We start from the raw sequence: 72,089 nt of genomic DNA on the forward strand, positions 1-72,089 counted from the left end.
GAGCACCCTTCATGAGAGTAGCCAACAGCAAGACATAAGCAGATGCATTTGGTGCAGGACGCTCGAAGTCAAACTAATGATGCATATCTATGTCTGAATCAATGGTGTAGTGATGAGCTAAGAAGCAAAGATAATATCTCGTAAAGAATAATAACCGCTTTGTCAAAAGCAACAAGCAACCGCGACCCATAGATTTTTTAGCCTTGCCAAATTAATTCTCTATGGTGAGATAAATTACGAAATCCAAGCTGCAGGTTCAATTAAAGTTTTTGACACCAAAATCAAAACTATATTGGATGATTTGAAGGCAACGATGTTGAAGTTTTTAGAATTCCAACCCCAAATATCTGTTGGACTAGATTGTAGAAGTTGTTAGCTCTCTAAAATCCTCGTTAAATACTCTCAAACACCCACACTTTGATCCTCTTCTTACTCGACAGCAAGACATAAGCAGATGCATTTGGTGCAGGACGCTCGAAGTCAAACTAATGATGCATATCTATGTCTGAATCAATGGTGTAGTGATGAGCTAAGAAGCAAAGATAATATCTCGTAAAGAATAATAACCGCTTTGTCAAAAGCAACAAGCAACCGCGACCCATAGATTTTTTAGCCTTGCCAAATTAATTCTCTATGGTGAGATAAATTACGAAATCCAAGCTGCAGGTTCAATTAAAGTTTTTGACACCAAAATCAAAACTACATTGGATGATTTGAAGGCAACGATGTTGAATTTTTTAGAATTCCAACCCCAAATATCTGTTGGACTAGATTGTAGAAGTTGTTAGCTCTCTAAAATCCTCGTTAAATACTCTCAAACACCCACACTTTGATCCTCTTCTTACTCGACAAGGGAAAATCCCGTCCAGATGTTGCTCAAGAAGAAAAGAAAGCTTTAGGATTTTTAGAATTTGAAAAAATCCGTACCAATGTTTGGTAACTCTTAGCAAAGAATTTCAGATGTGTGAAATAGTGGCTCTAGACCTTGTCAAAAAGACAACAGGGAAGACTGCTAAGGGAATGGGCCCTTGGTCACCCCAAATGCCCAAATAAGGTGGCCTAAAGGTAGGGTGTGAATCTAATAAAGAAATACCTTCTTTGAATATGGCAATGGCATCATGCGGAACCTATGTAGGAGAAACGAGAGAGAGAGAGAGAGAGAGAGAGAGAGAGAGAGAGAGAGAGCATCATGTACAACTTCGTTCAAACATAAATTGATTCTCTCCTCCATGTGCATTCGACAAGCCGAGCATGACAAGTTTCTTCCACGTCAAAGGGAGGACATGTGTGTATGCAAGCGTCCCTTCTTGTACGGAGCTTGGCGCACCTTCCTCTTCACGATCTTCTTCCCCCCTTCATGCATGCTTGCAAAACCACGCCCAAAGTAGCTTTGCAAATAAAGATCTAATACCAATTTAAGGCCCAAAGGGTAATGGAAAACAGTTTGCTCACCCAACCTACCCCAACCTCTTTAAAAGCTAGCCAACCCATGTGCTCTATTCCCACTAGGGTCCTATTATAAACTTGGCCTCACATCAAACCAAATGTTAAGTCCGAGTTTAGGCATGTTGGGTAGTAATTGAATCCCATTGTTTATCTTGATAGATCACGATCACAAAAAAATTTGAAATCCAAATTTGTGTGCACGGACTTTCGTCTTTTTATGAAAGTTCTCTCCAAAGAAATATTGCCTCACATAATTTGTGTGCAAGAACTTTCATCTTTTTATGAAAGTTTAGCATATGTCCTCTTTTTATTTCATGTGAAAATCCTAGGGTATACATTCAAAAGGTGTTTGGAAGGTAGTTGTAATATCTCTTGAGGAGAATACAACCAAAGGTGTCCAAAAGGTATTATAAAATCTCTTTAAGTAATAATTAATTAATATAATTTTGTACAAAATTATTGAATTTTTTGTTAAAATAAATCCTAGTAATGTTGTTCTTTTTTTTATTTGTTTCAAAATTTAGATAAAAAATGAACCCCGTCCTAAGATTCTACATCAACATAGTTATGAGCGCACCTGCTAAGGTCCATATGATCACACTATCCAGAATCAAAAAACGTCAAGATCAACGAAGAAAATTTTCTTTTTGGTCATTTACCAAAACTTACCTTTGGTTATTTGTGAAAACTTCTAATTGTAATAAGGAATTTGATGCTATAAATTAACTATCTTTGTGATCATTATTGACCTTTTCCTTGCTCAGTGCCTATGAAATATCTTACTTGTGTGACCATTGGAGATTTAAGAATGCTTGCATGCTTGTTGAGGGAGCTATAGCAATGTTCCATCAAATCCTAAACCGACAATGCAAGGTCAATTGAATGTGTGTATTTTTACCACATCCAAAAAACAAACACCTTCCCCACCACTTTTATAGGAACTGATGACACCTTCTTGCTATTTCACCATATGCTTCTTGTTTCTAGTATCTCCAAACACAAATTACACCACATGAGCACTCATCTAGCCCACCCCTTCCCCCCTCTTACTTTATAGCACTTCTTTAGCATACCATCATGATCCTTTTTTTATAAAAAAAACACTAAAACTCATACCAAGGATTTTGGGAACCCAAAGAAACCACTAAAACTCATATCAAATGGATTAGTTAGGTAAACACTCCGCATCAAAAACTCATCATCAGTGCAACCTCAAACGGGGCCCCCACCACACACACACACACAAATAGCACTTCCTTCGGTAGACCAAAAATGCTTTCATCATGAATGCTTAAAATAATTCTCACATAAATTGTAGCATGCATCAAAAAACAAGAGAGGCCATTTTAGGCACACCACATTAATCATCAATTTCTCTATTAGTATTAAAAAAAAAAACTCTATGAATGGAAACATACGAAAGAAATTTACCCAATCCATAGTCCTTTTAAAGATCGATAAATATTCATATTGGATAGCTTGAGAGGAATCTTTTGTGCATGGTTTCCCCTAAGTTTTGTAGGTGTTTCCTTCAAATCTTGTACATGTCACATAATACGGCGGCTTGAAGGATTTGTAAAGTGAAATAAGCATTGTAAATTCTTCTTTATCTGCATAGTGATTTATTACATTTATATGTAATAGCTCCAGATGTATAGAACCATTTCAGTGAAGAGCTATGGAAACGGAATAAGTCTTTAGCTACTAAATTCTAGATTTGACTTTCCATTTAGCCCTCGATTGAATCCATGCTTAAGATAATCACCAAATTTTGTTTCCTTGTACATGGTGGGACACCCTCGAGTCACAAATTGATTGAGGGGTTTGACATGTTCATGCTCATTTGGAGCATAGAAACAAGCAATGGACATTCGTGGTTTCATTGTATTTGTCACAACTCGATGTTCAACACTTTTGTAGTATCCATTTGTCAATATCTAAAACAAGAAAGAATGGTGTCAGTCTTTGCAGATATGAAAGCTTGACTATTAAGCTCCATAGCAAGTTTTCTTGAAATATTTTGGCATATAATTTGTATTGTTTTACAATCATAATTAAAATTTACCTCAACTTGGTCACCCAAGAGGACAATAAATGAGTTTGGTATTGGTACTACATCAATCCATGCATTTCCTTTTCGTACTTGAAGGCCCTGAACTTCATCTTGCATTATGATTGTGAGCGATCCAAAGTCTGAATGTGAGCTCAAACCAAATGTCAAGTCCGGGTCTGGACACGTTGGGTAGTAATTGAATCCCATTGTTTCTCTTGATAGTTGAGAATCGCAAAACCCTTTGCAATCCAATGCAAGAGTGGTGCATATTGCTTCACATAATTTGTGTGCAAGAACTTTCATCTTTTTATGAAAGTTTAACATAGGTCCTCTGCAAGGAAAACAATCAATCTTAGGGGTATACATACAAAAAGTTGGCTAAAAGGTATTAAAAAGGTGTCCAAAACGTGTTATAAAATTTCTTCAATTAATTATTAATTAACAAAATCTTGCAAAAAGTTAGTGAATTTTTTATAAAATAAATTGTGGTAATGCTGTTCTTTTTTTTATTTGTGGCATGCAAGGTGTGTTGGCTTGTCAACAGTGTTTTTTTAGTTATGATGATGTTTTATGGGTTTGGGGGGTCCTTGTAAAACCCCTTGAACTCATATGCTCTTGTGTGATCATGGTGATTGTCCTTGGAATAGCTGATGCTCGGGCTCGTCGATTGGAGCAGGTCTGTGATTGTAAAATTTTTTTGTTCTTATTTTAATATAACACTCATTGTCTATGAGTTTTGCAAAGAAAAAACGTTTATAGTCATGTTTACCTAGTTTCACATGTTTTCTAGTTGCAACAATGAGAATTGGGAGACTCCTCTTACTCAGTGGCCTCACAACGCCGAGATGTAGAGCCACTCCGACTCTAGCAAAGCATCCTCTTATGCCTTTTCCTATGGCAAGCCATCTTAAATTCTTTACCATTTCTCGAGCTTCATGGGCTTGCAATTGATGATATACATGTGTAAAATTTCTACCATTGTATTCCAAGAAACATTACGGCTCTACTTTACAATGCCAAGGGGTCAATGTCACCAAAGGAAGAAATACCTGAGAAAATAGGGCAGAAGCTCTTGATTCATAGAAGCGTTTGGCTTGAATCCAAGCGTATCTTTCCACTCCTTCACCTTTTCGTGAGAGAAAAAACCAGTGGAGAAAAGTAGAGGACAAGAAGGGTCTTGCGATATGAGCTCTAGCTTTGTCTTGGTGGGCAAAGAGAAGAAATGGCAAGTTGCACTCCAAAGTTGGTTTTGTAAGCTTATAGGGACTTCATGGTCTATAACCTGCTAATATTACAAAGATCCCAAACAGCAATGATTAGTAATAATCAAGAAATAAAACTTAAAATTAGGCCTATAATCAAATAAAAAATGTAGCTTTGAGCACTAAGTATTTTTGGCATGCTAAAACATGTAGCTAGAGGAGAATTAAGGGAGAAAAGGTTACAAATTATGTTAATTATGAAAAATATTACCGACGTCATCTTGTATTTTTTAAAAATTCCCAAAATGCCCTTATACGAATTGTCTCATAGTCTATCCTTTTTTATAATAGAGACGCGTCTCTAATTGTCTCAAACAATATTAGCACCAATAAGCTCACACACAGTGAGATTTGTGTCTACAAATTTGATCGTGAGAGTCTACAATACAATTAAAAATCCTAGTTCTGCCACGATCTAACGATGGAGGATCACTCTCCTTATAAAGACTTGCAAAACATAATGCCTTGAGAGATGTTTGTGCAATTAACTATATTGGAAATTTTATAAAATTTGAGGGCATTTTCGGAACTTTTAGCCAAATAAGAGAGGAACTTTGGAAATTTTAGGATATTGTGGGAAGTTCCACAAGTCTCATACGCATTTTGAAAATTTCACCTTTAGTTATAGTCAAGGCTTACCAAAAAACTTTTTTTCCAAAAAAAAAGAGCACACTTAAAACTTTCAAGTTCTTTGGATAAACGTAGAAGCATTTGCTGATATATACACTATAACTTGTAGAAATTTTCGGTTTTCTTCATAGCAAGTTCAAAATCTAGCTAGGGTTTGAAAGAATTCCTGAAACCTATGGAAAAACAACACTAAAGATACATTACCCTGACAATGGGCTAAATGGGAATATGTTGCTAGACCCAAGGAGCAAGGTGCGATTGGAACCCTCAATCCTGTAGTGCATGCTGAAGCACAATGTGCCAAATTCATGGTCAAAGTTGACCAAAAAAGACTAGGCACACGCCATCATGGCATGGGACATGATCAACAGGCGAAGCTACCACGGGGGCAGGTGAAAAGAGGTCGGAGTACACAAAAAATTGTTGGCACCACAACGGGAAAAACATAAGCTAGGGGGTAATATAGGCGAGAGATGGTACGCAAATGCACCAAAGCCTCATAGACAATAGAATGGGGAGAGACATCCAGATACTTAAAAAACTCCAAAACCCATTGGTCCCCTTGGCTCTCCAAAGTGGGAAGTGAAGATTTGAATTAGTTCTGGAGAGAAGTTGCTACAAAAGACAATAACAAAGGTCTCACCCACCTAACCCAATGTTGGGACGAGACAAAGTGTGTTGGAAAGAGATAGAGCAGTTGAGCTCCCATTTCAATCTCCACGGCATTGAACGACTACTAATTAGCAAAGTTGTCGAGGGGCTCAGCTTTGTGCCTTCACCAATATATGAGGCTGAATTTGATTAAAAAGTTTGGCATTGGCCTAAGAATAGACACTTCACCAAACCGCCAACTAAAGAAATATACTGCAAGCTTATTCTCAAATCAGACTAGTTGTTTCCACTCAATAAAGACAAGCTAGAGAAATTTACCTAACTCAATGAGCAGCGAGTGAGGACTCCCTCCACTTTTTTCGACATTGTCCATCTACGAAGGGCATAGTGGGCAAAGTATGCAAATGGATTCAGACGACTTGGAAGATCTTGAACAACTTGCTCTTTGGAGGCAAAGTTTGGAAGAACCAAGCCATCCTAATTATTATAGTCAAGTCTAAAACAAGTGGATCTTTGAAAAAGACCACTTGATGGCAAGCTTCGACGAGATTATTAAAGAAAGCAAGAGCAGGGACGAGCTATGGGAAAACGGAAGAACTCTGAAGAGTAGAATCTAGCAATCATTAAAAAGGACTAGGTTTTGCCAGACACCACAATGTAACTTCCTTGTAACTCTCGGCTCTCAGAGGGATGGTGTAGCCCCGCCTATGTGATTTGTTTCCTCAAGGCAGCGTTTGTGCTTGAGGATTTCACATCATCTCATTTTGGGGCAACACTCACAATTGTGAGTATGGTCTCGAAAAGACAAAAAAAAGAAAATTCTAGCGCTGGGTTTTAAACACCAAATTTTTGCTGGCGCTGACTGCCATTCTATCAACAACTTTAAACACCAAATTTTAAGAGACTCATGTGACTTCCTTTTTTTTACGTACGAAAACCTGCATCTTGTTTTCTGGAAGATTTTTTTTTAAAAAAAACTGTTTGATTCACAAAAGAAAGGAAAGTAGCAGTGTGCTAGCTGAGTGATGACCTGGAAAATGCCCCAGTGGGAGCAGGCATGCGTGACCTGCTGTAGCAGCTGCCTGCTACTACTGCTGAGGCTAATCAGAGGCACGCTGGGCAGCTGGTGGTCGCGGACGTTGGTGATCGAGTTGGGTGCGGACGTGCAGCGTGCTCTCTCCTGCACCGGCCGGATATAAACGGCCGGCACGCGCTGCAGCCCCGCATTCACTAGCTCCTGGATGCTGCGTATATTCTTCTCTGTGTCATCAGCGCCTACGGTGGTCATGATCAGTTGAGACGAGTGTGTGTGTGTGTGTGTGTGTGTGTGTGTGTGTGTGTGTGTGTGAGAGAGAGAGAGAGCGAGAGAGAGCGAAGGCTTGGTGAGTGGGTGTACTGAGGCAGAGGCTCGATTTGCTTGCACAGACGCTAATATCCCCGCGTGCCATTTTATATCGACAATGCTGAGAACGAACCGACATAGCCTATGATTATTACCATGTTGTCGCCTCCCCACCGCCACCACCGTGTAAGTCCTCTTATTATACGCACGTCGACACCATAGGTTTGCATGATTTAAATGCTATTAACGTTTGCCGGTAGTCTTTTATTTGAGTTGAAAGAGACGAAGATTCGCACTTCGGGTGCTAGACCCCCGGCCTTGCTAATGCTGGAAATAATTTTGCCAAAGTTAGGGACAACATTCCCACGTGGCACTACTTGTCAATGGAAAGAGTCGCTCGAATTCAATGCCATGCACATGCTCTCGGTGGGCCCTGCAAGCGCCGTCGATTAATAAGGACCTTGGCGAGCAATTGTATCATTTTTTATAGCATGGATAACTGGATTTTCTATAGAGTGGAGGACAAAGTCCTTGTGGAATGCTGCTAGGCTATGCCTGTCCATGCGAATACAATGATCAAGTTGTTGGTTGGGGCCAATCCTCATCATTATCCTTTTAGCATGCATAACCACGACACTAAGTAACACATGACATTAAAGAGAGGGGGGTGATGGGATCGAGGGCTCCGAAGTGGACGCAAGGAGCTCGAGGCAGATTAAACCCGGACGCGCGGAAAGCCCGAGACAGATTAAACCCGGACGCGTGACAAATCAACACAAAAATGTGGACGGACGTCGACTCGATTTGAACCCAGGGCCTCGTCGCCCAGATTGAGACGCATGGGATAACCATCCCATCCGTGCGTATATGTTGTTACCATGGCTCCTTTATTTGGGTTTTATTATTAAAACATAAGCGTTGCCCGGGTTTAATATGTGGCCGGGTTTAGTCTGTGGTCAGGTTTAGTTTTTAAGTGTCTATCTACGACTGCAATCTCCCCGATTTTTATGCGCGCACTTTTCTGTCCTCGATCCCCTTATCCCCCCTTTTAATGCTATATGTTATTTAGTCCTGAGGCATGCATAAGGCCTTAGTTTAGGGTTGTATTGTAGAACCAATTGTGGACCATTGGATAAAGCATGTTGACTAGTGTCACATAGTAAGCTAATGATGAAAAACTTTCTATTTTATTATTTCTCATCGGAGAGATATTAAACAAGTATTATTTTATGTGGGCCCTTGTGAAGGTGTGTTGACATTTATTTATCTCTCTCTTTAAAGAGGGGCAGTAGATATTGGGTCACACACAATCTTTCTCATTGTCTTTGTTTTTGTTTTTGGCTTATTAAAAGTTTTAATATCCATATGGGTGAAGGTAGTCACAGACAATCTTTTTCATTCTCTTTGTTTTTGTTTTTGGCTTGCTAAAGGCTTTAGTATCCATATAGGTGAAGGTCTTCAGTTCTACTTGCTGGACATGTGTCTTTTTAAAAGTTGAAAAGAAGGAAATCATTTCCTTTGGAATGCTATGTATTTTTTTGAGATGTTGAAAAAGACTTTAGAGAACAAAAGATTAAAGAGTATTCATAGGTGATATGAAATATAATGGTTTTATATATACTTCAGTACTCCATATTGGCTGGATACTTCACTTCATTAATTAATCAAATCCTAAGATTCTTCACCCAAGCTTCGTAAAAGGCTAGCTTCGATTGTTCCCACGTAGCTCCTCCCCTTGGAGGCATAGTTGTCCCTCCACCTTCCCCCCTTCTTGCAATCATCTCCCTTTCTCGCTCTGATCTCTGTGTTCATTGTCCGCATTGCCCTCGCTATCCTCAACTCTCATTTAGGTGCGCCAGAAAAGATCCCCGTCTCTCTTTTTTGCGCGATGGTTGCAAAGTCAATCACATTGTTTTCCACTGTGCCGTAAAACATTCTCGTTTCTCTTGGCCTTCATCATCGCTGCACATGGTATTTGTCTCTGTCGCTCTCCCTCTCTCTCTCTTCCCTCCACGTTGTTCTCCTCAAGATGCCAATCTGCAATCCCCTCAAATCCGCCTCTATCTCTTCCCCTGCTGCGCAACCTCCCCTGCAATCGAAAGGACTCACGACGGCTAAGCAGATAGCAAACAAAGACGACTCTCTCTTGGATCCTGCTTTCTCTCGCCCTTTCCTCCACATAGCAGTCGCCCCTTTCTTCGCGCTGTCGTAACATCTGTGCCAATCACTGTTCATCAAAAATCATTTTCCCAAACATACAAAATCCCTTTACGAAGATGTTACGATTGCCTCTTCCTTTGCTTGCTCCCCAAAATTGGCATCTCTCGAGATTTTATCTAAACAAATGAAGAAAAGATAGTAGGGACATACTCTCACTTCTAAAGAGTCCTTTTATTTAAAGACTTACACAAAGATTCATTTCATTAAATTATTAAATTGTTTTGTTATTCTCTATGTTTATTAAGTCTATTTATATTGCTTTTATAAATCATTCGTGATTATGATTGGGTTTACAAAATATGACGAAAGACATTATAAAGGGAGTGTGCTTCCACCATGGAGGTTTTTCCATTGGCACAAAAGGAAATTACACTTCTTTAGACCCACAAAAACAAGGTGAAAATTTACTATAGCCTACATAAGGCTAAGGCTGTTGAGAAGAGTTTCATAATAAAGGTTTCTTTGTGAGAGGAAAGAATAGAAAGCAACACTAAGATTGGAAAACATATGGTATCACGATAAAAGATTACCTTTTTTGAAAAAAAAAAGTGTGACAACAATCAACTATTTCGTTTATAATATATTACAAAAGCATTTATACTAATAGATAATGGCGGAAGGGATTCCGACCCCTCTCCTCGGACACGTGTCGACATTTGCTTCATCCGGCGTTCATCCAACGGGATTGTGCCCCGCAGCCAGCGTGCTGTGTGTGTGTGAGAGAGAGAGACAGAAGACGGAGCCAGTGCGCACTGCGACTGTGTGACGGTTGAGTCTTCAAGGTTGAACTGGCAGTGCACTGGCACGCGCGATGGTCAGTCTGTTTGACGGTTGAGTCTTCAAGGTCATGAGTGATCTGCCATGGCACGCGCGATTGCCCTGGGTGTGTGTGTGTGTGTACGGGGGAGCCCTGCACCCGTTGGCACAGGCAACACAAGGCACTGGGGCAGCGCTCGGGAAAAATTTGTCTCAGCTTAATATCACGCCGTCACAAGGCACTGGGACAGCGCTCGGGAAAAATTTATCTTAGCTTAATATCACGCCGTTTTCAATTTCCAAAATGTGTCTCAGCTTTTAATATCACGCCGTTTTCAATTTCCAACGAGCAGCTCTGCACCCGTTGACACAGGCAACACAAGCCTGCAGCGCTCGGAAAAAATGTGTCTCAGCTTAATATCACGCCGTTTTCAATTTCCAAAATGCCGGTTGAGGGCAAGGAGAAAAGGAGAAATTCCGCCCCAAAATAGAGAAACTAGCCTAATTTTCTAAAATTTCCTCTTGGAAAAATGTGTCTCAGCTTAATGGGAATTTCGCAGAGAGAGAGAGAGGCTCAGGGCCTGCAGACGATGAGGACAAGGGGATTGAGGACAAGGGGAAAAGAAAAAATCCCGTCCCAATTTTGTACGTTTGGAGAAAAAAATTCCCGAATTCACCCACAAAGAGAGAGAGAGAGAGAGAGAGAGAGAGAGAGAGAGAGAGAGAGAGAGAGAGAGAGAGAGAGAGATGTACGGGTCAGGACAATGGCACGGCCTCAGGCTCGGGCTCCTGGGGTCAATCGTTGCAGCGTCGTATCAGGTTGTAGGGGTGCCATCTATGGCGTGGTGAACCAGGGTAGGCCAACGAATCAGTGGCAACAAGCCAAGGTGCAAGAACGAGAGAGAGAGAGAGAGAGAGAGAGAGAGAGAGAGAGGCTGTCCCAGTTGTGCGTGAACACCGAGAACCAGGGAGATGGTTAAGGAGAGAGAGAGAGAGAGAGAGAGAGAGAGAGAGAGAGAGAGAGAGAGAGAGAGAGAGAGAGAGAGAGAGAGAAAGAAGAAGAAGAACACACATTGCTACGCCGTGTTCGAAAAAAATGTGTCTGAGCTTAATATTATGTCTAAAATGTTTTTAAATTCAAAAATACCTGTTGAGGACAAGGGTAAAAGGAAAAATTCCGTCCCAAAATAAAGAAAAGTAAACTTTTTGAAATCTCCTCTTCGCAAATTCAAGCAAAGGATTTTTGTATGATTGGGAAAATGATTTTTCTCGAATTGACACAGAGAGAGAGAGAGAGCCGTACGGGCCGGGGCAATCTCACGGCCTCACGCCCGGGCTCTTGGGATCAACCGTCGCAGCATCGTAGTAGGTTGTGGGGGCGCCAGTTATGGCGTGGTGAACCAGGGTAGGCCAACGAAACTACGAAAACGAGACAAGGTGCACAAACCAGAGAGAGAGAGAGAGAGAAGAACACACATTGGCTGTGCTCGAAAAAAATGTGTCTCAGCTTAATATCATGTCGTTTTCAATTTCAAATGTGCCATTGGGAAAAGGAAAAATTCCGTCCCAAAATAAAGAAAGTAACCCAACTTTTTGAAATCTCCTCTTTGCAAATTCAAGCAAAGGAATTTTGTACGTTTCAGAAAATGATTTTTCCCGAACTGACACACACACGCACACACACACACACACACACACACACACAGAAGAAGAAGAAGAACAACAACAAACATTGCCGCATCGTGTTCGGGAAAAATGTGTCTCAGCTTAATATCCTGCCATTTTCAATATCAAAAATGCCGATCGAGGACAAGGATCAGAAAAGAAAAAATTCCGTCCCAAAATAAAGAAAACTAAACTTTTTGAAGTCTTCTCTTGGCAAATTCGAGCAAAGCAATTTTGTACGTTTGGAAAAAAAATTCCCCGAATTCACCCAGAGAGAGAGAGAGAGAGAGAGAGAGAGAGAGAGAGATGTACGGGTCAGGACAATGGCACGGCCTCAGGCTCGGGCTCCTGGGGTCAATCCTTGCAGCGTCATAGCAGGTTGTGGGGGCGCCAGGTATGGCGTGATGAACCAGGGTAGGCCAACAAATCAGTGGCAACAAGACAAGGTACACGAAAGAGAGAGAGAGAGAGAGAGAGAGAGAGAGAGAGATGTACGGGTCGGGACAATGGCACGTCCTCAAGCTCGGGCTCCTGGGGTCAATCGTTGCAGCGTCGTAGCAGGTTGTGGGGCTGCCAGCTACGGCGTGGTGAACCAGGGTAGGCCACCAAATCAGTGGCAACAAGCCAAGGTGCACGAACGAGAGAGAGAGAGAGAGAGAGAGAGAGAGAGAGAGAGAGAGAGAGAGGTTGTCCTAGTTGTGCGCGAACGCCGAGAACCAGGTAGATGGTTAGTCGTAGTGGGCGAGAGAGAGAGAGAGAGAGAGAGAGAGAGAGAGAGAGAGAGAGAGAGAGAGAGAAGAAGAAGAAGAAGAACACACACTGCTGCGCCGTGTTCGGGAAAAATGTGTCTGAACTTAATATCCTTTCTTTTTTAAATTCAAAAATACCGAGGACAAGGGTAAAAGGAAAAATTCCGTCCCAAAATAAAGAAAAGTAAACTTTTTGAAATCTCCTCTTGGCAAATTCAAGCAAAGGATTTTTGTACGTTTGGGAAAATGATTTTTCTCGAATTGACAAAGAGAGAGAGAGAGAGAGAGAGAGAGAGAGATGTACGGACCCGAGCAATTTCACGGCCTCACGCCCTGGCTCTTGGGATCAACCGTCGCAGCAGCGTAGCAGGTTGTGGGGGTGCCAATTATGGCGTGGTGAACCAGGGTAGGCCAACGAATCTACGGAAACGAGACAAGGTGCACAAACCAGAGAGAGAGAGAGAGAGAGAGAGAGAGAGAGAGAAAGAGAGAGAGAAGAAGAAGAACACACATTGGCTGTGCTCGGGAAAAATGTGTCTCAACTTAATATCATGTCGTTTTCAATTTCAAATATGCCGGTGGAAAAAGGAAAAATTCCGTCCCAAAATAAAGAAAGTAACCCAACTTTTTGAAATCTCCTCTTGGCAAATTCAAGCAAAGGAATTTTGTATGTTCTGGAAAAGAACTCACACACACACACACACACACACACACACACACACACAAACTCACACACCTGAGAGAGTGGGTGGGTAGGTATTTTAAAGAGAGAAGACATTTTGAGGCAAGATATAGCGCGCGCACGAGAGAGAGAGAGAGAGAGAGAGAGAGAGGGGGGGGGGGGGGGGGGGGGGAAATCCACATAGCACTACCAGAGGTAGTGCCACCGCCGAAGGCGGCGCCGTTGTACTAGTAGAAAATAATGTTCGACACGATTCTCAATGCCCCCTCTTTAAAGAGAGGTACATAAATGTCAACACCCTCTCACAAGTTCTTAAAAGAAATAATTTAAAATAAAGTTTATTAGCATTAACTTACCATGTGGCATTAATTGGCTAGCTTTTTCCAATGGTTCAGATTTGCACCCATAAATCCACCCTTTATTAAGTACTACTTATGTAGTCCAAAAAAAGCAAGGTCCCCCTCCCCTCCCCTCTGAAAAGCAGCTCTATCATCCACTTTTTAGCACAAAACGTGGATTAGCGTGATTGAATTGAATCCAATGGCTATGTGCTCAACTACACTACCACTACACAAGAACTCACTCATCGTCAAAATCGGGTGTAGAATAAATTTTAGAGCTACCTATGTCCCTTGTTAATCAAGGGAAAGGTGTCCAAGAAAGAGTGAGAGATTTTTGCTACCCGCTCTTATGAAGCTAGCTTGTGTGTGTATAAAGAATAATATAATATTTTTTTTTTCTTTTCTTTTCATTTAGTTTGTTTTCAAATGATAATGTGCAATATGTACCTTTCACCTTATTATAAAACAGTTTGTGATTCTATATATAAAATAGATAATTTAAATTTAAATTAAAACACACAAAAAAATCATATGATTGTAAACACTCATTTGTACTTACTTTTCATAAATCTCATCTCTCTCCCTCCTCCCCCCCCAAACCCCCAAAACTTAATAGGCCTTCTTGCCTCGTCACCTTGTTTTTCATCGTCTTATAGTGCTTCCACGTGTTTTTCAATCATTATTTTTTATGCTTTTGGAATATATTATAATTTAAATAGTTCATTGTTGTTACACTTGTTTGAAAAAAAAAAAACGTGATTTTATTGTGATAACAAATGTTTGAAATGCTAATGCCAGTGTCACTTTGTCGTTTTCTCTAGTAAAGAAGCCTTTTATTAATAAATTCCTTTCAATAGCCTTATGTAAGCCAATGAACTCACACCTTTGTTTTTGGTCTACTCAAAAAGACCTTAGAGAACAAGAGATACCGGAGTGTATTCATAAGAGTTTGAGCCCATGATGGGAAGTATAGACTCAATGAAATTTTTCTTAAAGTGTTAATTTATGAAACGTTCAAGCCTTGTAAGAGTATATTGGACATAGCTTTCACATCAAACATCTTCCAATGTGCAACTATGTAACCATTTTCCTCTAGGCCCTCTCAAAGAGTGGTTCTAATTTGCCTTTTTGAATTAATACATGCTACATTGGATTTCTTCTTTCCACATAGAAAAATGTGTATCATTAAACTTTCTAATATTTGTAAATATCCTTGTCAAAAGAGGACATATCTACACCCTGCACAGTTTGTGTGCTTCACAATAGTGGATGAAGCTACTGCTAAAGCTTTATGAGACAAGCTATGCAATACATATGAGAGAAAAAGTGCAAGTGACAAGGTTTACTTGATGAAGAAGCTCTTTGAGCTTCTCATGAAAGAAGGTGATACATTTTCAGAGACTTGATACATTCAATGTACTTTTAAGTTAATTGACAGCATAGGGACTAGAGTTTGACAACGAAGTGTGTTCTATCTCTCATGGATGCTTGAGATCCAGTCTTCTTGAGTCTCCAATGTCATGGACGCTCAAGTCTCCTAAAAGAAAGCACTAGAAGCTTCCAAAAGTTTCTAGAGCCTTCTTGAAGAATGGTGTGGAAGATTCTAGAAGATTGAGAAAAGTGCTAGAATGTTCTAGAATATGGCTTGCATCATCACTTATGTCATCGTCTTGCAATGTCACTAGAAGGCTCTAGAAGAATCTACAAGGATCTAAAAGATTCTTGAAGGTTCTAAAAGTATCAAGAAGATTCTAGAAGTAGCTAGAAGAATCTACAAAGTTTTAGAAGCTTGAAAAATAATATAGAAGTTTCTAGAAGCTTGGAGAAGATTCTGAAAGAATCTAGAATTTTTCTAGAAAGAAGATTCTAAAAGAACTAGAGAAGATCCTAGCCTCCTCAATAAGAACCTAGAAAGTTCCAACCTTCTCAAGTAGCCTCCTCAGCACTAGTATAAATAGGGGTCTTGGGCTACAAGCCCCTCAGTCTTGCTAGCACCAGTTGTGAGGATCCTATGAGGTAAGCCCTCTTCTAGTTCTTGTCTTATGTTCATGTCTTACCTTGCAATCAAGCCTTGTCTTGTACTCCAGTCATGTAAGCCAAGTCTTGTATCAAGTTCTCTTAATGAAGTATTTAGTCTTGTAATCAACATTAATCTTATAATCAAGTCCCTAATTCTTGTACATTGTGAGCGCCTACTCTTGCTTTCTTCTAGCTCTAGACGTACTCATAACAGTTTGGCAAGACTCCCATCTCTTAAACTTGTCAATACATCATGGAGCCAACGATGGAAGGTGTCATCAACGCATTGCAAAGCTTTCAAGCTGAGTTACAAGAACTTCGTGAGGGTAACGCTCAACTTCAAGCCTGGAAACCTAATCTTGGGACCGGTGCTGCAAGATCTTCAACATCAAATTCAAAGCGGCTTCAAGAGACAAGCACAAACCACAAGATCCGGGGAATCTCAACAACATCAGAAGGACCTAAAGGTTAGCTTGTCTGAAAACTTTGATGGGACTAGATCAAATTGCAACAAGAGTGTTATCCCACTTGAAAAATAATCTCCTCGCCTCCATGACATTGAATCTTTTGTGCGGGAGTTCTCTGAAACCTTTTGGGAAACCAAAATTAGAAATTGTTGCCATGGTCAAGACCTGCATCCATCTATGCATCCAAATTTTGACAAGTTACTTGTGATTTAACTTGGCATGAAGAATATTTCATTAGCCAATTTTGGTGGGCATTAAAGGATGACGTAATAAATCTTTTATTGACTATGCCAAAGTTTCACACACTATGCGAGTTCATCTCTCAAGCAATAGAATGTGATAACCAGCTGTTTGAGAGGCAAGAGGAGAGGTGTCATGGGGTACCATTGCGGTATGAAACAAAAGTGACATGTGAAAACTACATGTCTTAAGAGGGCCATTAATCAAACATTGAGCCCATGTAAATTGATTCAGCACGGTTTCAATCTCTTTTAGCTCAGAAGAAGCAAGGGTGACACATTAATGGTTATGTATGTATTACGGAAAGAAGGGGCACATTGCTCAACTGTGTCCAAGGAAGAGAAGGATTAAGATTCATGGTGCAACGGCCTCAACATGTTCAGAAAACATGGATGTCCAACCTCAATAGAGATCAGACGGTTGGACCAAAGCCTAAAAAAAAGAAGGTCTCTTTCTACCCGTTGATTCCACTTCAAGTTTTATGCTATCAGTCAAGATCCATATGTTCAGTAGGCACATGGATTGTGAAGCATTACTAGATTCAAGCGCAATGGCATGCTTCATGGACAGAGAATTTGCAAAAGAAAAAGGCATACCACTTGTGGAGAATTCTAATCCAGCAAATTGTAGAAGTCCCTGATGGTCGTCCCCTCGCTTCAGGGAATGTTAGGTATAAAACTCGTCCCATATAAGTAACATTAAAGGAGCATGTTTCAAGAATAGTGCTCAATATCATACAACCCAAGTAGTCCAATTGTTATTGGGCTACCATCGTGAGGCGGTCTGGGGTGGGCAACAAAAGAGGCTACCTCTAAACACCCCTCAAGGCTCCCATGCTGCTCAATTGGGACTGGGGCAACCACAAACAAGAGAAACCACAACAAACCCACAACCAACAACAAGTGAAGGGGCACCACCTAGTTAGAGATCGAACTAAGATGCCGAAGAGGAGAACCCCTGAGCAATACAAGCAAAAAGGAAGGATACACTAACACTAATATCAATGCTACACATACACACACCAAACACCTAGAGAGAGAGACAGATTTTTGTAAGAATTAAACTTCAATTAAATGAATGACGCAGATGTATAAACAACTTGGAGGAGAGTCAAGAGACACAATTAAGTTTGATGATGTTGCGATCTACACATTATCTTTGGGTTATGCCTCTTATAATGTTTTCCCATGAAACAAAACAAACACAAGAGCTCTTGAGTCATATACAAGCAAGTAGTACACAAGAATATCAAAATGAAAACACGTCATCTTAAACCAAACAAGATGAGGTTGCAAAGCATGAATTGGGGATACTCAAGAGGGTTTCGAACCGCAATTACACCCAACTTATTGATTATAATAATCACTCAATCCCTTTCAATGCTACAACTAGCTCAAACAAGCTTTCCTATACACCACAAGTATTGGTGTATAGAGAGCTCACTCTCTCTCCCTACAACTAAGATGGAGAATGGTACACTCAAATTAGTGAGCAATAGTGTTGAGAACATGCCCTTTAAAAATGGAAAAGGGCTCTATTTATAGATGGGGAGAGCTCTTAGTAGGATTATCTCTTGATCAACATTTACATAGAGAACCATGTCTATGAGAAACTTTTTAATGTCCTTATGAGAGTGGGTCTCTCTTGTCTCTTGAGTCACATGGATGTAAGCTCAAGAGGAGAGAATTATTGAGGTGAAATAGAGAATATTCTACAGAGGTGAGTGATTTTTTGTGTGAGGTTGCCTACTCCAAGGTAGAGTAGAGTGGGTGCAATTTACAAAAAAGGGTTAGCAGTTTGTGTTAGTAGTTTGTAGTTAGTAGGTGGGGTAAAATTACATGGCATATGCACTCAAGGTGCATTATATGAAGTATACAATGAGAAAAAGTAAGAGAATGATTAAAATATACACAATTTGATGGAAACCACAAGATGCAAAGGGAATTTTCCACCTATCTCCTCCGGCAAATGAAGCGGTTGTAGAACTCTGTCGTTGTAGTTCTTGTGACCATGGAGAAGTTGAATTTTCCATGATCAAACTCTTCTTTTTGTAGAGCTTGAGCTTGTTCATTTGGTGATTTTTTCTCTTTTTGTGAAAGGATGAAGAGGTTATGGTAATATGAGCTTGATTCTAGAGAGAGAATTTGAGCTATATGTGTGTAAAGACGATAATTTTTTATCTATGGAGTAAGGGAGAGATTAAAATGGTGAAGAAAATGAAAGAAGGCATGAAAGGTGCAGGTTTTGGTAATGGAGGATGAGGATGAATGTGTGTGTGTGTGTGTGTGTGTGTGTGTGTGTGTGTGTGTGTGTGTGTGTTTCAATAATATTAATACATAGACACCAAAGAATTTGACCAAATTCAAAAGACACTAGAAACTATGTCAGGAAAGAGGGCTGTATAATTCCATTATCATGTCAAAAAATGGTCTTATACACAAGTGGGGAAATTTAAAAAGCTTCCCTAGTAAGGATGAAGAGATACAAGTCCTGCAAATCTCAAGACCAGCAAAAATTTGATAGCTTAGAGTTGAGAAGGTAACCCTCACCTGCATCCATAGAGACAATATAACATTTAGTTAGTATTGGCACTGACTGCAGGTGATGCATAGGTATCCCACTTGTTATCGATGTCACCCAACTTTAAAATTGCTATCAATTAAAGTAAAGAGATGAAAACTTTTAACCAGTGCGATGGGAAAAAATGTTTTAGACTTATGTGTTTCACGATATCAAAGACCATACAACTCTATCAGTTTAACAATCATAAAAAACCAAGCTGTATGGGGACAAAATGTAGTTTTTATTAATTAGCAGAATTCTTGATTTCAAAACAGATTTGTCTAACCAAAACAAACTTAGATTTAGGAATTCTAAGTGGAGCTCTTTTTAATTTTACAAGCTCTAAAAAGGAAAGGTCGGAGGCGAGCTTTAGAGGCTATCTTTGCCCCGAAGTGGACTACGTACGCCCGTCTCTCCACTTGGCGGAGTTTGGCATTTATTGCCGCAATTTTTTAGGTTCTGAAATTGTGCTCATGTGTGCCGTTAATGTATATTTTGGTGTTTCCTGTAAATATACAAGTATTAGCTCCCAAGGTAAATAATAATAACTTGAATTAGTTACTACCTTTTAGGTTTACATCATCCCATCTACGGGTCATCTTAGTCATATCCCAAAAAAAGTTGCTGCTATTAAGGTTTTAGCAGAAAGAAACTCTCAACAGCCAAATAGCTAGTTTCATTCCGGTCTTCAGAGAACAAAAGAGATGACACAAAGGTAAATATCAATACTCTTACTAGGTGACGGCCCTGCCAGAATTATCAATTACAAGAAACATATCACAAAGTTTCAAAAAAGAGCCATAAGAAGTATAAGCCCTCTTTTAGCATGTAAAAAGAGATGACACAATCAGCTGGTACATGTAATAAGCTTTTAGAAAAACAAGCAAAGTGCAAAAACCAGTTACAGCCAAGTGGAGTTGGCCTAAAAAACATCTGTCTGAGATTTATAAGACTTAAAATACCAAGAAGACTCAGCTCAGTCCTGGTAGCATACTCCCGAGGAGATCCTACCAAGTTCCAAAGATCCCCAAAAAAAAGGTCAGTAAATAGAAAATAAAAAGAGGGACCAGTTTGTCAAGAAACTGCAAATCAATCAAATATATAAAAAATGTGTTACAGAGCAGAGCTATTGTTAGAAAAAAAGATATTTAAAGTAATCAACCAAAGGAAAACCACTCCCAAGCTTTATTTAGGCTTTTAAACAGCAACCACCAAAGTGATGACAACTGCTAGATTTTTTTCAAAACCAGGATCGTGTTTTTTAAGCATTGATCCAATAGATCCTAGCTCAAAAAGAAACAAAGGTATCCTCTTCCCCATCTTGGAGGTTCAAGGAAACCATAACATAAACACATAAGACCTACTGTAACAGGTGTCAGCACTCATTATTTACAAGGGCAGCTCAGTACTGAGTAGAAACTAGTTATAACGGCAGTATATGGATGTTATCATCATCTACTAAGCCATAAGTATTTACATAACCTGATGTACGGAAGAAAAGTAAGTTCTAACCAATAACCGTTAGCCAACAGCCAGCTTATGAGCGCCATATTTGGTTATGGCTAAACATCCAAAATAAGCAAGACCCAGCCCAAAATCTAGTACAGAAAATCAATCAGCACCCAGTGAAAAAGGGCCATGAGATACCCTTTAATACAAAAAACCTGGATAACTTTTTAAGAAAATTATTCTCAGAATTTTTCCAGATCAGCATGATCAAAGTTTTCCACTATAGCAACATTCCCAAAATCTCTGGCCAGCAAAAAACAAACCAACCCAATGAGATGCTTCTACCTATTTAACCATGGATAGAAAACTATAGCAAAGATACGAAACCATCGTAGGCCACATGCTGTTGAAACATCCAGGCCTAAAGGACACAAACCAACTATATTGTGTGAAGTAAAAGAGAGACACAAAACCATTTAGACCGCTTCCAGATCCGCAAGCTATCTTGACAAAAAACCAAGAATCCGGTATCCGAATGTTGCCAAAGTTGTGTTCTTGGACACCATAGCAGCCAAAAAAAACACAAAAATCTGTACAAGAATGATGCTCAATTCAAATGCACGTATAAGCATTCAATCAACAAAGAGACAGCCAATACCACAAAATAGCATAGTTGCATTAAGTCACAAGCCAACTATATAGTTGCATAAGCAAAAAGTTCAGGTTAGTAACAAAACAAAAGAGAGTGCAGCCATGATTAGCCACTCCATTATCCAACACATTGACCAGATTTTCATAGATTTATACTGATGCACCTCAGCCCCAAACAGAGAAGCGGCCTAGCTCCCAACCAGAGCTCCAAAACTCAAATATTCTCAAACCCATAGTCAACCTTAGTGGAGTTCCAGCATGCCAAGTTCTATCAAAACCATCGGCTGTATCAAACAAGCCATAATGCTGTCATGAGATGTAGGAAAAAATACCATAAGAACCAGTCCATAAGCCATATAAGTCCTATTAAAATAAAGAAGAGCAGCAACAACACATGAAGCTTAAAAAGCAAGGTATCCACCTCATAGTTGTATAGGTAAATTGATTGCAGAATATAACCGATACGGCTTTCCAAACAAATAAATAAAGTTCATGTCAATAGTGCAAAAGTGAATTCAGTCACAATCAGTTGCCCCCTTAAGCAAAGCGGTGAAATGGCCAGACTTTCATGGAGCCATATAGATGTAGCTCAACCCCAAACAGAACAGTAACACATCTCCCAAACAGAGAACCATTCATATACCATAGGCAGACCTAGAGAAGCTCCACTAGGCCAAGTTCCACCAAAATCACCAGTCATAATATGTATGTTATATTGCTGTAATGCCACACATGGCCTATCAGAATGGAGAAGAGCAGCTATAAAACCACATGAAGCTGAACCTAAATAAAGCTCAATATAAATGCAGGCATAAGCATTCAATCAACCGAGTTCTGCGAGTATCCTTAAGTCAGGCATGGTATTCACGCCAAAAGACCAAAATCCCACTACTTAGTTATAACCATAGAACATAAGTTGCTTGGCTAAGCACAAGAGCCCTTTAAAAACAGTCCGGTCTCCAAAGCAAGAAAGCCTAGACAGAAGTTCATAGAATAATCGACAAAATCTGGATATCCTTTACTATTACAAAATAGAGACAGAACCTGGGTGATATTTTAACCTCAGAATTTTCCAGATCAGAGTTTTCTCATTACAGCACCATCCCCAAAATCTCCGGCCAGTAGAAAACAACCAATCCAATGAGATTTTCGTACTCATTTAGTCATGGGTAGATAACCAAAACAACGATATGAAAACGTCGTAGGCAACTTACAGTCGGATTATATCGGAAACAACCAACTACATTGAGTTAAGTAAAGGAGAGAAAAAAACTATTTAGACTGCTTCCAAACCGCAAGCCAGCTTTTTACCACAAAAATTAAACAAGAGATCAAGTATTTGAAAGCCCATGTCCAACAGTAATACCTGTGTTTGAGTTGGAGCAGCCAGCTCCACGACTGCCAATTTATCTTTCCCTTTAACCATCACTCAAAGCTTTTCCCCAACAAGAGATAGTGCGACGACTAAGTGGTATTTGCAAACACACAACGAAATGAACAAGTGCACAACACTAAGTGAGCTCCAAGAGAGCTCACCTTTATATACACCTCGCGCAGCAGTTGGAGGAGTGGGAGAGATCCATACGGACAATCCCCGAGGTTAATGCCTTCGGTGGCGTTCTGAGTGAGCAGAGCAGAGCGTATAGGAACCCGCGCGACAGAGTGCAGGAGTGAGGGAATGAGTGCGCCGTGTAGAGTGGGGAGACAGAACAGAGATCGCAGGTCGGCTCGATTTGGGGGAGGGCATTAAGTGTAATGGCCATATGCCCCCCAATATTAGGAGATAATAAGTTTTATCATGTAAGGGTAGTGCCCCATGCAAGAGAGTTTAATAATCCAGTTTAAAGGTAGGTAGTATTAGAGTAAGTGTACGAGTGTGTAGGAATAAATGTCAAGAGTAATGTAGGTTTTTGAATAGCTAGCGGCCTTCATAGGTATTGTGTGTGTGTGTGTGTGTGTGTGTGTGTGTGTGTGTGTGTGTGTGTGTGCGCCCCATGCTAGGGGGTTTAGGAATCTAGTTTTAGGGTAGGTAGTGTAAGAGTAGGTGTAAAGGTCCCGGTAGCGGCCATAGCTAGAGAGAGTTAAGATAGTGTGTGTGTGTGTGTGTGTGTGTGTGTGTGTGTGTGTGTGTGTGTGTGTGTGTGTGTGTGTGTGTGTGTGTGTGTGTGTGTGTGTGTGTGTGAGAGAGAGAGAGAGAGAGAGAGAGAGAGTGGAAGTAGGAAAGAAGGTGAGAGAAGACTATGGGTTACTTGTGATAAAAGTGGGTAGACTGGGGTCCACACAAAAAAATCATATCTCACTGGTGGTAGCTCCAAAAGTTATCAAATTTTTTGAGTCCATTATTCAGCTCTTAGACCACATCTTCACTTTTAACCATTGCTTTAAATTCAAAGTGGAGATGGATATAAAAAATCCCACTAAAATGCCTGATTTTCTTCACAAAAAGACTTCCCTTCTTGTTGAATTTGTATATGGCTCCAAAGGTGAGTCCCTCCTTGCATGAGAGCATGACCTAATGGATTCATAGGGATTTGAAAATATGCATGTTTGTGGATTATGCATAAATATAATATATGGATATGATGAAAAAAAACTGGCTAGTATATAAACAATTCGTGCAATTTAGAATAGTGTCAGCTATATATAAATATAAAAAAATATAGGTAATCAAATGAGAGGACTCTCATTTGTTTTTATTGAAGTATATTTATCTACAAGAGGTAAGAAAGAATACCTATAGAAGATAGGAATTTAGTGAAAGGCAATGATAGCGAAAGTGCTTTTTTTAGGTATTTTCTTGAGGGGTGGATTCAAACCAAAAATAAGAGAGGCTTGCGTGAAAATATTTCAATATAAAATAAAGAGTATGCAAAATGGTAACAAAAATTGTGATAATGGTGAGTAAAACATACTTGAACAAATAACGCACACTTAGGAAGAAATATTTAAATAATCACCAAAATAATTATAATAATAAATCCATATATTTAGACCCTATATACAATGAAATATTTACACACAAATGGGCCATGATATATTTTTGTTCTTTTGAATTTATTTATTTTTTTGGCTTAACTAGCCCAATGAGGGTTTTAAGAAGATATGGGGAATGTCTCTTAACTCACACACGCCTATGTACAATGAAATGGTAGGGATAGCCACAATGTTTGGGTGATTTTGGTAGGGTGAGGTAGCTTACTATGGCAATTTGGATAGCCCAAAAACGGCTATCATTAGCCCTCCCCCAAGATGATGGTATATTCATATACCATCATAAACAATTTTTTCCAAAGAGAGTGCTTCTGAGTCCTTGACAAGATTTTTATTGTTTGGCCCCTTGGTATTTTGGCTTGAGTTACACTCATGCTTCATGCAACATAACTTACATGAGATGATTGCCTTTTGACAGATCTTTGGTAGATCCTTTAGAAAGTAGCTCAAATAAGGCTTTAGGTGATACCCGTTTACCTTCCTGGAGTGCTCTTTACCATTCAAGTCCATAAGCTTATAGTAACTTGAATTGAAATCCTTCTTGACTATGTACAATCCCTGCCATCTAGTTTCAAACTTGGCATCAAAACAATTTTCAAGTTGATTGTCATGCCTTATCACAAGCTCTCCTTCCTTGATGCCGTTGTCCTTGAGTTTCTTGTCAAGCGTCTCCTTCGCTTGTGTAAATTTACTCTTGTGGCACTCATAGGCTGCTTCTCTTTTCCACTCAAGATCCACTAATGTAAGAAGTCAATCCATCCATACCTCTTGATCATCTAGTGCACCTCTTCCATGAAGCCACATTGTTGGAATGTTGAGCTCGATAGGCTGCAAAACCTCTTGACCATAGACCAAGTGAAATGGTGTGAATTTTGTGGCTTCCCTATATGTGGTTTGATATGCCCACAAGGCACCATCCAATAAGTCATCCCACAACTTTGTCTTGTTTTGCACCATCCTCCTAATGATTCCTACAATGACACTATTTGACAGTCGGTAGTAGGGTGTGCTATGACAATGTAGAATGTGAAGCTCTTCACAAACTTCCGTGAGTAAACCCTTCCTGAACCCTGGGCCATTATCAAAAACAATCTCCAAAGGTATGACAAATCTACAACAAATATTAGTGTAGACAAACCTACTCACTGTTTTTCCATTTACCCTTGCCACACTTTGAGTCTCTACCCACCTAGTCATGTAATCTACAGCCACTAGAATGTAGAGTTTACCATTTTTTGTTATAGACAGAGAACCCATAGCATCAATGCCCCACTTTTCAAAGGGTCCATTTGCAAGCACGATTTTCCTTGGACCATGTGCCAATCTCCTATTTCAATTTACCTGACAATTGTGACAACTTTTACACCAATGCTGGACATCCACATGCAGGCTTGGCCAAACATACCCCGAAAGCAAAATCTTCTTCGCAGCTAACTCTTGGGCAAAATGACCACCACATGCTTCTTCATGCACACCTTTTAGAATGGCTAGAATTTCCTTCATTGTTGGTACTCTTCTACACACCTGATCTTTTCCTCTTTGATAGAGGGAGCCTTCTAGGAAGAGATAGACACTTGCCTTCTTTATGAACCTCCTCTTTTGAGCTTTTGTGAAGTCTTGTGAAAACTTTCCCTCCAAAATGTAGCCAATAATGGAAGCCAATGACTCCAGTCCCTGGTATCTTGGCTACTTGACTGTGACTGCCACCATGATGGCCTACACTTCTTTCTCCACACATGTAAATTCTTGTTGTGCAAGTAAATCAGCATCTTCATTCTATTTCCTAGGAATATGATATAGTTTCACTTCTTCAAATTGATTAAACAACCTATGAATGGCATGAAATTTTGTCCTTAGGCTTTCATTTTTGCATGCCCAAATGCCTAAAATTTGCTTCACAATGAGAAGTGCATCCCCCTTTACCATGAGACGTTGTATACCATCGCCAATGCACATCTTTAAACCATGAAGTAGTGTGTCATATTCTCCTTCATTGTTTCTAGTTGAACTTGGTAGATTGACCTTATCTTTAGGACCACCTCTCCACTTAGGTTGAGCAACACTAGCCCTTCTCCTGCTTTTCCTGTGGCTCGACAAACATCTCCATCAAAGAACAAGGTAAAAGAATTAGGGATACCTTTAGGTGGTGGCAATGGTAGGGTCTTTACTTTAGGCACCTTAATCTCCTTCTCATGTACCCTATAAGTGAGAATCCCTGCCAATTAAGCACGCACACTATCTTCTATCTTGAAAGAGTATTAGAACTCTTGCAACTCCATAATCCACTTTGAGATCCTAGTACTAAGATTCATTTGAGATGACACCCAAGGGAACAAATTTTATGCAGTGAGAATTACAAAAGGTTTTGGTAGCAAGTAGGATCTAAACTTCCTCACTGCAAACATATGAGAAAGCATCATGAGTTTGGCCTCCGAGTAGCCTCTCTCCAAAGCATTCATGATCCTACTAGCAAAGTAGATGGGCTGCATCCTGGTACTGTGGGGATCTTGTTGTAATAAAACTGCAACAATTGTTTCCTTCCCAACACTAGAGCTAACAAAGAATGTGTACTCCAAACAAGGAGGCATGCATGTTGGTAGCTCTGAAAAAATGACTTTAATGCTACAAAATTACTCTTCAAGCTCATCAAACCATGCAAATTCAACTTGTTGTGTCAATTTTTGCAAGAGGTCACAGTAACTCTAAGACTAAGGGAATGAAGTGTGACATTTACTTCACCTTTTGAATGAATGAAATGACCTCCTTAAGACTCTTGGGTGATGGTAACTCAATAAGAGCCTTTGACTTTGAAGGATCCACCTCAATACCTTATATGAAACCTTGTGACCGAGTAAGATCACTTCATCCTCACCTATGTGGCATTTGTCAGGATTGATTTGACCTCCCACGTCGTACAATTTCTTCAAACCTTATTTTACTTTTTGTAGGTGCAATGATTTTGAACTATAAATGAAAAAGTCATCAATAAAAACCCTAATGGACTTTCCAAAAAATGCTTGAAACACCATGTTCATGAAGCGTTGGAAAGTTGCAGGAGCATTCGTCAGGCCATAGCATGACTAAAAGCATAACAACCCCAAGGAGTGATGAAGGTTGTTCTCAACTAATCCTCCAATGTGATATCTATTTGAAAGTAACATGAATAACCATTGCACACAGTGTACTCTCGTGACGATCTACCTCATTTAGTATCTCATCCTGAAATGGGAGGGAAACGTGATCTCTTTTTGTTGCCTCATCTAGTGGACGGTAATCCACACACACCCTCCACTTGCCATTCTTCTTGGGAGTGACAACAACGGGGGAGACCCACTCTCAATTCTCCACTGGATAAGTGAAACCTGCTGCTAGAAGCTTTCTTACCTCCTTGAGTAAAGCCTGCTCCTTGATGACTCCTAGCCTTTGTAGATTTTGAGCCTTAGGTGTGGCCTCTTTCTTTAGCTCGATCTTGTGTTGAACATCATCTATGTTAAGTATGGAGCCTGATTTACCCTTGTAATTTTCTGTGGTAAAAGCGCACATTTGTAAGACCTCCATTATGAGGAGAATCCATCATGCGTGAAGGTAAATCACTCACCGAAAACCAAAATTTTCACAGTCAAAAATCAGGGGCAACTTTAGGGGCCTCGGGGGCGGAAACCCCCGAGACTTTTTTTTTCCATCGCTGAAATATTCCTTTTTGCCGGAATATTATGGCCGGACGGCGGCCGAAAAGTGGTCGGAAAACAACCGTCGGTTGGCCGGTGGCCGGTGGTCTGAAGTCAATGGCCGGTGGGGCCGGTGGCCGAATTCAAAAGCGGACTTGTCTTCTCAAGGGCGGCCACACATGGGTGGATTGGAGTGTCCGATTTGGACTTATCTACACAAGGGCGGCTACACATGGCTGCCTCTCATGAGAGAGGGCAGCCCTTTTGGCATATAAAAGGAGGCCATTTCTACACACATTTCATAGTGTAAAGTTGATGCAACAAGGTGAGTGTGAGGTGGTGAGAGTAAAGCAAGGCGGGAGCTCCATTAAGGGTATAATCCCTTTGTAAACTACTTCTTGTTTTGAAGTACTAAAGCCATTGAGTGGCTGCTTTTCCGTGGACGTAGCCCACATTGGGTGAACCACGTATATCGTGTGTACTCTCTCTCTCTCTCTCTCTCTCTCTCTCTCTACTCTATAATCTCATGTATGTAAATTTGTCTCTCTCCATTAAGTAATCTACTCAATTATCTATTTAGCTACGTCTTATTTCCTAACAATCTACTCCACGCACGTCGGTGTAGTCTTTAGCAAAAAGCCTAGGAAATTTCCTTAACACACCTTTGAACTCCTCTCTTTCATCCTTTGTAAGTATTGTAGATAACATACCTTCTAGCATTCCTTCATCTTCCACATTTTGGTTCTCTTGGGAACCTACCTCCTCCAAACCTTGACAAGAGGTCTTTTGGTTGTTTGGATTAAACCTTACCCCATGGGTTTGATGGAAGACTCCTCTTCCATAGTGCTACCACTACCTTCTTCTTGTGAAGTGTTATCAATCCACTCTTTCTCCATCTCATTTTGAGATGATTCTTCATGGGGATCCTCTTGACGTTGCTCCTTCATGTCAAAGACAACCTTCTTATGATCTTCATTGTTGCAAATCAACTTTCCACTTTCCCAGTCATGTAAAGCTCCCATTTTCATTAGCCATGGTCTTCCTAGGATAAATGGATAGCCACTTCCCTTAGTCGACATAACATAAAAATCCACCACCTTCTTAATGCCAAAGGCCTCCACAAAGACATTTTTATAGATGCCTACACACCTAGCCTTGCTATTGTTTTCCATTTTCACTTTGATTTCAGGTGTCTCATGGATGTGCATGCCTAGTCTTTGCATAAGTCCTTATGTCATGATGCAAATTTATGCACCCCCATCTACTAGACCTTTTCTAAATAACCTTCCTTTGATGTAACAATCTAGCATAGGTGTAATATCCTCATTCATTTCATATTGTGCAATTTTTACAACAGGCACACTCTCTCCTAACTTGTGGACATAATGCAAGAAATTGAGGCCATGAGATATTAAGACCCTTACCTCTCATGTCTTCCAACAATTTGTATGGATCCATACCATGTCCAAGAGGAAAATCTTGGAGGTTGATACGACGTCGAGTCCTTTTGGCTTCCTTGGTCTCCTTTGGCTTCTTCTCTCGTCCATAGTCACTCTGTGACGTGACTCCTTTCTCCCTACCTTTTCCACAGCCACGCTTGATGCCATTTGCTTCTATGTCAATCTCATTTGAATTTGTCACCTCTACCACATGCACATTTGGATCTAGCAAAGGTGGAACTCCTTCCACTCCTTGGAGAGGTGGTCTTGCTCCATTTGGCCTCTGTAGAAGACGTGGTTATTGACTAGTTCCTTCACCTCTCTCGCTCTTCTGCTTTCTTTGTTTGTCCCTTGGGACCTAAAACTTGTGCAAGGTTTGACAATTTACTTAAAGTATGTTGATGCTTGCAAATTTTCCTTAGGTCTAGGACCCTCTATTGGAACCTGTCCTCTTAGACACTTGAGTTTCCTATACTTCTCAACAGCCCTAGTTTCAGATGCATCAAAGGTAGTAGGTACACCCACCTCAACTCTAATCTTGAGTGCGGGAAAGAGACCGCCGGCTATGAACCTCTCCTTATTTAGGAACTCTGCACCATCACCAGGGTTAGCAACATTTCTTACTCATACAACCCAAAGACGTAGAAACTCTTGTTTATATGTATGTAGTAGTCATCTAAGTCTTTTTTCTTGTGAGAAATGATGTCTTGCCATATCTTTTGAGTGTTTTGGGGGTCAAAGAAGTATCGCTTGAAATGATCAACAAATTCGTTATAGTTTCCCTTAACCTCCTGAGATAGAGAGTCAAACCAAGTGTTAGCATCGTTCCTCATAACTACCTCAAACATTTCTAAGTGTTCCTCATCTCCTATCACTCGTTTTATGTGGCAAGCCATTTTGAAATTTTCTAGCAATAATTTGGAATCCTCTCCAGGCTCTCCAAAAAAGAGAGGATATCCTGATTTGGCACTGGGCCTCCATTGAATCGATTTCAAAGTGATCTCAACACGTTTTTTTCTTTCTTAGATAATTTACACAATAATTTTTTCTAAATTGCAATCTATTCTACAACAAAATAAAAATATGCACATCAAATGATCTGTGATAGTCAACAAGAGGCAGGATGACAGGGTTTGGTGATGCTAGAATTTCTCCTACTCTTTGGCCACCAAACATGAACACCATACGCTATTGAAAATGGATCTTTCTATTAATTGCAATGTTTATTCTAATGTGTGGAGTGAAATGAAAGAGCAAAACCTCTATTCTTGGGCCATTATCCATGGTCTATGCATGTCCTAATGCTTAAAATAACACAAAAATATAGACATCTAAGCTAATATCGTACTTAATGAGAGGCAAAATAAAAGGATTTATTGAAGCTTATCTCAGCCAACCTAAGAGGACCTAAAATTCTATGAATTACACGTTGAAATTACAACTTAGTACTAACAATTATGTGTACCTTTTGCCTTGCAATGGGAATGAAAGGATCATACAAATTCTTGTGATTATCCATGCAAACTACTTGACTATTCTAAAGGTTGAACCTACACAAAAACATACACAAGCCATCCTCAGTGGGGGCATCAAAATTGCAGCGGTCCGAGATAAGCAACAAAAGAGGCGACCTCTAAACACCCCCCAAGGCTCCTATGCTACTTAATTGAGGCTGGGGAACCACAAACAAGAGAAACCACAACAAACCCACAGTCAACAACAAGTGAAGGGGCACCACCTAGTAAGAGTGCGAACTAGGACACAGAAGAAGAGAATCCTTGAGCAATACAAGCGAGAAGGAAGGGTACACTAACACTAATATCAATGCCACACATACACACACCAAACACCAAGAGAGAGAGAGAGAGAGAGATTTGTGCAATAATTAAGCTTCAATAAAATGATTGACGTAGATGTATAAACAGCTTAGAGGAGAGTTAAGAGACACAGTTAAGTTTTGATGATGATACACTCTACACATTATCTTAGGGTTATGGGAACCCTCTCATCATATAACCCTCTTTTAATGTTTTCCCAAGCAACAAAACAAACACAAGAGCTCTTGAGTCACATACAAGAAAATACTACACAAGAATCTCAAAATGAAAACGCGTCACGTTAAACCAAACGAGATGAGGTTGCCAAGCATGAATTAAAGAGACTGAAGAGAGTTTTGAACCGTGATTGCATCCAACTTATCGATTCAATTGATGTGACAGAGTAGGTACAATATTTATTTGAAGTTAAGAATCACTCACTCCCTTGCAATGCTACAACTAGCTCAAAGAAGCTTTCCTATACACCACAAGTAACGTTGTATAGAGAGGTCGCTCTCTCTCCCTACAACTAAGATGGAGAATGGTACACTCAAACTAGTGAGCAATAGTGTTGAGAACATGCCCTTTACAAAGGGAAAAGGGCTCTATTTATAGGTTGCATTTTCAAAAGTCCGCCAGGCAGCAATGGTGGTCGGTGATGCCAAAGACAAAGTACTCACCAAATGGCGAACTTTGAATCTCTCTCCCTATGAATCTATTCATAAATATGTAGACAAGTTTTGGGACTTACATCTCAAAGTCACTGTCTTGAGATAAAAAACAAGAATTTTTTGCGGGTCTAACTGAAAATATGGCGGAGTATGTCAACCCCCAAAGGCCACGCACCATATTTGCAATTATACACCATACCATGGTGGCTTCAAGAATCAATTTCCAACAAGGGGCTAAGAGAAATCTTAAGCCCACAAAGAACAAGGACCGTAATAACGAGCCTAAGGGGAAGGACAATGCCCAAAAGTCTCCTAAAGACAACGCCAACAACAACAAAGCTAAGGAGAAGGGAGTTTATAAAGGCAAAAATAAACTCTCTCCTGAAGAATTTGAACGTTATCGTAAGGATAACCTATTGTTTCAAGTGTGGGGAGCAAGGGCATGCCTATCGTGCTTCTCCCCACAAGAATACACAAAATGAGCCTCCTAGAGCTACCTTGGTCCAAATCCAAGAAGAGGATGCTCACCACAATGTTCAGTATGGAGCCTGATTTACCCCTTGCAATTTTCAGTATTAAAAATGCACATTTGTAAGGTCCCCATTATGAGGAGAATCCATCTTGCGTGAAGAAAAATCACTCACCGGAAATCAAAATCACTTACCGAAAACCAAAATTTTCACGCCAGTCTCGACCAAAGAATATTCCTTTTTGTCGGAATATTATGGCCAGACGTCGGTCAAAAAGTGGTCAAAAAACAATCACTTGGTTGGCCGGTTGCCGAATTCAATGACCGGTGACCGATTTCAAAGGAGGACTCCCGGGGAGGTCACCTAATAAAAATGTAACCTATCACGTGAGTTCAACAGAAGGGTATTTAAAGTTCTTGAAACTTACAGAAATATATATACAAAAGGGCATTATTTTTTCAAATTTGAAAAAACCTTACATATTTTAAAAGAAAAGGGTACATCATATTCTTAACAAAATTCACAGATAAGGGGTTTTACAAACATGCCTTGAACGCACATGATATGGTAGTTTTACACATAATGAACCCCCCAGGGGAGGACTTGTCTTCTCAAGGGCGGCCACACATGGGCGGATTGGAGGGTCCGATTTGGACTTATCTAGACAATGGAGGCTACACATGGTTTCCTCTCGTGAGAGGGCAGCCCTATTGGTCTATAAAAGGAGGCCTCTTCTACACACAAAAGCGGATTGTGAAGCATTGTGGTACATTGTGAATTTGATGTGAGGTGGTGAGAGTGAAGCAAGGTTGGAGCTCCAAAAGGGTATAATCCCTTTGTAATGTACTTCTTGTTTTGAAGTACTAAAGCCATTGAGTGGCTGCTTTCCCATGGACATAGCCCACATTGGATGAACCACGTATATCGTGTGTACTCTCTCTCTCTCTCTCTCTCTCTCTCTCTCTCTCTCTCTCTCTCTCTCTCTCTCTCTCTCTCTCTCTCTCTCTCTCTACTCTACTCTATAATCTCTCGTGTGTGAAAATTATCTCTATCCATTAATTAATCTACTGAATTATCTACTTAGCTACGTCATATTTCCTAACAACTGGTATCAGAGCAAGGTGTGCTCGTAGCTAAATCATCTCAAGGAAAGATTCCTTGAATTGAGTGGGAGTAATGGCGGAGGAAGGGAAGCTCAAGATCGAGAAGTTTAACGGCAAAAAACTACCAACATTGGAAGATGCAGATTGAAGACTATCTCTACCAGAAGGACCTTTCTTTGCCACTAGGCGGTCTTGCAAAGAAGCCCGCAACGATGGCAGATGAAGCATGGATTGTCCTTTATCAAAAGGCACTGAGAACAATCCGATTAAGCTTGGCGTCAACGGTGGCCTTCAATGTTTCGAAGATAAAGACCACGGAGGACTTGATGAAGTCACTTGATGGCCTCTACGAGAAACCATTGGCATCCAATAAGGTATTTCTCATGAAGCGCTTGTTCAATCTAAAGATGGCAGAGAATGGTTCAGTTGCAGAACACCTAAATGACTTTAGCACAAACATAAGTCAACTTTGGTTAGTGAAAATCAATTTTGATGACGAAGTGCTAGCTCTCCTTATTCTATCTTCTCTACCGGATAGTTGGGACAGCCTTGTGATGGCTGTAACTAATTCTATCTCATGCACAAATACTGTTAAGTTTGATGATGTTGTGGGTGTTCTCCTAAGCGAGGAAATGCAAAGGATAAGCACAGGAGAATCATCAAGTGTTGCACTGTCTGTGGAAACAAGAGGAAGGCCTAAGTAGAGGTTCAAAAACCAAAGAGATCGTGATCGCTCAAGGCAGAGAACGTCATGCACAAAGCCAGTTCTTGAATGTTGGAAGTGCAGCAAGAAGGGCCACGTCAAGAAGGATTGTTGGTCTAAGAAGAAGAAGGAGTTGGAGTCTCAAGAAAACAACACAACATCAGAGGCCAATGTGGCACAAGTAAAATAGAGCAAGATGCTCTAATTCTCTCATTAGACAATGTGTCTAATTCTTGGATAGTAGATTTTGGGGCTTCATGCCATGCAACACCACACAAGCAACATTTCCAAGATAACACCAAAGGTAATTTCGGGTATGTATACTTGGGAGATGATGAATCTTGTGAAATTGTCAGCAAAGGTATAATTTGTGTCAAAACTGCTAACAGAAATGAATGGAAGCTTAAAGATGATAGGCATGTTCCTTCTCTTTGCAAAAATTTGATCTCTACAAGACAATTGGACGATGAAGGTCACGACATTGCATTCGGAAACAAACGGTGGAAGCTCTCAAAGGGATTGTTGGTAGTTGCCAAGGGAGAAAAGGTCAGTACACTTTACTTGTGTACTGTGAGCATGCAATCTCCAGCTTGTGCAATAGCTACAGAAGTCGACAGTGGAGTGTGGCAATATTGGCTTGGGCATATGAGTGCTAAAGGAATGCAAATCTTCAAACAAAGAAGCTTCTACCAGGTTTGAAAGAAGTGGACTTAGAGTTCCGTGAAGATTGTGTTTATGGTAAACAAAAGAGGGTAAAATTTCAAAAGTCGACAAATGAAAGAAAAAATAAAAAACTTGAGTTGGTTCATTTTGATGTTTAGGGTCCTGCAAGTACACCATCACTTGATGGCTCACTATACTATGTAACATTCATAAACGATGCGACTAGAAAAACATGGGTTTATGTCATGAAGAATAAGTCCGATGTGTTTCCCATATTTCAAAGGTGAAAAGTCTTTGTGGAGAATGAAGCAAGTACTGATTAAATGCCTCAGATCCGACAATGGAGGCGAATATTACAACCAAGATTTTGAAAGCTTTTGTGCTAGCAATGTCATTCGGAGGCAAAGAACAACCCCAAGGACACCTCAACAAAATCGAATTTCTAAAAAGATGAATAGAACAATCATGGAGCGAGCACAAAGCATGTGTCTACATGCAGGCCTATCGCTTGAGCTTTGGGTGGAAGCTGTAAGTACGTCTATGTACTTAATCAACCGATCACCCTCAACGGCATTGGATGGGGGAGTTCCAAAAGAGGCATGGGCAAGTAAACTAGTGAATTATGCATTTCTCAAAGTGTTTGGATGTGAGGCTTTCATGCACATAGATAGAAGCCTAAGGTCAAAGCTAGATGCAAAGTCCAAAAAGTGTTTCTTCATTGGCTATGGCGAAGGTGATTTTGGGTATCTCCTATGGAATCCTGAAGATGGTAAAATCTTTAGAAGTAGGGATGTTATTTTCAACAAACAATATATGTACAAAGATTACTTGGAAAGAAAACAAACAAAATAAAGAGGTGATGAGTACATGGAGTTTGAGGATGGTGAAGAATCAAGGAGTGCAAAAGATGACAACGTGCAACAATGTCAACCAAATGAGGAGCCTCAACCTATTCCACGAAGATCCACAAGAGCAATTAGACCTCCAGAATGGTTTCTTCCTTCCTTCAACCATCTCTTGATCTCAGATCTTGGAGTGCCATAATCATACGAAGAAGCTATGCATCACACGAATCCAAAGAAGAATGGATGCAGAGCATGCAAGTGGAGATGGACTCATTACATTGCAACCAAACATGGGAGTTGGTTGAGTTGCCTAAAGGTAAGCAGTCACATCAAAACAAATGGGTGTATATGCTAAAGGAAGAAGAAGATGGGAAGAAAAGGTACAAGTCTAGGCTTGTGATAGAAGGGTTTTCTCAAAAGAAAATTATTCACTTCAATGAAATATTTTCTCCTAATGTAAAAATAGACTCAATTAGGCTTGTCTTAAGCCTTGTGGATGCTCATGATATGAATCTTGAGTAAATGGATGTAAACACGGCATTCCCTCACAGTGACTTAGAGGCCCCTTAAAGGAGGAAATTTACATGCTTCAACCAAAGGGGTATGAAGTAAAAGGTAAGGAGAAAATGGTTTACAAATTAAAGAAGAGCTTGTATGGTTTAAAGCAATCATCAAGACAATGGTACTTGAAGTTCGATCGATGGATGTTGGATCATGGATTCAGAAGATGCAACTCAGATCATTGAGTCTACACGAAGAATTTAAGAAATGAGAAGCTCATCATCCTAATATTGTATATTGATGACATGTTGATTGCAAGTGCTAACATGTAGGACATCAAAGACCTAAAAGAGGAGCTATCTAAATCTTTCTCAATGAAAGATTTAGGTGCTGGAAAGAAGATACTTGGTATGAAAATATCAAGGGACTAGAAAGGTTTGCAATGTAAGATGCAAAACCAGTTTCTACACCTTTGGCTGGTCATTTTAAACTAACTAAGGAAATGTGTTAAAAGACACAAGAGGAGATAGCATATATGTCTAAAGTTCCATATGCTACAGCGATGGGTTCTCTTATGTATGTTATGGTTTGGATAAGGCCAGACATTGCACATGCATTGGGAGTTGTAAGTAGGTTCATGGACAACCCAGGTAAAGAGCACTGGCAAGCTGTGAAGTGGATACTTAGGTATCTGAAAGGGACAACAACAAATGCTTTGTATTTTGGAGGAACTGATATTTTTCTTCAAGGGTATGCTGATGCAGATATGGCAGGTGACAAAGATACTCAAAGGAGTACTACTGGCTATGTCTTCATGGTTGGAATCACAGCAATAAGTTGGGCTTCAGAACTGCAGAAAGTGGTCTCACTTTCTACCACGGAAGCAGAGTATGTAGCAATGACGGAGGCAAGCAAAGAAATTATGTGGCTTCACAGATTCTTAGAAGAGCTTGGATTCAAACAAGATAATTGTGTCTTGTACAGTGATAGCGAAAGTGCTATCCACCTTGCAAAGAACTCAGCCTTTCATTCAAGGACAAATCACATTGAGGTGAGGTATCACTTCATACGCACTCGTTTGGAAGAGGCACATCTAAAGCTAGGAAAGGTGCATACAACTAAAAATCCTGCAGACATGTTTACAAAGGTGGTTAACAAGGAGAAGTTGAGCTTTTACTCATCTTCAATTGGCATTCAAGGATAAGAAGCCAGGTTGGAATAGGTTTGGTTTGGAGATCAGTCTCCAAGTGGGAGATTGTTAAGTATGGAGCCTGATTTACCCTTTGTAATTTTTTGTATTAAATACGCACATTTGTAAGGCCCCCATTATGAGGAGAAGCCATCGTGCGTGAAGAAAAATCACTCGCCAAAAATCAAAATCATTGAATGGAAACCAAAATTTCATGGCGAGTCTCGAGCAAAGTGGTAGGAAAACGACCAGCCGGTAGTCAATGGATGGTGACCGGTGACCGGTGGCCGATTTCAAAGGAGGACTTGTCTTCTCAATGGAGGCCACACATGGACGGATTGGAGGGTACGATTTGGACTTATCTACACAAGGGTGGCTACACATGGTTGCCTCTCATGAGAGAGGGCAACCCTTTTGGCCTATAAAATGAGGCCTCTTCTACACACAAAAACGGATTGTGAAGCATTGTGGTGCAATGTGAAGTTGATGTGAGGTGGTGAGAGTGAAGCAAGGCGGGAGCTCCAAAAGGGGATTATCCCTTTGTAATCTACTTCTTGTTTTGAAGTACTAAAGCCATTGAGTGGCTGCTTTCCCGTGGATGTAGCCCACATTGGGTGAACCACGTATATCGTGTGTACTCTCTCTCTCTCTCTCTCTACTCTATAATCTCTTGTGTGGGAAAATTATCTCTCTCCATTAAGTAATCTACTCAGTTATCTACTTAGCTACGTCATATCTCCTAACACACAATCTACTTAGCTACGTCTCAAAATGAACCTAATGCTTTAGCAAAAGAAAATATAAACAATCACAAGGAATTAGAATTATCCAATTTTCTCAAGGAATTTGAAGATGTTTTTATTGACGACATCCCTTGTGAACTACCTCCTAAACGAGGCAATGATGACCATGCAATTGAACTTCTTCCAAGAAGTTCACCACCTAATAAACCTCCTTATAGAGTATCTCAAGCTCAACAATTAGTGAAGGTTATGCAGAAAGTGCATGAGTTAGTTGAGAAGGGCATGGTTAGGCCTAGCTCATCTCCATTTTGTTCACCCGTGTTATTAGTGCAAAAGAAAGACGGCACATATCATATGTGTGTTGACTATAGAGCACAAAAAGGATCATTATCAAGAATAGGTTTCCCGTTCCACGGGTAGAAGACCTATTTGATAAGTTACAAGGGTCGACCTACTTTATTAGGATTGACCTAAAAAGTGGCTACCATCAAATAAGGATAGTTAATCAAGACATTGTAAAGACCGCATTTTGCACTACGTTTGGTCTTTACAAATACATTGTCATGCCTTTTGGCTTGATCAATGCACCAGCCACATTTAATCGCTTGATGGAGAAGCTATTCAGGTCTCACCGAACCTTTACTGGAGTGATGATATAATCATCTACTCTAATTCACTAGACAAACACAAGCAACACCTCCAGGTAATATTTCAAGTCTTACGAGAGAATAAACTCTATATTAGTTGAAAGAAAAAGTGAGTTTTTCTTACAAGAGATTCAGTATTTAGGTCACATTATCTCTCAAGATGGCATCCAAATGGATCCATCAAAGCTAGAGGTAATAAAAGGATAACCTAATCCAAGGAATCTACATGAACTAAGAAGCTTTATAGGTATGCGTGCATACTATAGACGCTTCATAGAAAAGTTCTCACAAATTGCGGGACCATTACATGACCTAACAAAGAAAAATGTTAGGTATACATGGTCTACCAAGGAGAACAATGCTTTCGAAAAGCTTAAAGAAAAGCTTATGTCTCAATCTCCGCTTCCAATACCGGATCTCTCAAAGCCATTTGAGGTCCAATGTGATGCTTGTGGTGATTGCCTTGGAGTTGTTTTGCTCCAAGAAGGGCACGCTATAGCCTATGAAAGTGGAAGGCTCGACCGTGTTGAGCAAGCTCTAGGCATATATGAAAAGGAACTCCTCGTAGTTATACATGCCTTAGACTTGTGGAAACACTATTTATTGGGGACTCCTTTCATTCTGCAGACGGATCACCAAAGCTTTAAGTACTTCATGACGTAGACCAAGCTCTCCGACAAACAAATGAGGTGGGAAAATCTCCTTTCGCAATTTCATTTTCATATTGCTCACATTGCTGGCAACCATAATCAAGTAGCCGATGCACTCTCAAGATGGCAGAGAGTGAATACGATTTCCATAGCATCTCACAATGATCTATCTTCTATGATAGATGAGTACGCTATTGATCCCGATTTTAGAGATGTGATTTCAGCCCTTGCACTAGGGAAGAAAGAGGAACCATTTACCCTACAAGATTGTTATCTTCTTTATGGAAATAGACTATGCGTTACTAACTCACTATGTGAGAAAGTAACGTATGAATATCATGCTCCTCCTTATGTGGGGCGTAGAGGGATTCAGTCTACCCTAAAAGGGATTGGAACATATTTCTATTGACCTGCCATGAAAGAAAACATACAAGAGTATGTTTATAAATGTGTGGTATACCAAAAAACAAATTTTGATAGAGGGAAGCAACCTGGATTGCTTCAACATTTTCCAATCTCTGATTCACCATAGGAGAGCATATCCATGGATTTTATCTTTGCATTGCCCAAGTCTATCCATGGGACTACAGGAATATGGACGATAGTAGAGAGGCTCAGCAAACAAGCTCGTTTTATACCTGTCAAAAAGACTATCAAAGCCCACCAATGGCAACCCTCTTCATATCACAAATCTTCAAGTACCATGGCTTGCCGATGTCCATAGTGTCGGATAGAGATCCTAGAATGACCAGTAATTTCTGGAAGGGTCTCTTTGAGAATTTAGGGACAAGGCTAAACTTCTCTTTGGCCTATCACCCGTAAACGGATGGCCAAAGTGAAATAGATAACCTCACAATTATTGATCTACTAAAAGCCTACATAACGGAAGTAGATCAAAGGCCCCAATGGGAGAAGTACTTACCCTTAGTGGAGTATGCCTACAATAATATTGTACATACCTCCACAGGAAAAGCACCTTTCGAGGTAATTGAGGGAAGATCCAAAAGTCTCCTACTACTTAAGGTACACGGGAAGATATTTGTTGCAGATGAGTATAGCTGAGACCTATAAGAATCTTTCCAAAACATTAAGGATGATATCTCTATCTCACAGCAAAGGCAAAAGGCTGCTGCCAATAAGCACAGAAGAGCCCAAGCCTTTAAACAAAATGATTGGGTCTTACTTAAATTTCCCAAGGCTCGATTAAGGCACACGACAGGCAAGAATCCTATGGGACACCAAAAGTACTATGCTAAGTTAGCAAAAAGGTACTATGGTCCCTTCCAGATTCTTAGACCAATCAATGAGATGGCCTATCAACTAAATTTTCTGGGCAGTCATTGGCTCATACACAATGCTTTTCATGTGAGCCTACTAAAGCCTTACAAAGGAGAGCACCTAAAGAACCAACTATTGAAGACCCACCAGAGATCGAGGACCAAGAAGAGGTGTTGCAGCCCGAGTCCATTCTTTGACATAAAGACAAGGTATTGAGAGGCAGTAAGATTATCTGACGGTATCTTATTAAGTTTAAGAACTATCCTTTTGAAGATGCTAGATGGATGCAAGGCAAAAAATTAAAGGATCACCTAAATCTTGTCAATGCTTTCAATGCTTCCCTAGAGTAAGCAAATGCAAAAATGTTTTAAATGAATGAAGTTTTTGTCTTATAAGACTCTCTTTTTCTTTATTGCACACAAATGTTAAGAAGTATGCATGCTTAGGATTATGTTTGTGGAGACGATGTCTTCCAAACACCAAGTGGAGCTTGTCACTCTACTATGGAAGATTGATACAACTAATGCATAGACATGCTTGCGGCAGCTTAGGCTCTCAAGCACCAAATGGATTAGTCATCCATTCTGGAATGATGTCGTAGGGTAGGATAGGGATCCTCTACCTGATAGAAAAAGGACTAATGGATAAGCTTTATCTTCTCTACCCCATAGTCAAGGACAACTATTATTTCAAAAGAGAGATAATGACATAATAACTAATATCTAATCCTTCTAAATGATTTTCTCATGTTAAACTGATCATTTAATATGGGAAAGTACAAGGGGAGAAAAAGCTAGAATATTGGTTAAGCTGGCAGACCGGTCACATTAGGGATCCAAAAGAGGGAAAATAGGGATCCAAAGGGGGGGCATCTGCAAAAGAGCAATGTGCATCAATGGGCTTCAAAGACCCTAAGGTTCAGTCCATTAGGACTTCCCAAATGCTAAGGTTTAAAAAATCAAAGGTAAGGTACAATGGTCAAAACCTACGGAATATATTCCCACATCCCTATCTTGGAGGGGGAAACCCTTTTAGTAGGGGATGACAGAGAAACACACACACACTCTAGCAGGCTCTCTTTACACAAAGGGAATAGGGGACACATGTGAGCTCCCTAGCCTAGTTGCCCCCAAGGTGCATTCAAATCCTATTGGATGGCCATAGAGGTAAACCATGTGTGAAGTAAAGAAGACTATCTTCTTCTCAAGCTTTAATGGAAAGCTCATCATCTACTCTAAGCTTGTGAGAAGGGAGGCCTACACCAACAACTCTTGGCTTTGTGATGCAAATCCAACCAAGAGCCAAGCTCCAATGCATGCTCATCTCCTCTACCATGCTAATTACTAAGCTATGCTAAGCTATTATGAGTGATTATATGAGGAGACATACTTCTTTTTTGTAAGAATACTCCTCCTTCCTCTTGATCTACTCGCATACCCCGCTAGCTCTCACCATCTTCGAAGGTGTGTGAGGTCTTGGGTCTGAGATCGTGAGGGAATTGATGTTGTGTTTTATAAGTGTAAGCTTGGTTCTTGAATCTTCCATCTTCATTGCACCAGCAAGTTATTGAACGAACAAAAAGTATTGTATTGTATAATGTCTCCCTTGAGGGGGGAAACGTATATCACAAAGCCTTTTGGAGGGGGGACCGGCTCCATGTAAATCCGGTCCTCAACTGTTGTCAATAGCTTAATTTCTCTCTCTTTTTGAAGTATTGTTCATGCCTATTGCACTTTGATAGTCATAATCAACATGTCAAAAGCTAGTGGGAAGCAGCTTCTTTACCCGAAACAAAAAAAAAAATCGTGTCATAGCAAAAGGTTTGCGTATTAAATATGTTACCTCACCAAGTTTGTTTGTATGATCTAAACTAAATTGTAGTACATGTTCTATTTTTGAGGGGCTTTAGTACCTTAAAGGTTATTTTGACCTACATAAAACGTACTTTTGTGGGAGTCTTGTAATATGCATAGGTCCCTTGAAGTACCTATGATGTTCATAAGAAATAATTTGTAAACTATGATGTCTAAAAGTACCTTTGTTGTCCATAAAGGTACCTCTGTAATTAGAAAATTATGTTTACATACATATGTATAGAGGGATTATCTATGGTGTCCTTAAGAACTTGTGTACTATGAAAGAAACTTTCATAAGTAATCCTTTTGTTGATGTGCATAGCTATTGCAATACAATGTGGTGTCAAAAAGTAATTTTCTACCTTCATAGGTACTCCTTAAGTACACAGGTACTTTTTTAGGGTGTCCTTAGGAGTAGTAGTGGATTTTTATAGGTGCTCCATGAGTGCTTATAATATCTTTGATGATCTCCATAAATACTTGAAAAGATCCTATAATGCTTTTAAGTAATTTTGTTGATTTCCATAGGTACTCGAGGAATGCTTATAATGCCAATAGGTACTTATGTATTTTATAAGAACTTCTTAGGTGCCTATGATGTGCATTAGTACATATGGTGTCCATAGCCACTACAATGCATTGTGGTGTCAAGAGTACTTTTCTACCTTCATAGTACTCTATGGATAGAGTAGTGATTCTATAGGGAGGTTTAAGTCGATCTTCAGGAGTATGGATAATGTTCATAGGGTTTTTTGATCTCCATATGTACTCCATGAGATCCTATGATGTCGATAGGTACTTTTGTTGACCTCCATAGATACTCTAAGAGTGCCTATAATGCCCATAGGTACTCGTGTGTTTTATGGGGAATATTTAAATGGGTATGATATACATGAGTACATATGGTGTCCATAAAAATTGCAGTACAATGTGGTGTCAAAAGTACTTTTCTACCTTCATAGGTGGTCTTCAATTACATAGATTCTTTTATAGGGTTTCCTGAAGCGTTGTTGTTGATCTCCATAGTTACTCCAGGAGTGCTTACAATGTTCATAGGTACTCTATAAGTGCCTATAATGACCATAAGTACTTGTGTACTTTATGAACTCCTTAAGTCCTTATGATGTGCATGAGTTCATGTGGTGACCATAGCCACTATAGTACAATGTGTTGTCGAAAGTACTTTTCTACGTTTATAAATATTCCATAGGTACATAAATATTTTTATAGGCCATCTTTAAGAGCTATTTTTTAATCTTTGGAAGTGCTCCAATAGTGCCTATTATGTCCATAGCTACTTTTGGTATTTAAGAATGGCGCAAGAGAAAGTGAGTATATACCCATCCTCGAGCAAGCACATGTAGGTCAAGCTGGAGGTCATTTCTACAACAGAGTACGGGATGGGTATTTAAGAATGTGTGCAAGAGAAAGCGAGTATATACCCATCCTCTAGCAAGAACATGTAGGTCAATCTAGAGGTCATTTCTACAAGAAAGTACGAGATGGGTATCTAAGAATGTGTGTGAAAGAAAGTGAGTATATACCCATCCTCGAGCAAGCACATGTAGGTCCACCCGAAGGTCATTTTGTTGCTGACAAAATAGCCAACAAAAAAATGGTTATTGGGATTTAGTGGCATACATTGCTGATGGATGTTGAAGCTTGCGTCAAACGATGTGATAAATGCTAGTGTATCAAGGTACTTGTCAAAAGAGATGAAATTCCTTTGAAACTAATGATGCAAACAAGAGCCTTTGCCAAGTGGGGAATTGACTTTGTAGGTTCCATAGATCCACTTGCCTATAGAACACATGCAAAATACATTATAGTGGTGACGGATTATCTTACTAAGTGGGGAGAAGCCAAGGCCACACATAGAAAAATGAATGCAAGGACTACAACGTAGTTCTTGTACGAGAATGTCTTTACAAAGTGCGGCTTACCTATTGAGATAGTGAGTGATCAAGGGATGTATTTTCATAATATATTAATTGAGCATCGTTTGGATGGATTCCTGGTACTACATCAAAAATTAGCACCTTACTATCCTTAAGCCAATGGAAAAATTGAGAGCACTAACAAAATCTTGTGCACAATACTCACCAAGATAGTAAAGGAAACAAGATTAAAAACTACACTCAGCTCTATTGCTTATCCCTTAGATTTTTCATTAGAAGAACACCATTTAGTATGGGGTTTGGACTTGATTCCATATTACCCCTGGAATTTTTAATTTCTATCTTACGCATCACGAATGAACTACCATGGACCGGCCATGAGTTATCGTATAGGATAGATTGACTTAAAGAAATAAATGAGACTAAACTTAGTTGCAAATATTTATGCATAATAAGGGGCATGAAGGAATTTCATGACCAACATGTAAAAAGAAAGGAGTTATTGATGGGTGATTATGTCCTTGTATACACCCTGAAACAACATGCTAAGAAACTAAACAAGCAAGGTAATGGACTCTTTGTGATTCATACTATGTCATCAAGCAATGCCATCACACTTATTACAATTTAGGGAGAAGAAATGCCTAACTAGATTAGTGGCTGTAGGCTTAAAAAGTACAACCTTTCTCTCATGTCAGAGGTGCTTTCACAAGCTCACATTGCAAGAGAATGAAAGGAGAAAAAACAATGGAGAACAGAAAGAAGCAAAAATTGAATCCTCAAACACAAAGCTAGAACACAACCACGTGAAGATGTACCACAAGAAAATCTATCACCACCAACACCAATTAATGCTATTCAATCATGGCTTGGAGGTATAGATGTCCAAAATAATATTCAACTCACATATGGTACTTTGGGCATAGCATTAGTGGATACAAAAGTTGTGGCAAATGGCATGAACTACACAACTCATTTCCGATTGACAAGAAAATCACTTCCCTATCAACAACATAAGCTCAAATCTATAAGTAAAGATATCCAGGTTAGTATGGGCTATCTGACAACCTCACTATTGAACGACATTAGCCATCATATAATGGTTGACCATGGCACCAATAGATCAATAGTTTTCCGAGTACCATGGAGGTGTACCCACCAGGCTACACCACAGTGTTCCAATGATACTTTATAGTTTGTAAGCAATGGCCAAACCTATATAGTTTCATTCCCTACGATGGATTATGAATGGCTTGGCTTCAATTCAATGAAACTAGCCCCAACTCAGAATTCCAAAAACATTATGCAAGAACCATGAAAATTTGGCTACCCAAGTGAGTGCTTCACAAGGAAAGTACTTCTATTTGAGTACCCAAGTTGGTTCTTTGCAAGACACCTACTTCTATTTGGGTCCCCAAAAAGATACTCCCATCTACCCACTTTTAGATCTAGGGTAAATACCAAATACAATTGTGCCTGTCATGTCACCCATCATTAAAACTGCCTTTTTTTAATCAATGGAGTCCTCTAAAGTGTATTCCTCAACCCCCAAAAATAAGATGGGTTTGGAGGCCTGAAAACCCAACTCCACCCTCACCCAACAACCATTTGGTTTGGAACCTCAAAGAAGAAAACAACACAGTCCAAAAATCCTCTTATCCACCATGACCAAACTAGGTATGGTGGAAAAAAACTCGCTATCACACATAACACCTCAATATAGTTTCCATTAAGGAACGATCTTTCAAAGTACACAATCTGCTCTACAAAAGGTTGCCACCACAGGAAGCTTCACCCATGGACAACCCTGAGAACATTTCTCAATCCACTTCTTACACAACACATTGTTCTTCATTGCATTGACATTGTTAGCATAATAGGGTTACATTAGACGACCTTGCACCATCACTTCTTTCTAACACATGCATGCACTCCACCCTTGAAATCACGTCATATAGGAGGACTCCACTTGTGAGGGGGAAGACACACATGCAAAGCAAAGCAAAACGGAGTAAATTGAGTGTTTGATATGTACATATTGTAAAAAACATATTTTTATAAGTTTTTGTTATTTTTCTCTTATTTTTTGCATAATAATGCTTCAAACGGGCTAGATCTGTATCATCAAGAAGTCTAATGTGATTTTGAGTGATTAGAAAGTGAGAGAATGATTTTGGCTAAATTTTGGGCCAATTATAATACGTTTTTGCTTTATTTTCTATTTTTTTACTTGATAATATAAATAACTATAAAAATTTGACAAATTTTAAAGCAAACAATTAATCTCAAAGGAAGCACTTTCAACATATCCAATATTCAAAAGTTCATAGGATGTCAAACTATGGGCTTATCAAAATTTGGCAAAGAATGGTGAAAATCGTGATACGCAATCATTGGATGCTTGTCACAAAATTACGACCGTTTGAGCCATTTCATACTTATTAGAAACATAGTTCTAGTGTTTTCTTGGCTCTGTATAGAAGATTGTGGGAAAGTTGTTCCTCACAATTTTTTTTGCAAATAAACCAAGTGGGGTTTTGCCTTCACATGGTGCTATGCTGAGGATTCTATCATTGTAATCCAAAAATTGTTCATTGTTGCTAATACCATGGAGCATGACATGTGTGTAAATGGTATCATGGTCCTTGTTCTCAAGTATACATGTATACAAAAGGCACGAGCTAGGGATTATGTATCTAGTTCTAAATGACAAAACCAATTTTTCCTTTATGTGTTCTCTTTCATATAGAGAAGTGGTATAAGGGCATGTGTAGACTTCATTGTGAGTAATGGTCTAACCTGGTAGCTAAGATAACAATGGTTGTATTCTAACTTGTGTTTAATGGCTACCAAGATTGAGGCCCTATCCTCAATGAAGTAGGGCAAACCTTGTTGTCCTTTCTCAGTGTTTTCTAAAAACAATTTTATGCTTCCATTTAAACCGTACTAGCTATCATAAGCTAACTCTCGGATATTTGTAAATGGAAGCGAATTGAGACTAGTGGTGATTCAATAGTGTTCAACACAGTAACAAGAACAAGGGAAATATTGGATCTCAGTGAATGGGGTGCTAAAACAATCAATGCTCTCTCTCGCGCTCTCAGTAGTCACTTTGAATTTGAAAAAGAAAGACAAGAAATACATTCAACACATAAATACTAACATTTGATTCAATAGATGTACCTCATGATTTTAACCCCAACTATCAATTTGGATGCAAAACAATGTGTCAAAATTCTTCTCATAAGCAAGAACTACAAATTGGAAACAATATGGTAGCATCCAACATAAAAAAAGGTAATGTTTTACGCACAAATGGTCCTATGTTCTTGGAAATGCACATCACAAAACCAGATGCATCTATCTTTCCAAGCAGTTGTTGACATTCAGTTTTGCAAGAGTTCACAAAGCTAACCTACACATCAACATAAAAAATTTCTCATAGTAAATCTAAAAGTAGTACAAGACAATACAAGATTGTTATAATAGAAATTGATGCTTACCGTGGCTTTGTTGGTTGGACACGGTCTATTTGCTACCAAGTGGTCTCCTATAAACATGCCAAACCTTGTCTATAGATTAAGGCTAATGTGGTAAGTGGAGGATAACCATTAGATGGCTTTAGAGCACTCACTTCATCAAATAATGCATGTGTCTTTGACTCTAGTGTAAAAGTCAAAGAGTAGAGTCAAAAGTCAAAGAGACATGAAAAGGATCCACAGAGGCCAATCTATTGTTGCATCAATATGAACTGAAAAAAGTGACGCGCCTCCATCCAATTTATTTTTGGGTTTCATAGAAGGGCTATCAAGTCAAATGAAGTCACATGTATGAAGCCTCTATCCACAAATGTTCCTATGTATCAATTCAAATGAAGTCACGTGTACGAAGCCTATCCACAAATGTTCCTATGTATGGATCAATGACAACAATTGTAGCTGTGCTAGTGCATTGCACATCCATTATATATACTTTCAGATATCGATTGTAGTTGGATTGGTCAAAAGCACTCTTCCATGTGCCATATACATTCAAGACTTTGCTTTCAATGGAGAAATGGGGGCTAGAGTCACATATATCACCTATCAAGTACAGCAACAAAGTTTTCTGGGAGTATGGTATCAAGCTAGTATTATTAGCTTCAGCTTGATCACTTGAAAATCCCTCATGATGCTCATAGGTGAGTCAAGGTGGCTTGACACGGCAATATAATACAGCAATACAGCATATGCCAAAAACACATTCACAAATAATAAATAACTACAAGATTCACTAGTAGCAAAAACTTGACTGAGCTACATAACATTCGCACTTCAACACACAAACACTCGGACAAACAACATAGAAATTTTTCTTGCACAGGCAATGCACACACCCAAAATCTACAAATTGTGCAAAACTAGCATGGTAGCAAGACTTTACCAAATTCTAAGTTGCAAAAGATTTGACTACAAAGACAATGTACAAAAACAAAACTTTTGCAAATTGTATGGTCTCAAAGATGCATGAATAGCAACAACTTAAAGGTGCACCACCCCTTAATAATTTGCAAGCTCTATGCATGCACGCGCGCACACACACAATTCAATAAAAAAGTGCAAACGATTACAAAGGAATTTTAAATTTAAGCTTCTACTGTTAGATACAAAAGCAATAGAATGTTTTGAAGAACTCAAGATCTATGACAATTGCTCACCCTCCTGAGAGTCCATACTTTTAACAACTCTAAATGTGTCACTACCACCACATCCCTCACTATTGGGGGGAGAGGTGGAATATGATACTTAATTCTTGCACTCCATCAATAGTTTCACTTAGGAGATTTCTCAACAAAACGGAGATAGCACTTAAGGGTATAAGCATGTTAACTTGTCATACTTTTTGTGCTAGTTATCATGTGGCAACAAGCATATCGTGTAAGCATAATGCGAGTGTAACTTTTCAAACGTGTGGGAATCCATCGAATATTTCAAAATAGGGAGACCACCCTGAATCCACTTTCCTAACCATTTACGCAGTGTTACTCTGAGGGGAGTGGGGCAGTCAAAATGCGTGGAGAGAAGCGGAGTGGGGCAATTAACATGCATGGAGGGAAGCGGGACGCAGGGGCCAGAGGTAAGAGGGGCGCAGGGGCCAGAGGTAAGAGAGAACCAAAAACAAAGTCGACCTCTGAAATTTCTGTTGCTTCTTCTCCGCCCCGAAAAAGGGTGAAGCTCTCTGATTCCCCAGCATCCCCAATGGCAAAGACCTTGCATACAAAGGGGAAGGATGACTCAGGTACTCTCTCTCTCTCTCTCTCTCTCTCTCTCTCTCTCTCTCTCTCTCTACCTCATTATGATTTGCGAGGATAGTAGCTGGTGTTGTCTTGGCTGGAGAGTTGTCCCTTGATGTTGGCTTTAGCAGTAGGACATCTTGTGAATAGTCACTTGAAATACAATCGCTCAAGTCGAAGTCTCGCTCAAGAAGCACAAACCAGTGTTTGATTTGAACCTTGAAATTGGAAGGAAGTGCTCAATACTACACTTTCCTACTGCTACTCTTGTGACATTGGGGGTGTGCAGGCCGATGGAAAGCTCCAAAGTTTACAGTCCCAGTACAGAGCAAGTTTTGTATTACAGCAGAAGAGTTCAATGATGTTCATGGCCTCTCCCTGGCTAGTGCCAACCCCAAACTAGTGAGGAAGGATCAGATCAGTGATGTGGAGTGGTTCAGTGTTTTCAGAGAGTCAAAGAATCGTAGTCACTATCGCATTAAATGCAGTTGTTTGCGTACTGATATGTTTGACCAGGTGATGCAGCTGCATTACAAGGTGTACCAGAAGCCCCCAACAAACATGGAGATCAACTCTGCATTTGCCAAGGGGTTTGTAAAAGAATTCAGCCCGGCGGCAATTGCAAGTAGCTCAGCCATGCAATTCAATTGGGCTGCATTCGCTATCCACCATTTGCAGGACCTCCGAGAGAAAGGGTACTACGAGGCCCATGTCGAAAAGTGGAGGATGCGCAATGTATGTCTAAACATCGAGGAGGCGCAAGCTGAAATGAAGGAGGATACCAAGGAGACACCCGTCTTTCGCCACAGCACTCACCAGCAGGCTGAAAGCCTGTCATTTTTTGGCGTTGAGAATTTGCAGCACATAAAGGCTGCCTCTAAAATTCTCATCAAACAACTGCAAGATGCTAAAGAACATCTTCTAACTGCAAAATCAGACTTTGAAGCTACAAGGGTTGTCCAAGCAAGCAATGCTAGGGTCACCCCAATTGTGCTTGCTATGAGACAAAAGCTTCACGACGCTAAAAATGAATTACAGAGGTTACTACAGAGCGACATCATGGATGCAAAGAGGGAAATAGAGTGTAAAGTAAAAATAGAGACATTTAAAGAGACATTGGAAGGTTTGGCATTTCCTGACAGTGAGGACACTCTTGCTGCGCTAACTCAACTTGTCAGCGTGTAAGTGCATGACTTTTATGCTTTTACAGTATGATTGGAATATGTGCACAACAAACCTATGTACTTACCATGCTCCTCTTTTTTTTGGTGTGCAGATTAATGTGGAGGTTATGGAAGCAAAAGTGAATGCATGTGAAGGTCAACTGCAGCTCCTAATGCACATGAGAAAGATGCTACAAGGCTCCTCCATTCCCATTGCCCTGTGTAATATGGCTATGGGCACTTTTATAGAAAGTATAGAAGGGGTATGCGATGGGACGATGATCAACCCGTGCAGTGGCTGTAGTTTGCCACTTGAAGTAAAGGGAATCTCCGCCACGGTCAAGATGCCCTGTGTGCATAGCTACCACTTTCTCTGCTTTGCAGCTGCATGCTCCTTATCGACAAAATGTAGAGCTGTGACCTGCCATCAAAGGATTCACAAGAATGGTGTTGGAAACCCACAGGGCAAAGACATCCAATCACACCAACATCTGGTAAGATTGTACAAGGTGTGCTAATTAGCATACCCAGTGTGTTAATTATAATATTTAGTGTGTTAACTGGATATGCTAATTAGCATATCTTGTATGCTAATTAGCATACCCAGTATGCTAATCAGAACATAAGATATGTTAATTAGCATACTAGATATGCTAATTAGTATATTGGGTATGCTAATTAGCATACCCAGTGAGAATATTGAGTGTGCTAACTGGATATGCTAATTAGCAGACCTTGTATGCTAATTAACATACCCTGTGCTCAGTGAACAGATTAGAGTAAGTTTGGCATATTAGCATATCTAGTGAGTTAACTACCATATCCAAATGCTAACTAGCAAACTATATATGTTGATTAGCATAGTGGGTATGTTGATTAGCGTACTGGGTATGCTGATTAGCATATTGGATATGCTAATTAGCATACTGGATATGCTAAATAGCATACTGGGTATGCTAATTAGCATAGTGGGAATGCTCATTAGCATACTGGGTATGCTGATTCACGTACTAGATATGCTTATTAGCATATTGGATATGCTAAATAGCATATTGGATATGCTAATTAGCATATTGGGAATGCTAAATAGCATACTGGGTATGCTAATTAGCATACTGGATATGCTAATTAGCATACTAAAGACAGTCCTTGTATGCTAGTTACCAGCAGCCCCAGTATGCTAATTAGCATATCTAGTATGCTAATTAGCATACCCAGTATGCTAATTAGCATATCTTGTATGCTAATTAGCATACTTGTGCTCAGTGTACAGACTAGAGTAAGTTTGTCATAATGGCAAATCTAGTAACTAAGCTACCATCTCCAGATGCAAACTAGCATATTGGATATGCTAGTTAGCATACTCAGAAATTCGAATTAGCATACTGGGCTTGTCAGCATAATGGATTCCAATGTATGCCAGGCCACACACATAGTCATAGCATATCAAACATTTTCTAGCATACATGACATGCTTATATGAGTCTTAATCCACGTTTTTTGTTGCAGGCCTGGGGCAGTCCCTCTGTGATGTGGGCAGTGTGCATGACACGAAGGGCAAGGGAAAGGCTGTAATGGAGGACCTTTCGATCGAGGAGAGTGATGAGCTGGATACAGGTGAAACCCTTCGACGGAGAAGGGTGTTGAGCTGGATGCAAGGAGTGAAGGGGTGGATGAGGGCTCCCAGCACATGCCAAATGAAAGCATGAAAACAACGGAGGAAGGCGGTGATGTGAGCAGGAACTCAGAAGATGAAAAAGAAGATGATTTTTTTGTGATGGCTCCTCGTGTGCCTCGTGTGCCAGCGATGCCTGCTGCAACTGACAAAGCAGAAGCTTCTCAGCTGACAGTGTGGCTAGTGGCTCAGGGGAAACTTTGAAGAATGACAACATAGAAGATGAGCAAGAAGTTGGTGACAACAGCCCTCTCGAGGGTTTTTTGCGTAAAGCTCAGCTGAAAAGAAAACTTGGCCTTGAAGAGGTACCCGAAGACATTGCAAGCACAGCCTATGGTTCGAACAAGGCTGAAAGCTCCAAAGGTGAAAAGAAAGCCACCCGCTCAAGAGCTTGCAAAAAAATGTGTTAAGACTCCCTACCCGGTTGTGCCCTTCACTGTATATGCTAGACCATTTTGAAACCCAAATGCGTATTGTAACTGACATGCATTTTGTTTTCCAATGAAAATGTATTTTTGTGCAATATAAATCTGAGCAGCACTTCATTGTAATAGTTCATTGTAATTTTTGCAGTTTTTCTTTTTTAAACTTGTTCATTTCGTATCGCGGTTTCCCTGCAGAGGAAGAGAAACATGCATTAATCGTCATGCCTGATGCAACTGCGGCCATGCAATGGCAGAAATTACGGAGATGGCGAGTCCACAAAGCCAGGCAGATAAGGAGACAGAAAATGGAGATTGAAAAACACCTTGAACGATATTCACAGCTTGCCCGTAGTATTATTGAGCGCCTAAATTATGTGCACCCAAGTGGGCCTATTATTTTTGTTGAATGGTATCCTCTACCAAACCTAATATGGGTGCCTAAGCATTTATGTGATGAAAAAAGGGCTCTAGTGCTAGACCTGAACGGTCTTTTGGTGTCAATGGTAGAGCCTCGTTTTGGTGAAAAGCCAAAACGATGAAATGCTGAAATACGATGTACTTGATAAGCAAATGTTTTGTCGCAAGGACAGTCTTTTTTTTTTTGGACTGGTGCCTGCAGTTCTTTAATGTGTTTATATGGATCACAAGCCTCCATAGTAAAGTCATGAGTATTTTCCGTACTGTTTTTAAAGAGCACGTGCCAAAGATTACTGGGTTTTTTGCTCAAACGCACTATACAAAGAAATCCTGGCAAATCCAGAGAAAACCTGTGTTTATGAAAGACTTATCCTTGTTCTGGAAACACACTCCAAGGTACAATGCCCAAAACACATTTATAATCGATAATAGCTTCTACAAAGTGTTTCAGAACCCACCACAAACTTGGCTTGTTACTCCCAGTCTAGAGCACCAGAGTGTTGAGCAGAGGGAAAAGTTCCTTATAGAAACATTGAAGTCCTGGCTTTTTCTTTGGCTGCAAACGGATGATCGGAAAGCATATGTTGCTGATAATGTGTTTGAGACAGGCTCAAATGAGTTTTCTGATGCAGTCGTCAAACGTTTGCTTGGTGCACAGGGTGTTTTATGTAGCTTTTCCTTCCCACTCTCTTTCGACAAACATCCTTCTTGTTGGGTGAAACACGAGTCTCCTCTATCCAAAATGTGTAGACCAATTCCTTAATTTCATCTGTGATAGGGCTATGACGGTGGTGCTTGTGACATTCAGCCAATGAAAACAGTCGAGCATTGACACCAGACTTCACCTGCCGTGATTTTGCTTTGAACAAGCTGCGACGGTCGACTTTTAGGACCCTGGAGAATTTGGCAATAGGCATGTTTTCCTTTGAATTTATCATCATCTGCAATGCTGCATTCTTCAAAAACAGCTCGTCATTAGAAGCTGGCTGCTTGACGATAGCTAGTGTGTTGCGGACATTGGAGACAATTGCACTCTGCACAGCAGCCTCCTCCTCTAAAGACTGATCACGGATTTCCCGAACAAGCGGATGTTGAGCAACAAGATTCCAGATTTCGCACTTTGCTTCTTTGTTGAGACCTTTAGTCCTGCTCTTGAAAGCTTTCACAATCTCGAAGGAGATTTTCCTTTTCTCCTCATTGTCGATGGCATGATGTCCTCGTTTAGATGTCATCTGTCGGTGCTCCCACTGTTTTCGCTTTCTTTCTGTCTCATATTTCCTGATAATAGAAAGAGCTGGATGTTGGTAGTTGTGATTCATTTCCTGTAATGGCTCCCTTCTGTAATGGCTCCCTTCTGCCTCCATTTCTAGTGGCAATAATGTTGTCTGCTGGTTTTCCATATCTGCAAGTCTGCTAAGCTTTGACAACTCAACTTCGAGGCAAGAAGCAATGCGAGAGAGAGAGAGAGAGAGAGAGAGAGAGAGAGAGAGAGAGAGAGAGAGAGAGAGAGAGAGAGAGAGAGAGAGAGAGAGAGAGAGAACAGAGGCCACACCTCACGTCGTCTTCGTAACCGAAAACAGAGTCCACACCCCATATGGGAGGGAACAAATAATATATCTTATGGTTATTAAAATTTCAAACTTCACTTGCTCTTTGGTTTTGAATAGATGCTAACAAGCACCTCTTACTAGCATTGTCCGGGACACCAAAAAGCATGACAAGTTAACATGCTCAAATTCGGAGCACAATAAGGGTGGAGAGCACTTAACCTACAACACTAAAACTACACACACTTGAGAAGAAATGCAAATAGGGGCTTCACTAAAATACTAGAGAAGGGACATATCCAACATACATGGAGCATTGCATGAAAATATGTGATAAGAGAGTGAGAGAGAGGGAGTCATGTTGTCTCAATGGACAAAAACTTGGCAAATCCCTTGAACATGCACAATTTTGGTGTGTCCACATCTTACCTATTGGCTGCACCTACCATAGTTAATGCCTCCTTGTTGGAATGACAACTTGCAAGAACGGCATGTCGATTGGCCCCTAATGGCAATGCATGACAATATGCAAGGGGGCAGAGAGAGAGAGAGAGAGAGAGAGAGAGAGAGAGAGAGAGAGAGAGAGAGACAGAGAGAGAGAGAGAGAGATGATGACTCTATAGCCAGAATTGTACAAACTGTTTGAACAAGCACAATTTTGGTATGTCCACATTGCCAAGACATTCCATGCCTACACTTGCCCCATCAACAAGAAAAAATTGTAGACTTTCTAGATTCTCAAATCACTGCTTTGTTGTTGGGTCATTCACAAAGGTGTCGAGATGGGCATAGGAATGGCTCACGGGACCCAAAAGTGGTAGGTGTCATTCAATGGCGGGCTAGAGGGGGTGCCAGAGGACCATGTAATTGGGATTTCCTGTCCAGGGTAGCCTGCAAATTCCATATCCAAGGATTGCTACTAAATAACAACACCATTTCTTATGGGTGGTGGTCATAAACTACAGACTATCATGGCAAGAAACGAGGTGGCAGCCAATGACTATAGACCATCAACACAAGGAAGTAGATGAGTCTCCCAACATGTGGAGCCTAATAGCACAAATAAGATACAACTTTAGAAAATGAACTAGGAAACCTAACCTAAACTTTGGACAAGTGGTGTCATTTACTATGCTTTATCTGATGGCAAAAACTTTACATGCCCAAACCCAATCCTCTCACTATGGCCCTTGCTAGGCCCCAAAAAAAGCGGGAGCTTTTGTGAGAAGTGTTCCCATGACTAGGGGAAAAAACCATGGATATACACTGCATCGAAAAATGTAAGACGAAGCCCACATTAAGAGAAATTTCTTCCAAGGATACATTGCATTGGAAAATGTTAAGACAAAATGCACATCAGGGGAAATTTCTTCCAAGCAAGAGCTTCACCAAAAATAATTTTAGGGCTAAAGATACGTTTTGTGATTTCTAGATCAAAGTTTAAAGGTGTCAAGAAAAGGGTAGAAGCAAGGGGGACACAACTGACTAGGCATGCAAATCAAGGGTCTCCTAAAGGTAGGCAAAGAAGCCTATAAGAGGAGTATGAGTATGATCAGGTGGAGAAAAGGATACATTAGTCCTTTGTCCTCATAGTATACTGATGTTTTCAAGGACAGAAACTCTCCTTCAAAGGTGGAATAATGTCAAGACAAGGCTAGGACCAAGGGGGGCATGGCCCTCATAGGGATGGCTAAGCATGAAAGACAAAGGATCTCCTGACAGTAGGCCAGGAAGTCTATGAGAGGAGTATGATTGGATTGGGAGAAGAAATGCATGTATTAATCCCTAGTCCTTTCAATAACGTATATGCCTCTACATAAAACTTTGTGCCCGTACGGCTACACATTGCCTCTAGTTTGAGTAGCCAAATATGATCAAAGATAACTTCAAACTGCACACTTGTAGTGTCCTTCTGTATCCATATATACATCAAAATATTCGGAAAGAAAATATTGATGTGGAAAACTGAAGTAGAAACACATCTATTGTACACATGTAGTGTCTTGAAGTAGTGAACATCGAAGCTTGGTGTGCACTTTGCCCAAATCGTTACACATGACACAACATATCATCTGGAAGATATATTATCTCGCAAACATACTAGAAATACATGTAGGACAAAATAAATGCCAATCATAAACCCCTTACGAAGAATTTCCAGCACCCTCTAGCAAAAAGTCCTAACTAAAAACTTACATACTTCATGCACCATTGTGCAGACCTTGCAAAACTTAATTAGAATCAACCATTTCGATCATCAACTAGAGAATCGACCTTGTTGAGTGTCGTACATCGCAGTGGAAGCGGTTTAAAAAAAATCTTCTTGTGTGGAGTTAAGTCCACCAAACTGGCATGTCTTGCCTTGCATGGTTGTGTATGGCCTTGCCTTGCTTGGCACACATTATATACAAAGGCATGCTCTGTCAAACTTGAGCTATCAATTGTATTTGAGCCTTGCTTAAACCTCTTGATGATGAAAAGCTCGTCAAGTTTTGATGGATCCTCTCCTTACTCAAAGTCTGCAGTTTTCCTTGTAGCTTGAAACTTCCCCCCCGAGTGTCCACTAAGAAATATGTAAAATAGCACGAGCAAACAAAACAAGGGATTTATAATTAGGTACATTTACAAAAAAATGTACTTACATAAAGGGTTTTTTTAATTGAGAAAGTGAAAATTTTCAAACATAAGGGCTAGTCTTTCTACAAAAATGCATACATAAAGAGTGCATATAATACTTGAAAATATACATGTAAAAGATTATTTAAATACCTTTTGTTTGCACGCACATAGCAATTTTTACATAGTGGACTCCTCAGGAACTTTCCATGGCTTTTCATACCCAAGTGTGGTTGCTACTGCCTTTGTTGGCTTCTCCCTCTATAAGGTTGGCTTCTCCCTCTATAAGGTTTCGTGGAAGCTTTGAAAACTATGGCCTAATTAAAGAGATCTTTGAGAAATCGTGTAACAAACGTATTTCTCTCATTTGAAAAGCTTGAGGAAACAAAAACCTTTGCCGTCATTTGGAAAAACCTCAATTTGGTTACCCAAACTAGTGGCATTCAAAGTGTTCAAAACACTTACCTTGGACAGCATCCCTTGTGTGCTAGCAAATTTGACCAAAAAAAACCCTATAACTTCTTTTGGATTCGCTTCAATTTTTGGAAAAAAAAAACTAATAAAAGAAAGAGGAAAACCAGAAGCTTCGAGATATACTTGACCTTCCTCAACTTTTTCAAACTCTAGAGCCAAGTCCAAATGCCTTGCTAATGGAAATGGCGTCTATGCAAGCTTTGCCCATTAAGCCCAAAAAATGGGTGCCTTATTGTGAAATGGAGAGAGCCTAAATTGTTACCATATACATGTGGTAGTGATGTGTGTGAAGACACTTAGGACTGTCGGGATATTTTTTTCCTCACTAAGAGGTTTTTCCCCCCTGCATTGTATACATACCATCTTTCCATTGCACACTAAGTAAAACACTCTGTCTTGTGTGCCTTGAGCTTCCTTCGTCTTCTCCAAGCTATGTGTGTTTTCTTGCAACCATAATTTCAATAATTCGTATCAGAGCAGGTTGCGTCCTCCCGAGCTTAGTCGCAAGAAGCTCCAACATACGCTTGCTCACTTTCTCCGATTTCTGTGAGCTTTGGTAAATCGGGCTGATTTCGGCCTCCGTTTCCACTACAGGCAGTACTGCATAGGCTATTTTTTCATTTTGTGCAAAAATTTTGTTAGTGTCATTTTTTGTATAACAAGTTCCTTATGGTCTTCTATGGTTTGTGCTATATAGCACGTGTTGTTCATGCTCTCCTTCTCCTCTTTTCGGATAGTTTTCACATTCAGTGCGGCGTTTACCATGGTTGACAGCAACACAGATGTGTTCAAGATGTTTGCTGCCGAGGACAGATTGGATGGGGACAATTACTCTATGTAGGCTTATATGATGCAATATGTTCTTGTGTCAAAGGGCGTTTGGAAGATTGTGCAAGGTATTGATGTGCGTCCTCGTTCTGAGCATACAGTCGTTGTTGAAGATGTTGCAGGTCTTGCTGCAAGGATTGATGTTGTTAGAGTTGTTTTTCCTACGGCAGAACAAGATCGTTGGAATGTAATCTCATGCATTAATTGTGTAATCTCATGCATTGATTGTGTTGTCTCTGAAGCGCACCATTACTCACATTTGTTCAGCGAAATCAGCAAAACGGGCTTGGGATATTCTGGTTGGTCTTTATGCAAGTCGCAATGAGGCAAAAATTGCATTGTTGGATAAAGAGCTGGAGTCGAAGATTATGCATGAGGAAGAGGATATGTACACTTTTCTTGCTGGTGTCAAGGATATCAATAAGCAACTTATTTCTGTAGGTGAAGTCATTTCAGACATTTTCCTTGTGGAGACTATTCTTGATGCCTTGCCAGATTCTTACTAGAGTTTTGTTAACACTTGGAGACTCGTGACCCAAGGAAATCTCGGAGTTGTCAAGTTTGATGCATTGTGCACATTGTTGTTGGAAGAGTCACTTTCCAGAAAAACATGAGTAGACAGCGTACAGTTGAACAGGCTTTTATTTGTTGCTCAAAGAAAGGGTGGTAACAACAATGCAGGCGCTTCTTATGGTTCTTCTGCGAATGGAAAATCACATGTTTCTAATGCTTCTACTGGTAGAAATTCGTCTAGAAATTTTGGTGATAAGGGCAAAAAGAAGATGCGTTGCCATTATTGTAAAGCTAAGATCACTTGATCAAGCAACGTCCTAAGTTGAATGTCAAAGAGGCTATGAAGAAAGTGGGTGGTTCCACTGCAAATGCTGGTTCCACTACAAATGTAGCTATTGTTGAATCTTCTGTGAAAGCAGACTGTGATGCTGATGTTGATGCAGAATGGGCTTTTAGTGCAGAGTGTACCTATACTCTTGGTATCCATGATGCATGCATGTCAGTTGTTGCAGATTCACATGTGTTGTATTTTGGCAGTGGTGCTACAAAGAACATTACCTCACATCGTGATTTGTTCACCTCTCTTGAGTTTGTTCCTAATGGGAATTCAGTTACTTATGCCAACAATGCCTCTTATCCGATTCAGGGAGTTGAAAAGAATGTGCTTACTGTTGCAAATGGCAGTTCTTTCACACTTGTTGATGCACTTTATGTACTTGGGATCAAGGAATCTTTTGTTTGTATCTGCACTTGCTAGACTTCGTCTTGTAGTCAAATTTGTGGATGACAGATGATCTCAGTTTTGATGATGAAATTATTGCATCTAGCATTTTATGATGTGGGTTGTATAAGCTCACTTTGTATGACAAGTGTGGGCAGAATTTTGCAAGTGCAAATGTGGATTCAAAAGTTATTTCACATGCAAAACTTTGGCATGCACGTTTTGGTCATCTAAAGTTTGCAAGTTTGCTGCGTTTGCAGGTTGCTTCTTTGCCACTTCTTGAAGCACCTATCAAACATGTTTGTGAAGGTTGTATTTTGGGTAAGATGTAGTGTTCTAAGTTTCCAAAGGATGGTTCAGTTAGGGCCACATGCAGGTTGCAGCTTGTGCATAGTGATGTTTGTGAGCCCATCCAAACTCCGTCCTTGGGAAATTACCTTTACTTCGTGACTTTCATTGGTGATTACTCCAGGCATGCATGGGTATTTCCGATTAAAGTGAAGTCCGAAGTATTTATGTGCTTCAAACAATTTTTGGCTATGGCTAAAAATGTCTCAAAATGGGCACCTCTGTGTTCCGATCGAGGGGGGGAGTATATGTCTCATGAATTTAATGCATTTCTAGCTTGCCATAGGATTAAAACAACCAATGTACAATGTCTTATAAGCCTCAGCAAAATGGTGTTGCTGAGAGGAAAAATAGGTCACTTAGGTAAATGGCACAATGTATGGTCAAAGGTCAAGCTTTGCCGCATTCGTTTTGGCTTGAGGCCATCATGTGTACCACTTATGTACTGCACAGGTGTCCTACTAAAGCTTTGCAGTCTATTACTCCATATGCAGCATGGCATGATAGAAAGCCTTCTATTGAGCACATGTGTATTTTTGGATGTTTGGCATCTGCTTTGGTGCCACAAACACGGCGCAGAAAATTGATTGATAAGGTTTTCAAATGTATTTTTGTTGGTTATAATGCTGAAAGCAAAGGTTATAGGTTATATCATCCACAAACAAAGCGTATTATGGTTTCACGAGATGTTGTGTTTGTGGAAGATTTTGTCCAGCCCTTGTTGTCATGTACTTGAGACATTGATGTCGGCTCACAGGACATTTATGACACTTTGTTGCCTCTTTTCAGTGGTGGAAGTTCGAATGTAAATTCCAATAGAAAAATGTACAGCCTATGGGGGTTTCTAAAAATGTTACAGATCATCCTATTACTGATAATGATGAAAGGGCTGAGAAGAGGCTGAGAATGAGCATGCTAGAGGTATGCCTAAATGGTTGGTGCATACTTTGCGTGACAGTAAATTGGATACATCTTTGTCTAATCGTACTCGTTCAGGTTCTCGCCATGCATCTTATGCATCATATTGTTATGCTTTGGCTATGTATAGCTTACATGATGTTGAGGAACCTCTATTTTTTTATGAAGCACAGAATTCAAAAACTTGGATGGTTGCATGCAATCAGAATATGATGCACTTATAGAAAATGACACATAGACTTTATGTGATTTGCCTCCTGGTAAAAGGCCATTGGTACGAAGTGGGTTTACAACTTGAAACGCAAGCCGAATGGTGTGATTGATCGCTATAAGGCTCAACTTGTTGCAAAGGGTTATGCACAACAAAAATGCATAGTTTATGAAGAGACTTTTGCTCCCACTTGTTGTATGACTATTGTGTGTTTTCTATGTGCATTGGCAGCTCATTTTGGTTAGGATGTACATTAGTCAGACATTGTTACTGCTTTCTTGAATGGTGACATATTTGAGGAAGTTTATGTAACACAACCTCCCGATATTTTTTAGAAAGGACAAGAGGATAAGGTGTGCAAATGTAACAAAGCTTTGTATGGGTTGAAGCAATCTCCTCGTGCTTGGTATGAGAAGGCTGACACTCATTTGGTCAAACGAGGCTTTTATAACAGTCCAACAGAAAGCACATTCTATGTAAAGCATGAGGGTGATGTACTTCTCATCGTGGTTCTTTATGTGGATGATTTGCTGATCACTGGCCAAGTGAGAGACATATTGCTGAGTTTAAGGCTGATTTGAATGTTAATTTCAAGATGAAAGATTTGGGGTTGTTGCATCATTAGTTGGGTATACAATTGAAGCAATGTGATGGTGGTATTGCCTTGTGTCACAAAAGTTAAATAGAGACATTGCTATGTAAGTTTGGACTTGAGGATTGCAAACCTATTGCCACTCCCGTGGAAACAGGTTTGAAATTAAATTTTCAAGATGCTGGTGATCCTACAGATGTCACTCTTTACCAAACTCATGTTGGATGCCTCATTATAAGTATGCCACACGAGGCCGGATATTCAGTTTGCAGTCTTACAGGTCAGCAGATTTATGCATAGCTTAGGGTCTAAGCATTATCAGGCTGTCAAGACAATTTTTCGCTACTTGAGTGGCACTTTACATCTTGGCTTCTTTTGGGGGATCATTGCCGCCAGACTTACATGCTTTTTCGGACTCCAATGGGCTGGTTGTTTTGACACGGGAGTGTCCACAAGAGGTTTTTGTTTCATGCTTGGTAGTTCATGTATATCATGGTTGAGCAAGAAGCAACCTATCGTGGCCACTTTTAATTGTGAGGCTGAGTACATGGAAATCTTCACAGCTACGGTTGAGTGTGTATGGCTCAGACGCCTTATGGCTGATTTGGGTGTTGGAGAGGACACTGCCAACACTATCTACACTGACAGTCAGAGCGCATTGACAGTTACGAGGAACCCAATTTTTTCATGCTCGCACAAAGCACATTGAGGTGCATTACCACTATGTTAGGGAGAGGCTCTCAACAGGAGAGATCGGCTTGGCTTATGTGCCAACATAGATCAACCCTCCAGATCTTTTCACAAAGGCATCGTATCATGACAATTTTGAAGCTTTCTGCTAATCTTTGGGCTTACTCCCCTTTGTGTGTTGATCATGTCCTCAGGGCATGGCATTTCCCTTTACTCATGTGCCAGCTCTCGCACCCCATCACTCCAAGGGAGATTTGTTACCATATACATGTGGTAGTGATGTGTGTGAACACACTTAGGACGATCGGGGCATTTTTCCCTCATTAAGAGGTTTTTTCCCTCGTGCATTGTATATATGCCCATCATTCTAGGGCTATCCATCTTTCCATTGCACACTAAGTAAAACACTCTCTGTTGTGTGCCTTGAGCTTCCTTCATCTTCTCCAAGCTGTGTGTGTTTTTTTGCAACCCTAATTCCAACAAAAATGCCATGGCGGCTCTATGCGACAGCGCTGGAGAGAGAGAGAGAGAGAGAGAGAGAGAGAGAGAGAGAGAGAGAGAGAGAGAGAGAGAGCTTCCTTGACCACACAAAAACTAGCCCTCCTTTTTTCAAGGCAGTCCATGAGCTTTGATACCATGAGGACCTAGGATTAACGCATGCCTTTCTCCACCTAACCATACCATCACCTCTACTACGCCCAACAAAAACCTCCCTTTCAAGATTTGAACCCGAACCTCCATGATTCAACATTGTTTAGCTAACCAACTCATCATGTTGGTTTCAATGATTACACATTACCTCTATCCCACAACCTACTTCCAATTGTGTGCAAGTGTTTTTGTCGATTTTGAACACGGACAAGTGTTGCCGCCTTGTTGCTAATCGTGCTCACGATATTGTCAATTGCTAGCATCGACACCTGCACGATTCCTCCTTCTTCGCATGAAAATTTTGATAAATTCTCACTATTGAATATGGCACAGCATTGTTCTTGATTCTCTCTTTGTTTCTTTTTTAAAAAACATTGGTATCTCCCTACTGGCAACTCCGTTATTTTATTCCGTCATTAGGCAAAACCTTTGTAGATTCTTTTTTGGCCCACAAATCACATTTGTCAATGCCAATCAAAGCATCCAAGGCATCAAGGCACAGGTTGAACTCAGAATACCAAGAGTTCAACTCTAATTGTGTTCAGTTAACCAAATCGCCCAGTCTATTCAGGTGGTTGCCATATACCCAATTGTTTTAAAAAAATGATTCCTCTTTTGCAGCTAGGTAGGTGTTGCTACTATGTGTTGCATTCTCTCCCCTCCATCGTTGCCTGCTCTCGACGCTCCCCATGCCGCCTGCCATCTTGGCAACCCCCGCCCATTCTCTGCCTTCATTCCTTCCTTCCAGTAAAGGCATCACTTCTGATTCGTTTTGTTTTTTCGATTTTATGCCAAACGGTACCCTGTACTCCTCTTATAGGCTTCTTGACCTACTTTAGGAAACCCCTTGACTTGTATGCCTAGCCAATCGCGCCTCCCTTGGTTCTACCTTTGTCCCAATGATAGAAGGCTTTGCAAATGTTTTTGAAATGTAAACTTTTGTTAGGTTTGCTTCAAGGGAGGCATACATGTGAGCTAGGATGATTGGAAACACATTAATGGCCAGATTTTAAAACATTGAGACATTCTCATGAGAGTGGGCATCAATTAGTTCAAAGATTTGAGTAATTGCATGTAATAGTGTGATCACGGTATGTGACTAGTATGTGCCATTGGTGTCCTAAGCTTGATAAGAGAATTGAATTAGATCTCATTGAGAAGGGACTTGCAAGGCACTGAAAACATTTTGGCATTAAGTCAGCCTAAATCTTCACACTCTACCATTTCATGACCAAATCCAAACAAAGCTTAGGCTCCTACCAAAGCACTACATGTAAAAAACACGAAACATCATAAGGATATAAAAATGTAAAGTCTAAGTCAATCAAGACCTTCATAACCTAATCATGGACATGGGAAGCTATATGCTAGAGACACCAAGCTTAACATTGAAATGTTTGAAAATTTGACTGTTTGAGAGCCATCTCATCACTCATCAAGGATTGAGGTTATCCTTGAATGCATTAATTCATCAAAATTGTGACCCAAGAATATGCCAAGCAATAAAAGCAAGAATATGCCGCTACCCAAGAATATGCCGCTACCAAATTTTTCATATTTTAGGTAGACATACATAAACTACTTCTCAATTTGTTACCAAAATTGTCTTTAATAGTTTCAATAGGCGTTCTAGATCTAATGCCTTAACTGAGCGTTTAAATTTATAAACGTTGTCAGGCTTCCCATAGTCCAAGAAAGTCATTGCAACTAACTTTGTGTTGGGGTAAAGGTGGCATGTGCCTTGTCTCAAGGTCGAGCATCTGCTATCCAGATGCCCACTCAACATTGATCTTATTTTTTCTACATTAAATAATAAGGGGTCTCACTCATTTAGTAGCAAGCACTCCATTCACTCACACAATCTATCACTCCACACCTAAGTTGCATTGCACGTTATAGGATGTACGCATAAGACACCTTAAATAGGCGTATTATATGGCACTCCCAATTATCCGGCCATATTATACAGTGCCACATCAACAAAATGAACATTTCGTACAATTTTTTGGAATTTCAATCGAAATATATTTTGCTTGAAATCGGTGTTTTGTATAATTTATTAGAATTTTGATCGAAATATATTTTGATCAAACTAATATTTCAATCAAAATACTAGTTATTATTAACTAAAACCCATGGACTTCGTTTTCATTCTAGGCAGGCTCTCTCTTGAAAGCGATGCCTTGAGCCCACCTAAAAAAGTAAGCTCTAAAGTACCCAAAAAAAAACTTCCCTTGATTTATCAATTAGAAAGTAACATTTCTAATTAATAAATTAATAGTTAAAATACAAAGATAGATTAGTTGAATGTAGTAATGCATCGCAAATGATCTTGCAATGCTAATGTAATATCTTCATGTCTACCATGACTAAAAGCATACAAAAGAACAATAGGATAAAATAGTTGTAAAAAGTATATAGCTTTGATAATATGGCTATAATTACATAAAGAAAATCACGGCTAATGATGTAACATGCTTATTCACATTTCAAAAATGACGATATCCCTCCTTGCAGTGCAACGTGGTGGTTAGCAATAACCAAGGACAAGTAATTTTTTGATCTATAACCCCTCCCTACAATGTGATGTGGTGATCAACAACAACCAAGGATGAGGAATCTATTTAGACCTAACCCCCCCTTCCTCCCCCCACCCCCCCCAGTGTGACGTAGTGGTTAGCAACACAACTAGGGATGAGGAATCTATAAACCCTAAGCCACACCCTACAATACGATATCAAGGTCGGCAACCACCAAGGACAAGGAATCTAAAACATCCTAAGAAACTCCTATAGTGCGACATGAAGGTTAGTAATAGCCAAGGACAAGAAATCTATTACACATAGCCCCTCCCTATAGTGCAATGTGATGGTCAGCAACAGCCAGGGATGAGAAATCTAGAACACCCTAAGCCACTCCCTATAGTGCAACGCAAAGGTTAGCAATAGCTAGGGATCCGGAATCTACAACATCTTAAGAAACTCCATTCAATGTGACAAAAAGGTGATCAACAACCAAGGACGAGGAATCTATTACACCTAACCCCTCCTTGTAGTGCAACATGGTGGTCAGCAACAACCAGAGATAAGGAATTTATTAAGCCTAACCCCCTTGTAGTGTGGCATGGTGGTCAGTAGTAGCAAGGGGCAAGGAATCTAGTTGTATTCCCTAGGCCACTCCCTATAGTGTGACGTGAAGGTCAACATTAGCTAGGGATGAAGCGTCTAAGTTCTAGTGTGACCCAAAGGCAAGGGTGGTTGTCTAAGCCCTTGTCCTCTTTGCAATGTGACACAAAGGTCAACACAACCAAGGATAGGAATCAAACTTGTATACTCACCCTGAGGTGCAACCAATGCTCTACAACAAAAGGGGTCGGGCAAAATTGGTAGATAAAGAACATACTTGAAGCTTGAGAGAGAATGAAAACTACTCGCTAGTACCTGAAGAAGAGGTACATGCATGAGGAGGGGTTGCAAGGGAGAGAAGAGCAAGAAGAGTTAGCAGGTCATACGAGAGGCACGAGGTCGGTGCATGTGACAGTTCGAACAAATTGTGCCTATGCCTCCACCTGTATGTATTAAAACATTAGCTCAATCAAAATATATATTTTGATAAAAATACTACTTATATGGTTTTCACATTTATAATACAGGTATACAACATATAAAGGCAAAGTATACGTAAATTTTTTATATATGGGCATATAAATGCAACTTAGCTCTACACTCACCACACATACACCCGCACCGCACATCTTCCGCATTGGCATGCTCTTCAACTAATTGGTTTCTTGACATCCATTTAGTAGATATGTGGATGTTTCAGAGTCTATAGACATGATTCATGAGAGACGAAGGTCTTGTTCATGCCGATACTTGCATTTTTGTCATTGTGATCATACAGGGCACATTAGGCATTGTTGCTTTTGATGTATGAGGCAGCGACAACAATGTATGCGAGATGCAAAAATGATTTTGACACATGCTAGAGAGGTGTCTTAGTCTGTCAGTGATAGTAATGTCACGTTTACCTCTAGTGTTCCTCTTGCTTACATGTATTGACACATGTGGTACTTCCTCCCAATACTAAATGTAGATGTGATCTTTCACATCACATCGTGTCGTGAGTGGTTTAGTAGCTTCTCTAGTGGGAGGCTTGGCCATGTTCACTTAGCTGATGGTTTGACATAATATGACATAGAGGGTGCAAGAGACATATGCTTGTCATTACCTATAGTGGTGCATCTTTTACGCTACGACATGTGGGTATTATTCTTAAGATTGTGTAGCCTTTGATATGATGAGGCAACTAGCATAATGTGACAATTATGTATTGCTTTGAGAGAAGTCTTTCCACATGTGTTGTGAACTGCTTTTGATTGCAAGACGAGATAGATATGGTTTTTTTTCATATATGAGGTTCGAGCAGGTTTCATCTTGACTGCATCATTGTCATGTAGTATGCGAGAAACAAAACATGTCTCATTCGTGAGTGAGCTCCAATATACTCAAGAGACAAAGCCTTTGGCTGTGCAGGACATGTAACTAGACTTTGTAGAGACAGAGGTAGAGTGGCAGTGCTCTAGTGAGACATAGTAGTTGTTATCCGAGTCTGTGCAAATAGAGGTTGAGCAGGCTTGCTCCCTAGAGACACAAACAAAGATGGACGACATGGAGTCCTTTGATATGCTCATGCTAGATGTTGATGAGGTGATGCCACGATACATAGTTCCACCTATGGATGAAAGGGATATAGCCATTCTAGTTGCAAAGATGACACATCCATATGTGATGAGTAGTTCTGATGATGTAGTGTATGCAGATAGCATTGACAAGGCTAGTACAACTAAGATTGCACAAATTTCTTCAACGTTCGAGCATCTCATGTACGACCTACTAGTGTTGAGGCCTTCTGATCTAGCAAGTATTATCAGTCATATGATTATTGACACTAGCATGATGCATTGTGGACCTATACAGACCATACAGATATGTCTATAAGACTTGCATTCATGCTCTAGCATGGATTCATGCGCTCACCTATCACTAGAGCCAATATGGTTTTATGTAGATCAAGAGAGTGAGCCCATGGGTGTAAGCTCAGAGAGTCTCTCACCTAGTATACTTGTATATACTAGTAGTTAGCTAGTAGAACCCACTTATTGGGACATTCGCCTTCAAGTGGGAGCATGTTGGAGATAAAGGTGGCATGTGCCTTGCCCCAAAGCCAAACATCCACCGTTGTTCGTCAGTTGCCCACTAACTTTACTCACAATTGACCATACTTTTTCTACATAAATAATAACGGGTCTCACTCATTTAATAGTGAGTACTCCATCCACACGCACACAATCTATTACTACACTCACCGCATGTATACCCTCATCGCATGGCTTCCACACTAGCATGCTCTTCATTTTGTTTATTCATATTAGTAAAACGGCGCCGCCTTCGGCAACGACACTGCATCTAACAGTGCTATGTAGAGATCCACAAAAGGATTTGAAATCCATAACCCGTAAAAATTTCAAATTTGCACAATCAAGCTCATTTTACATCACAACCTGTAATTTATCCCTTTGTTGTGTAAAGATTCTGTGCGAACGTGCAAGAGGAGGATGGTATGAGCAAAAGAAGTTTGAAGCAAAGGCATGATGGGATGTGGAGGAGCAAAAATGTTGAACTCATGCTATTGTTGGTCCCCTTCTCTATTTGTAGCTAGTGGTACTTCCTTCTTCTCCATGCCTCTTCAATTTCCTTCAACGACACCTCTTGTCTACCCCTCTTTTCGCCTTGTTGGACATGGGCAATGCACGTAGGTTGCTGGTGTTGTATGAATTTCAAGCTTGTGGCCTTTGTCTGCCTTTTATTATCGCCTACAAACACATAGAGCCTCTCTCTCTCTCTCTCTCTCTCTCTCTCTCTCTCTCTCTCTCTCTCTCTCTCTCTCTCTCTCTCTCTCTCTCTCTCTCTCTCTCTCTCTCTCTCTCTCTCTCTCTCTCTCTCTCTCTCTCTCTCATGTTCACTCTTTGATCCTACTGCCTCAATGCTACTCTTGGCCACCACCTTCGTCACCCATCATGGCAACCTCTAGCAAGTGTGAGAGAGTAATAGCATGTTGTGAGAGCCGTCACCGTTTCCAGGTTGGAGAGACAGGTCACAACGCTGTTGTGGGCTCGGAATTCGCACCACCTCTCTCTCTCTCTCTCTCTCTCTCTCTCTCTCTCTCTCTCTCTCTCTCTCTCTCTCTCTCTCTCTCTCTCTCTCTCTCTCTCTCTCTCTCTCTCTCTCTCTCTCTCTCTCTCTCTCTCTCTCTCTCTCTCTCTCTCTCTCTCTCGCTCGCTCTCTCGCGCGCACGCGCTGATGGTGGGTCTGACATGGCCATTGGCCTTAGGTGAGCTTTCATGCACACTGAGCTACGTGAGCCACGATCGAGCAAGGAGGCAACCAACGGACTGGATGCCATGAGGGGACAGTGCCCACCTCTGTCTCTCTTGCGCGTCTCCTCTCTCTTGCGCAAGCAATCACTACCGGGGGAGGCCGGAGCAAGCAAGGATTGCCGCGTGGTGTGGGGGGGGACCGGAATCCCTCCCCCTTTTAGTATCTTATAGATGCTAGCGTTTTTTTTTATTTATTATTTTTTTAAAACCATAAAGAGCGCGAGAGCTTTATATTAAGTAGAGAACAAAATTACATTGCAGCGTGTTACAAACTGTTACTTCCATATGACATATTAATGTTAACATATTGCGCATTCAGATTGCGTGATTAATGTGGGGTGAAGGATGTCTTTTCTTTCCCTTAAAACTTGTGTCCCATCCTCTCAACACAAGTTTAGATTGGCCATCACATACCATCTTACTGGTACCTACTCATATGCACGACGAATGTTTTCAGAATTTTGCCAAGTCCCTTTGGACGTTAGTATGTATTTTTCCATGGGTTTCCATACCCTCCTCTTAACATGTTTGCATGAGTAATCCATTTGGCTGGAAGTTGGGTAAAGTGGCCCACTTTTTATTCATAAACAAGGAAAAGTCCATTGTGCTATATAGCTAACTCTTTTGGAGAGAAAAAAGGAGGCACATAGTCATCTTGAAATTTAAGGGCCAATGGACCTTTAAAATTCAAAAAATTTATTGGTCATTTGCTTAGGCCGCCCACTTCACAAACACGCATTGTTGAAATCCTTGTAAAATCTTGATTGGCACTTCATCCATGCAACTACATTAGCACAGATCCTAGGTGATGATACCTTGCACATTGGCAATCTTGCTTTCCACTTCATGCATGCAATTGCATCAACATAGCTCCTAGGTAATGGTACCTTACACCTTGGAAGTCTCTCTATCCTCTAGCCAAAATTTTATTAATAGACAAGCTCCCTCCACCCTCTCATAGCACACAAAGCAAGTTGCTACCTCCACAGTGGTAGAGAACATCATCATCAAGGTAATTGAGCCAAACCTTTCTTGCCAAATACCTATCTTCACTGAAGTGCATGGTCAATGCATAATCTGTGTGTGTGTGTGTGTGTGTGTGTGTGTGTGTGTGTGTGTGTTTTGAGAGAGAGAGAGAGAGAGAGAGAGAGAGCAAGTTTTGTCTATGAGATCATTGTTTGTATGAGTTTAAACCCTTAACATGTCAGCTGCAAGATTATGATGCCAAAGTGTGTCTTGAAGTTTGTCTTTTTTCCTCCAATCTTGGCACTAAAGAAAAGTCGCGCTGCTTATTCAAATGTTTGGACCTCTTTGTTGGGGAGTGCCCTTATCTTGATTTTTGGTTTTTGAGCAATTTTCTGCAATCAGGCCGTGGGTGACAAGGCAAGTCTTGTACATGCATGCGCAAGTAGTTCTTGGACCACCTAGAATTGGTTGTGCAATGGTGTTCATGTAGCTTCTAACCTTGTAAATTAGCTTCATAGAATTTTGAAGCAGAGCTCTTTACTAAAAGTAGAGACAACAACGAGAGAGAGAGAGAGAGAGAGAGAGAGAGAGAGAGAGAGAGAGAGAGAGAGAGAGAGTTGGAAGATTCCAACAATAGATGCCATTTCATGAGAAGAAGATGCTTGAGAGGTTGTTTGAGCACTTGTAAACAGAAAGTGATTATAATTTCCCTGTCAAAAAACCATTAGATCTTTGATCACTTTTCATTTATGTGAAATCCGGGCCTATGAGCTTCCAAGATGTATCATAAGTTAGACAAGCTTCTAGGATAGGTCAATTATTTTTGAAGTAGTTTTAGCCTTTGTACATAAAATATCCATAGCCAAGGTATAAAAGGAAACTTTGTAAGGTTTTGAGGGACAATTCATTATTCACAATAAGAGATAAGGTTTTCTCTGTACGTCGTGAGCTCCCTCTTGCTGTCAAGATTTCATCTCTTTGCACTGCATCATATGGTTACCGTATCGACAAGCAGAGAGAATCACCGTGATAGCCTCGAGGAGCTCTACACATCGATATCTACATTGCAAGCGTCTCGCGAGATCCAAGCATCGACTCCCACGACCTTCCAGGTGACATATCTCACTATCTGAGTGTTGTTTTGAGATTTTGTTAGTTGCATTGGATTCCCAACACTTGAGAGTACCTAGTAGGTGTGTTCGGCACCATTTTTTATGATTTGTAATTTTGTTGCCAGAGAAAATTGCAATTTTTGCAAGTGTGCAGATTTTATGTTTGTTGGTCAAGAAGTGTTTCTAACCTAGTAAGGAATGTGCCTGCCAAGTTTGGTGTTGATCAAAGTTGA

The 72,089-nt window shown here is 40.2% G+C and overlaps 1 protein-coding gene across 1 annotated transcript; it reads right to left on the bottom strand.

Annotated features, from left to right (window-relative positions):
- Positions 1–2,872: 2,872 nt before the first annotated feature.
- LOC147431661 (fe(II)/2-oxoglutarate-dependent dioxygenase 4-like) lies at positions 2,873–7,427 on the bottom strand. Its single transcript, XM_086494616.1, has 4 exons — positions 7,034–7,427; positions 4,549–4,781; positions 3,512–3,830; positions 2,873–3,383 (listed from the first exon to the last, which is right to left on the bottom strand). The coding sequence occupies exons 1-4, from the start codon at positions 7,289–7,291 to the stop codon at positions 3,144–3,146; spliced, it is 1,050 nt and encodes a 349-aa protein (XP_086350742.1). The 5' UTR covers positions 7,292–7,427; the 3' UTR covers positions 2,873–3,143.
- Positions 7,428–72,089: the final 64,662 nt, after the last annotated feature.

This window comes from Adiantum capillus-veneris, chromosome 21, assembly GCF_014529385.1.
Source record: "Adiantum capillus-veneris isolate H3 chromosome 21, ASM1452938v2, whole genome shotgun sequence".
Classification (NCBI taxonomy): Eukaryota; Viridiplantae; Streptophyta; class Polypodiopsida; order Polypodiales; family Pteridaceae; genus Adiantum; species Adiantum capillus-veneris.

Excerpts from the sequence above, each read along its gene's own strand:
- LOC147431661 (XM_086494616.1), bottom strand. The coding sequence starts at position 7,291 with ATGACCACCGTAGGCGCTGATGACACAGAGAAGAATATACGCAGCATC. Across the intron at positions 4,782-7,033 it reads CCCACTGGGGCATTTTCCAG|GTTATAGACCATGAAGTCCC; the intron begins GTCATCACTCAG and ends TAATATTAGCAG. Across the intron at positions 3,831-4,548 it reads CTTCTGCCCTATTTTCTCAG|AGGACCTATGTTAAACTTTC; the intron begins GTATTTCTTCCT and ends TTTTCCTTGCAG.